A 72,089-nucleotide genomic window follows, 5' to 3' on the forward strand; every position below is an offset into this window, starting at 1 on the left:
TTCCATACGAAAATATTATTTTGTTTATTGACATAAATTACTGATGGTGTTCTGTTATTTTCTTTCCTATAAGTTATATCACAAATTATCAATTGTAGTACTAGTTTTTAATTGTTCTTGTTGCTCATTTACGTCGCACTAGAACTGCACAATGGGCTATTGGCGACGGTCTGGGAAACATTCCTGAGGATGATCCGAGGACATGCCATCACAATTTTGATCCTCTGCGCAGGGGATAGCACCCCCGCTTCAGTAACCCAAAGACCTGCGTGCAAAGTTGAGCACTTTACGGTAGAACAGTTTAACGAAAGCCAATACCGCACACCCTCTGTCCCTATGCAGACTGATTCAAGTGGTCACCCACCCGCACACTGACCACAGTCAGTGATGCTTGACTTCTGTGATCTGCTGGGAACCGTGTCTTAACGATCAGTCCACTGCGGGACACTATTTAAAAAAAAATTAAAAAAAAAAAGAAAGAAAGAAACATTTTGGTTTCTGCTGTTATTATCGCAATTTATTATATCAAATACAGTATATGTAATTTATGGGGTTTTGAAACTTACTGTATCAAATAATTATTACCAACTATTATAAACATCATGAATTATTTGAAAAACCTGATGTTTTCGAGTGAAAATGAAATCAAATATTAAATGGATCATGGAAATGGAATTTATTCATTTTAAAACTCTCACTTCAGTTTTTTTAAAACTTCAAATAAATTTTTTAATCATCAAATATTTAATTTTGCACTTTATTTCTTCAATAACGGTTTTAAAATATGCTGTATATATAAAAGTAATAAGCAAAAAACTTATTTCTACGTTAACGATCATTAAAATACCTAAAGAGCCAAAATTCACAAAATAAATTATGCGAAAAAATTAAAAATACACGTGAAAAAATGTTTAATGTAATGCTTTGAAATCCGGAATGGAAAATCTGTAATATTTTAAACATCAAAGTAAAATGATTTAAAAATCAATTATTTCGATTTAACTTTTTTATATATTTTTCTGTTCTCAACAGCGACGCAGACAGAGGAAAGGTCCTTGGTGTATGGACTAAACTCAACATCAAAAAGAGTTTTTTTTTTTTAAAAAATAAAGAAAAGAAAAAATAATGTCCTTTTTTTTACAAATCAATTTAACAAAATACGTCTGATTTTTCTGCTGTCATATCAAGCCAGTCATGAAAATCTATTTGCTTCACTTTTTCTTGTAATTAAAAAAAAAAGTTTCATGCTTAAAATAAGGAAGGACAAATTCCAAAATACTTTAAAATATTTCTATAGGCAAGCATTAATTCAAAACAAAAAGTTATCTTTGTAAAATCGGAAACGTCTATATTTTCAAATTTAATTTTCATTTTCAATAAATTACAATTATAAATTTACTAATATTTTATTTGTTATAACCGTCGTTGAACATCCCTACCCAATTCGATGGGTTCACGACTACTAATGTTCAACTCCGTAACCTAGTAATTTTGAACCCAATCCAGAAGACAAAGGAACTCCTGGATCGAGTGCGGGGAGAAATTTGCCTTCGGAGAGGACTTTCTGATGGAGCTAACCCGCACTTGCGTTACATGAAGGGGAAGACCACGAGATCCCCCCACGGTTAGCCTGACGGCAGGGGAACTCTAACCCATGATCCGTCTACCACCAAGGATATTTCACGTTAGCACTGTGGTCGGTGCAAGATGGATGTGGAATTCGCATCGACTGGGATTCGAACCCGATTCGCCGCATTGGAAGGCGAACGCTCTATCCCCTAAGCCATCGCGGTTCAATTTATTTGCCGCAGTTTACGATAATGAATTTCAATCTGGTCAAAATATGAATATATTTTTAAGTAAGATTGTTTTTCGGTAACTGTCTTGCTACCACTTGGAAAGTTCATTCTCGTAAAGAGTGAGTGTGTTTATATTTAAACTAAGTAAACATTAGCTTTCACTTTAAACTAACAAAGAAAAACGTATAGTTTCTAATATGTATAAACGTTTTTATTAAATATATTTTATGGTTAATACAAATGATTTGCTTTCCCAAGAAAAATGCGAATCATGAAATGATGTTAATGCCACTATATTTACCTTTTTAATCAAAATACAGTCTGTCCTTGCTTTAAATGTGAATTTCAACGATACTTCTACCTACAATTTTTTTAAAATAAAAAAATTATTTTTTAAGAATTTTTTAATTTTTAAAGACACGTTTGTTTTAAATTTTTATATTATTTAATATTTATCAAACTGTCTTCGAGTTATGGAGCACGTTTCCTTATTTCTCGAGCACAAAATTTTGCAAATCTTTCTCCTATATTTTTTCTTTTATTTCAAATTTTCATTTTCTTCCTTTAAAAAAAAAATAGATTAAATAAATACTACTCTTTTAATTTTATATAAAAGCTAATTTTTTAATGTTTAAGTCTTTTACAATATATTCCACTTACATTACATTTATGTCACGCCAAATCATATTGCTTGAAAAAAATCGGTATGCCGTTTTTAAATGGGTTTATAAAGTGTCCTCTATTTATATATTATATTTATATATATTTATTTTTTATAATCCAAGTAGAATGATCACAAAATAGTATTAAGGTTATGATATGTAGTTTATAACCCAATCATTACAACAGTTTAGTAACTTGAGAAAAAAAGTTATCAATAAAGTGATAATCACAATAATTTTTTTCATTAAATAATTATCTTTATTTTAAGAATATGAAAAAAACAATAAGCATCTAATGAAAAACTAGAGCCCGTTTAGTTATGAAGCATACGCAATACGCATTCTTATAATGTATTTTCATAAAAATGCGAAAAGTCATCTTCTCCTAAAATATTTCAATGATTTATATTTTTCTTTTTCCTTAAAAACAACTTTCATATTTAACTAATTTTGATTAGTTTTATAAAATTTTTTGAAAACCCTGTTCTGCAGGTTAGTCTAAATTCAAATAGTTCGAATATGGAGTTCGGTTTCCTGGGAAATCGAATTTTTAAAAAGTCGGTTATTTGAAATTTGATTTTTCATTAACTGTTTGATCAATTTTGCTAAACTATTGTATTTTCCCATGTTAAATTACCTTCTTTTAAAATGACGTAAAATTTTTTTCCCCTACAATTCAAATTTTTAAGACAATTATTAAATAAAATAATAAATATTTACTAAAAAAATTTTTTTAAGCAATTTTCAAAATTACAAACGACGTTAATAATTGTGCAAATTTTTTTTTCACTTTACTTGAAAATCTCTCTAGGTACTTCTCAGATTGCAATTACCCCCTATATTTTGGAGTTTAGAAATCCGTCAAAAAAATGGCATGTATAAACAGAAACTTCAGAGAAAGTACGTTTTAGTATCTGATTTCGTGACTTAAAATATCATACCTGCACCTATTAATTATCCTATTTTAAGTCACCCCTTGAGCCATTGAAATAAGAAGAAAGTAAAGATCTGATCATTAGATCAAAAGTTATCAGGGTGGTCCCTTTATTTATTTTTTTGCGCACTGAACGTCAAAAAATTAATAATTCAAATCTGTTTAATTTTTTGCTTTATCTTTAATTTGTTCTATTGTGATGCAAAGAGAGAATTTTTCATATTTTTTTTCTTCTTTTAATTAAATATACAGATATCGGTCTATTTCTTTACCTCTTGCCTTTTTTTTTTACTGTTTGCAAAATAATTATTTCTAGATATTCTTAAAACTAAAACGTCAACTTCCTTTAATTTATTTCTCAATGAAGAATGTATTATTGTCGCTATTAGTGTTTTGTATGTAATTATGTGTATATTTTTTCATATTATCGGTTATTAATGTTTGCGAAACTTAATTATATTACGAGCATCGGTCTTTTTTTATTGAACAGTAAATAAACTAACCAAAATATATCTTTTGATTGTAGCTATTTTATTTGTAACTATCACAACAAATCTAAATCATTTACATTGTGATGTTTAATGAATTTATTATATCGCGATGATTTTATTGTTTTGACGTTAGCAAAGCGTGATTATTTAAAAAAAATCAATTTCCTTCAGTTTTAATTTTGAAAATGTTGGGTATCATCCGGTTATATTACAGTTCTTCTTTAACTCAGAGCTACATTTGTTGTGTGTGCGTATTTTTGTTACCAAATTATATTTGTAAAGCTTTAAAATATAATAGTGCTTAATTAAAAAACTTGTTAGAATTTTTATTGATAATTGAAAAAACGCAATCGAGTCTTTTTTAAATATGATAGAAAAGGTATTTTATTTCTTACCGATGAGAATTTCGAATACACGTGAACGCATAACAATTAAAAAGAGATAATTTTATTGTTATATTTAATATTTATTTATTTATTAATTCTTTTTTTAATTCAATGCAATCTTTTTGCAATCCTGTCAAAAGAGTTAAATACTTCAAACAATGCTTTTATTTTGTTTTGGATAAAAAAAATAAAAAAATTTATAAAAAAAGAGAATATCAATATTTTAGGAAGGACGCCAGTAAGAGATTTGCCATAGGCGCTTCTTTCCATAGGTACGCCTCTGAGTCCATACAGTACAAAATACATCGATAACAGAAAAAAAAAATTAGATTTAAATTTACATTAAAAGGAATCTGCACATTGTGGTATCAATATCAGTGATTTTAGATTATTAGAAACACACTTAAAAAAATGATGTGAGAAAAAAATGTAAAGTATAAAATTCGTTTTAATTTAAATATTTTGAATTAATTTGTTTGAGCCCCCCTGTCGGGGGAGACTTGACCCCTTGTCGGGCAGAGTCTGGCAGCACTCTTGCCTCACCTTGATAGATCTCAAGACTAACGTCAACTAATGAGCTCCAGAAATCTTGATACACTAATTGCCAGAACTAAATATCTTCCGACTAACGCATTCTTACATTTCAAGTGCAAACTGTCACAAAACCCAAACTGTCAGTACTGCGGAGGTGTCGACCCGAACTATCACTTCCTCCAGTAATGTCCCTCTTTCCAGAATGCTTGTAAAAAACTCTTCCAATCCTTATCACTTCAGAATCCAGCATTTACCGATATTGTCTTTCAATTCTCAGACCTAACTCTAATCCTTTTACAAATTCTTCCAGACTCGCAGTGGACGGATCGTTACGACACGATTCCCAGCAGATCACCGAAGTCAAGCATCACTGTCTGCGGTCAGTGTGCGGGTGGGTGACCACTTGGATCAGTCTGCGTAGGGACTGAGGGTGTGCGGTATTGGTCCTCGCTAAACTGTTCTAGCGTAAAGTGCTCGACTTCGCGTGCAGGTCGTTGGGCTGTTAAAGCGGGAGAGCCATTCCCTCTGCAGCGGATCAAAATTGTGAGGGCATGTCTTCGAATCATCCTCAGGGATGTTTCCCAGACCATCACCAATAGCCCATTGTGCAGCTCTAGTGCGACGTAAATGAACTACAACAACAAAATCTTCTAAGCCACAAGTTGTTTCTGATATTTCCCTGCTGCTTTCTGCTATCTATTTAGCCTCAGAGAAAGGCTTAATTAATGAAAATATAGAGCTATAAGCTAACGCAAAGTGCTCGTAGCACTTTTCTTCAATCTAAATTTCTAAACAAGTAACTTGTCTGCTTCTGATATGTGTAAAAGTTTTAATTTTGAATAATTTCCTTTCGCCTTAGCAAGTTCTTTGAAACACAAGTGATATGTTTTTCCTTTCTTAATTGATATTTTTTATATAATTTTTATAAACATCCTCTTTTGTTTGTTTATGTCTCTGATTTTTTCTTAAAAAATTTCGATGAGGATACTTGTATATATTTATTAATTAGTTTTTCAAGTTATTTTCCGAATAAATAAATTCAGCTTTAAATAGCTTCTATAAATTTGGCTTCTTGAATTCCTAAAAAAAACTTTAAATTGTGTGTATTGGGTAAGATTTCCTGTGTCAATGCATTGTCATGTACATTTTATGCATTAGATTGTTAATTAACCCCAGTTAATAATTGTAGATATTATTACAATCTGGTTTTTCCTGCAGGAAATTATTATTTATACCTAAAAGAAAAAAACTATTTCAAAGTTTTAGTTTATTATCTCTCTCAGTTTATTAGAGACTGATCTGATCGTGAAAGGGAATATTTCCGTATCGTGATCTGGTGCGCCAACTACAATCGTCAAGGTGCCAAAAAGATTTTAAACTTGCAAATTTTTTTAAAAAATATTATGTAAATGTTTGCTCGGGGGGTGGCTACAAGTTATCCCATTCAAATTAGTCCCTTTCTGTGATTTTTTTTTTTTTTTTTTTTTTTTTTTTTTTTTTTTTTTTTTTTTTAGTTTCTCGTGGGCTACTGCCCGGAAGTTTCCAAGACTTGGTGATTATTCTGCTGCAGATCACGATATAGAAATATCCCCCGTAAAAACACGATTCCCAGTAGAACACTGAAGTCAAGCATCACTGGCTGTGGTCAGTAAGCGGGTGGGTGACCACTTTGATCAGGCTACGTAGGGTCCGAGGGTGCACAGTATCAGTCCTCGTTAAACTGTTCTATCGTAAAGTGCTCGACTTCGCGTGAAGATCGTTGGGCTGCTAAAGCGGGAGAGCCATTCCCTCTGCAGAGGATCAAAATTGTGATGGCATGTCTTCGAATCATCCTCAGGGATGTTTCCCAGACCATCGCCAATAGCCCATTGTGCAGCTCTAGTGGGACGTAAATAAAATACCTACCTACCTTAGTTAATTAAAAGAAAACACACACAGAATAATAAGGGAATTAAAATATCATATATTCAGTTGCATAGGTTGATCTGATATGTAAGTTGACCTCTTTATTTTTTTATTTGAAATATGCTGAAATTTGTATTCAGTTTATAAAACAATTTTAGCCAATGGCTCAATGCTTGGATGGTTAATGCAAACGCAAATGTACTATCAGTAATAGAAACTGAATAACATGAGGAAAAGCATTTTATTTATTTTTTCATGTAGGAAAAATTGAAGATGAAATTTCGGAAAAGAACACTTAGAGAGTCTGAAAGTCTGTTAAATTAATGCTTAGTTTAGAAGCCAAAATCAAAACATGTGGAAAATACAATTACCATTTTTATTAAATTTTAATGAAAACTTGCCTGTTTTCAGCATTTCTCTCTGTAAATAATTTTTGATTGAGATATTGGGCGCATTTAATTTTTATTGAGGCATGCATTCTGCTGCGAAGCATATAAAAATGTTTAGTTTTTTAAAGTCCTGATATACATGCTACTAATTTTTTTTTCAAAAACAATACTCTGTCATGGTGCATAGCGTTTTTAAAAAGTGCTTAAAGGCGCTTAGTTTCGTTTTTTAAAATCCCTTAAAGGTGTTTTTTTTCATTGTATTTCTATAAAAATTGCTTGATATTCCCTTTTCGAAAAAGAGATTTTTTTTCTTCCTTACCATGTCAATTTTCGGCTCATATTATGCAAAAGCCTGGTTTTTCACATTGTTCTATTCAAGTTTTCGCAATTCATTCAACCACAATCCATTTCGACCTATCGGCAGTCCATAGCGTATGGAAGCGGTAATCATTTTACATGTTTTATGAAATACTTGTGGGTCCGCATGTACACCTACTGTGTTAGGTTTGGTGAGATGCTTGCACTCTCTTGTGCAACTCCTGCTGCATTTTGCACGATTTTTTCAATTTCAGGCTTCATTCTCCTTAACTCTGAAATCGAACCAAAAAATCTCTTGATCTTTTTACGGTGGCTAATATAATCAAGAAAAGAGTTCTTTGTCAGAAACTAGTTATTTTATCATGATCATGTAAAGTCTTTAAAAATTATTTTGCATTTGTTAATGTATACAGGGTGATTCTAAGAAGATGGGCAAAATTTTAGGAAGTGATAGTACACAACCAAGCAAACAATTTTTATCAAAGAATGCATGGTGGAAAACAAAACGCAAAGGTGCTGGCGCATTTGGAAAGTTGTTTGATGCAAACGTCAAAGCTCCATTCCTGTTGCGAGCTACTGCTCTGCGTTGCTTGTTGCCAAGCTTTCGGCCGCTGCAGGGAAAGTTTGTGTTTCAGAATGTTCGTCTATCTTTTCTTCGCCGTTGTACTGCATGCATAGCCGCTGCCCGCCACTGTTTTGAACCCTTATTGTAATCACATGCCATTAAATTTGCTTTTATAACTTAACTTCATCGTTCTTTGTGTGTTTTTGCCTCATATAAGAACATAAACTTTGACGCCCTCTAGCGGTTTTGCATTTTGTTTTCGACCATGTATTCTTTGATAAAGATTTTTTGCTTGGGTTGCCTAAACTTTTGCCCATCTTTTTAGAATCACCCTGTATAGTAGTTAAATATATTTTTAAGTGCTTGAAAAATAATTAAAAGGTGCTTATTTTTTGTTCAAAGATTTGGCTGCGCACCCTGTTTTTAAAAAAATTTATTATCATTTGAGTCACTTATTTATATTTTTTCAGGTATATATATTTATTAAAACTTCATAGCAAAGCATGCTTTCCAGTATTGTAAAGGAACATCAAGTTAAGCAGTCTGCCAAGAGAGAAGAACTTGGTAAATAAATTTTTGCATTTTTTTTCTTCAAAAATGCTATATTAATTTTCAATGCATGCAGTATTTAATGTATTATAGTTTATAATATATAATCTTTAGGATTAATAGATTTTCTTAATGTTATCTGTAGATTATCATAATAGATCTTCTTAATACACTTTTGTTAGCAATCTTCAGTTCAGTGACTGTGATTGATTATCTACCTTTCCCCCCCCCAGTCATTGTTTATTTACAGCCTAGCATTAATCCTCTACCCTAAACATAAGGGATAACTATTTTTTAGAAATAAATTTTATGAATTTATTCTTAAAATAAGAACTACTAAATTGTGTTGTAGAGAAGGGGGTGCTTTTTTGGTACTGATTGGCAATCAGTATTTATATGAAATTACAGGTGGGGGGGGGGTGCTTTCTCCAATTGGGGCGTTTTATCCTCATTTTAAAGTAATTTATAATAGATTTTATAATAATTGGTCTTAAAAAGAGATACTAAAATCTCTCATGTAGTTGTGAAGGTTTTCAGTCTTTTGACTGATTTCCTTCTTTTTCAAAAGCTTGAATTCTAAGTGAAAGGGGAAAGAGATAAAATTTAAAAGCTATGAATTCCTAATGATAGAAAAAGTCAGTAGTTCAAACTTCAACCAACTTATTTTTCGTGATGTTGCAATAACAACTATTGAGATAATGTCAAGAGAATAGTACCTTTTTTATTTATTTTCTATTGAACTGTGTGTACTACTTAAATTAGATATTCACTTAAATAATATTTGTTTCAAGTTTCCTAAATTGTTGCATCATAATTTTATTTAAAAGAAGTTCATGAGTTATTGGATTAATTTGATTTTGACAAACTACTTAGAGTGAAGAAAAGCTGATAAAATTAAGTTTATTTAATAGGTATCCAGTATGTATTTATATTGAAAAACAAACTATTTTTTGTTATCTAAGGTAGATTAGATTCTTAAATGAAGTGAGATTATTTGTTATGAATTTATTTCTAAAATAGTTATTATAAATATTCAGTTTATCATTTTACATTTTCTAATTATCATTTTATCCTTTTTCTTCCCTCAGTTTTTTTATTTTCTTTATATTTAAAGGATGTTTAAAAATAATCATGCTGTTATACATATTCTTGTATATATTTTTCAAAATGAATGAAAATTAATCTATTAAGTCTTGAAATAAATGGATTAATTAAAAGTGGGTTCTAGGTGCTTTTCAAATTGCATTTTTCAATGTGACTCCTTCTTTTATTAATTTTTGTTAAGTTATAAATTTTGTCAATTATTTAACTGATGTGTCTGTGGTAATTTGTAAGCTGCAGTTTTCAAACTAAACACATATGCCTTGCTCGATAACACTGGGAGGGTCAAGCTTGATATAATTAGGCTTTCCGAATTATAACCACGGTACATAGCGTTTTTAAAAAGTGCTCATTTTTGATTATCGTTTTTTGAAAGCCCATAAAGGTGCTTTTTTCCTCAGGTGTTTTTAAAAAGTGCTTAATTTACCTTTTTGAAAACGATATATTTTTTCTTTACCATGTTGATTTTCGCCATATATTATGCAAAAGCGTGCTTTTAACATTGTTCTATTTAACGTTTTCACAATTCATTCAAACACAATGCATTTTGGCCTACCGCCGGTCCATAGCGTATGAAAGCGCCAATCATTTTACATGTTTGATGAAATACTTGCGAGTTCGCAGGTGCGTTTACTGAGCTGAGATTGTAGCACTCTCATGTGCAACTCTGCTGCATTTTGGCACAATATTCTCAATTTTAGGCTTCGTTTTCCACTCTCTGAAATTGAACTGAAAAATCTCTTTATCTTTTTATAATAATTTATTATAATAATTTTTATGGCTAATATAATCAAGAATAAAGTTATTTGTCAGAAACTAGTTATTTTATCAAGATCATGTAAAGTGTTTGAAAATTATTTTGTATTTTGTTAATGTATATAGTGCTTGAAAATATTTTTTAAATGCTTAAGAAGTACTTAAAAGGTGCTTATTTTTTGTTGAGTAATTTGGCTACGTATCCTGATAATAGATATCTGTTTTTATTTTTTATATGTGACATGTATTTCACACTTTGGTTATGTACATTTATCAGGATATTTTTCTGTTTTGATACTTGTATTTTTAGAAGACTCAGAATATTGTAATTTGAAAAATCTTTCTAAAGACACTTTTATATATAAATATTATATATATCTTTTATATATAAATATTATAATTTAATAAGCTTTGGAGAGAAAAAAAAGAGTGTTTATAAGTGTAAATACTTATTTCTTCTACAGTGTCTTTACAAGAACTCATACAAAGTGAAACATAATAGCCACATTTTTAACTAAATCTTGAATTTTCAAAAATCATAATGCAATTTAAAAGTATTTTATTGTCCTCTTATTTCAAAGCGTAAAAAAGATATAATTTGGTTTTTAATATGAATATTTTATTTTAGAAAAAAAGCGTAAAGACGCTGTTGTTGCTGCCAGTACACTTACATCAGCTTTAGTAGATCATCTGAATGTTGGGTATGTATAATTAACATTGCAGTTTCATGTATTCTTAAGTAAATATGTGTTGTTTATCTATTTATGAAATACTTTTAAATGACCCGCTGGAATATCTATGTAAAAATGTAATTTTCTTTGCAATATTTTAAGCAATTTGATTTTGCTATTTTACATTGAAAATATTTTTACAGCTTTCACAATGAAATGATAATTTTTTTTTAATTAAACAACTCTATATAATATTAATTGTATGAATGTTGTCACAAAACTGACAAAATTTATTTTTTCACATTGACGATGAAGACTAACTGTATTACATTGCAAACAAACTGGGTTATAAGTTAAGCAGAAACAAAAAGAAAATCTTACTGTTCATTTAAACTATCAAGCAGGGTTCCCTCGGGTCTGGGAGAACAGGGAAAACCTGGAATTTTAATTTAGCTGCAAAAATCAGGGAATAGTCGGGGAAAGTTGAAATTTTTTTTTACTAAAACCTAGAATATTCCTATATCATACCTGGAATATTGCTATATATGGGAATATATATCCTGGATATCCTATATATATCCTGGAAAATAGCCAGTCTTAAAATTGTCAGTAACAGTTATCAGTTATTGAGATTTGAGTTAAATAATTCTGACATCTATTGCAATTATTTGTTGTTAAAATTTCTCATTTTAGTATACCTGAAATGTTCTCTTCCTTGTTTAATAATATTTTTACACAGAAAATCTCATATTTCACATTACAAATAAACGAATCAAAGTTATCTGATTAAAATATGATCTCATTTTTCATTGAAATTTACCTAGTATACCTGGAAAAGTCAGAGAATTTTTTTTTTCTTCTGAAATTAAGTGGGAACCCTGTCAAACTGTGTTAACATTTTTGTTTTAATTCTACATATTAATTCAAACAGGTTTCATATTAATTTGAAAATATAATTTTCATATAGCGTATAAAAGCACTAATCATTTTACATGTTTGATGAAATACTTGTGGGTCCGCATGTGCATACTGAGCTGGGTTCAGTGAGATTCTTGTACTCTCATGTGCAACTGCTGCATTTTGCAAGATATTCTCAATTTTAGAATTCTTTTTCCATCCTCTGAAATCGAACTGAAAATCTCTCAATCTTTTTAAGGTGGCTAATACAATGAAGAAAAAGAGCTATTTGTCAGAAACTGGTTATTTCATCATGATCATGTAAAGTCTTTGAAAATTATTTTGCATTTTGTTAACGTATGTAGTGCTAAAAAAACTGTTTTTTTAGTGCTTGAAAATTGGAACCCTGTATGGAAATTTAGTCACTGGTTCGAAGAACTAGTAACTAATAAATAAATGAATTATCTTAGAAATAATTATTATCTTATAAATCTCATAAATTAGTAGCTAATAAATAAATTAGTTACTAAGGTAACTAATTTATACATTTTCACTGGTTCATTTACAAGTTGTTATAGATTTTTTGTTTTAAATATGTTAATAATGGAAATTTAAATTAAAAATTACAATACAGAGAATGCATTCGATTAAGATGACATGAACTATTTTTTGACAAAGAAGACCTAAACATGAAACAAACAAAACAGCATACCATCCCTTTTCATCCATTGCTGTTCTAGCAGATAACTGATAATTATTTTATGATGGTTCTGTTCAAATTTTAGCAGTTTTGGAACACTGTTAATTTCAAACTCTGATCAGGATAGCTTACTTTTGTTGAAACCTGCTGTAGCGATGTTCATTGATTCAACTTTTATTTTAACTTTGAAGTATCAACTCTAATTTTATTTATTTTGTTACTATGTCTTTTTTTCTTTCAATTGTTTATGCATTCTATTAGTTCAGGTAAGAATAAAGGACTTTATGTTGTTGTTTCCAAATTTTTTGAAGTTTAGAATTTGGAATTATATGTTGTATATTTTTAGAACTTTATTTTAAAGCATACAATTGATACAAAGCTAAACTAAAACACATTGAACAATCGAAACAAGCTCTAATTGCGAAGTATTCCAATAGCAGTTTCAGAAGTGGGCGAGCTGGGCTGGACCTCCTAGTGTGTTTATATTCTGATTAAAATCAGTATATAATTTAATAATTTCTAGAACATTTCATTATTCATATGAGCAAAATTGTTTAGAAAATGTGTTTGTATTTCAAAATGCTTGTGAAAAAAACTCTAAAAAAAATAAGGTTTCATGGTACGTGTGACTAATTTTTTAAAAAGATCTGTGAAACCTGTCAAGTTGGCTTTATCAAAATCTAAATTTATTCCATGTATTGAAAGGAAACGAAACCTTTGTAATTTGACCTCCTGTCTTATCTAGCATGTCGACCGATGAAATAAATCAAATTTGTCTAATAGTGTTATTGAGTGCTATTCTAAATCCTTAAATTAACCAGGAAAAAAACCTTTTTTTAAGAATATATTTATGCAGTTGGGTTGTGATTAGAAATTCACTGAGTTGGCGAAATAGATAAACCACTTAGTGAGTTTATCATGTAGGGAAATTATGTAAGGGCTCTCGTTTGTTTTGTAAAAGGCAACAAATTTATTTTATAATTAATTAACAAAATAAAATTTGAAATAAATATAATATTAAGCTGTCTAATTAGGTAGGTTCTTGTGCAATGATATTTTAATGAGTCTTTATAATAAATAACTGACATGCTAAAGCAGTGGTCCCTAACCCCCGATCCGTCTGTGGAACAAATAGTACAAACAGATAGTTTGTCAAACAAATAGTTTGTCTGTGGAACAAATAGTACCCATCGCCAAAGGAACATCAAATTATTTAAAGACCTGAAGGTTGGCTGGACAAATCCAATTATGTAAAAAAAGTAAAAGTAGCACAATCTCGCAACAGCTGATAGTAAGCCAGGGGGTCATGAAGCCTAAAGCCCCACAATTTAGTGATAAACGGCATGATTGTGGCAATGTGTTCAGCCTTGTACGCAGGCCATTTTTACTTCCCAGACAAGCAGAGTGAACTTCAAGCCGCTACAGGTGATTACAAAAAAAAAAAACTAAACTCAGTGCCACGACAGTCTATAGAGGGCCATGGCCTACTGTGCCCATCTCAGTTTTCTTGCTCTGGGGTGCAGGAAGAGATGTTCCGGTTAGGTGGTCAGCCAAACGCGGAACCCCCAGTGTTTAGTTCCCAAGAACGCTTGGTACTCATTTATTGACCCACAGAACGGATGAAAGGCTGAGTCAACCTTGCCCGGCCCGAGGATCGAACCCAGGACCTGTGGCACAGGAGCACAAAGCGCTACCACTCAGCCACCACAGGTGATTACAATGACAGTTCAATGTCTTTACCAGTGAGCCATGGTGGCTTATTTCAATACCACAATACCATAGAAGGGTTAATAAGAATCTAGTATACCTAGATTCTCATATTCCCAATCTAGTATTCCTAGTTTCTAGTATATCTAGATAATCTTGATTGCCTTTTTATTAACCATCTTTGATTGATAGTTTTAAATTATTTAGAATATTGGCTTCAATTAAATATAGTGATTAAACTTAAGGATAAAAACATGTACATATGATTTGAAGATATTTTTTTCCTTGTAAGAATTTTTTTTCTTCATACATTTCACTTGAAGCACATTTTACATTAAATGAAAATTACAAAATCTTTGAAATGTATGATTTTTCAGGACTTTCTTTTGTATACAGTTAAGCCACTGGTATCCACTTGTGGATTATCTATAGCATGAATTGTGCGCACCTTAATGATATTAAAAATTATACTGCATATGATTGATTTTTTACTTTAAAATAAAAAGAAATGCAACTGGACACTTTGACGTATAAAATTGTATGCATGAACACTTTTGTAAAGTATATCTACACAAATTTTTTCTTTACCATTCGCTGTTTAGATGTAAAACAAAAATTTCCGTTATATTTTACAATGTTTACTCGTGTAGAGATACATTAAAATTTTTTTGTTTTGTTTCTACCTTACTTTTATTTATTTTTTTCGGATTATTGCCTGTTCCCTTGTCCTTGATACATAATTTCATGGATAATTTGAAATCCATTGTATATTCTTTGTTTAATAGTAGCTTTTATTTTTTTTAAATATATGATTTTTCACATTAAAGTTAATTACATTAAAAATAAAACAGTTAGAGATCTTTCGCAAAATTTGACTTTCCAATTTTAATATTAAATGTGCATTTGTACTTCAGACTAGTAATTACAGAAATTAAAAAATTGTCTTATTTTTTTTTTTTTTAAAATTACATATAAATTTTTTTATGCTTACCTTTCATGAGGCTTATTAAGTTATTTTTAACTGAAAAGTCCCGAGTATAAAAAGAATGGGAAGTGGTTTTGAATCAAAATATATTATTATGATATTTTGTTTATTTCTGGATATTATTTTTAACCATATTTTATTATAGGGATTGACATAAACTTTTAAATACAAGAATTAAATTTTTTTCATGGGAAAATGATAAATTTAAAAATAGCTTTATTCCACTTTCAGGTTTTACCTAAACAAATAAATATTGTTCTCATTATTTTTAGTGTTGCTCAAGCATACCTTAACCAAAAAAGGTTAGATTATGAGTCAAAACAACTTCATGCTAATGTGACAAATTTTGCGAAGCAAACAGCACAGTGGCTGCAACTTGTAGAGAGCTTTAGTCAAGTTCTGAAGGTATATTTCTTAATTTAATTTCTCTAAATGACATTAATCAAAAGCTAATACTATGATTTCTTTTATTTAAGTTAACATTTTCTTAATTTTTCTTCAGGTAATTATGCAATATTAACTTGTGAAATTTTTCCAGACTTTTCAATTCTTGCACCTAAAAAATGCATCAGCTATTTTAATTTTTCTCTTATTTTTTTAAAAAAAGCTTTTTAAATGCTATTCTCATTATAATCTATGGAACAGATTAAAAAAAAGTATTTTGGATTAAATTTTTTTTTATTTATTTCAATATTTTTTATCTTATTCTTTAATATTTTTTATTAAGGAAACTATTTTGAAAATTCAATTTTGCACACTCCTTTTTGAACATTGAAATATTAGTAAAAACTAAAAGCATTTAAAAAAAATTAAATAGAAGAAATTAAATAAAAGATTTCTCTTTTTTTCTAAACTTTAAGATTAAATTCTTGTTTAATATATTGATATGAAGACAAATGTAAAGAATTTAGCATTTTAATGAAAGAAATCCTCAATAGAAGGGTCTAAGGCCTTGTGCTGTTACAGTAACATGAAAAAAAAATGTTGCAAAAAGGGAGGTTTTGATACTTTTCTTGTCGACCTATCCTAAATGTCCTACTTTAAATAGATTTAACTCGCAACTATTATCACCAACAGCTCTTGAGATACCTTGCAAAATTAGTATTTTATGAGACAGTACTTAAATTAGATCAATGTCTCTTTAGGGTAGTACATGTGTAAAATGCCGTCAACCAGGAAAGTAAGCATAAATTCTGCTAAATTGATATGAAATCATTTCTTATTTTAACTGGTGCATATTTGACAGGAATCAAAACTAAAAGTTAATTAAAAAAAATAAATAATAATATTAAAATTAATGTTTTAGACCATATAATTAACATTTGTTACTCAGTTTATTTGAATTATTTTTTATTATTTACAATTAGATTGTCTTTTTAAGGAGTGTGTCAGTATGTTTTATTTAAGTTATCTCTTGACATAATTTTTTTAATTTAAGAGATTATATTGCTGTTGTATAAATGTCTTAGAATTTATTTAAATATATAGAAACATTTTTTAAACTTTAAAATTTAGTTTTCACATTTATTTTTATATTTTGTATATTTATAGGAAATTGGTGATGTAGAAAACTGGGCAAAAAGTATAGAGAATGATATGCGAACTATTTCAAGTGCTCTAGAATATGCATATAAAGGTATCTCTTTACCCTATATAATAAATAAATAAAAAAATCTTACTACATGTCATATTGGGTATTGTTTTTTCAAATAGTCTACCATATTCTTATATAATTTTGCAATAATACCTGTAAACAGTGTTACAGTCAGAAAATCTTTTAAAATTTGAAAAATTCAGTTTTTCCTTTTTTTTTTGTCTCGGTATTTTAATTGGTGCATATAATTAAATGATTTTAGTAAACTAATTATAATTAGCTATTCAAAATAAATAATAAAATTATTAGTAACCAGATTTTTTTTATGCTAATACTAAATTATGCCTTAAATAAATTTAGAAAGATTTTACATTCACTCTCTTGGTATTTACTCCATTACAGATTCTTTAAATGTGGAAAAAGAATTTTATTAACAAACTACATTGAAACCAAATATTTGTTTAGTTGTGAAACATTTCTTGAATAAAATAAAGGTTTTTGTTATAAATTTAAGATTGAACATAAGTTGCTCATTGATTTGCACATAAGTTTGACCGCTGGGAAGAGATATGATGTACATTTTTTTAATCAGATTTCGAAGTTTATTATAAATATTTTAAATAAATTACAAACTATAACTGGAGTAACAATTTCTTTTATTTTTTTTTCTATTTACAGTGGGACAGGAGGAGTCTTGAAAATGTATGAATGTTATGAAATTTAATTCAATTATTATTTGTATTTATGATTCATGTATGTAACAAAAATAAATTCTTTATTTAAACTATTTCAGCATATATTTTCTTATGAGTGTGTGGTTATAAGTAGAAGTTTTATAGCACAATGAATAGTTAAATTAATAAAGTTTATAAAATATAACTTGTTTATAGAATAACAACTCAAAATAATAAAAATTTTAATGTTAAAAATATTATTTGATTTCAACATATGTTCTTGATAAAAGTTATTATTTCTTTTTCAATGCTTATTTTATTATTATTAATTATTTATTTTTGAGTAATAAAACCTGCAAAAAGTTCCTGATTGACACTTCCATGTCAAGTTTGCTTTCAAAAGTTTAAATGGTCAACACTATTTTTAATTTACTGTTCTTTAAAAGTTTGATTTGTTGGCTTTTTTTGTTTCGGCATTGTTAGAAATTTCTGATATTTTAATTTTAAAAAAATTTTTGAGCGAGAGTTTATTTTCATTTGTTGTAAATCAAAGCTCTTTAATTGAAGCTTTATTATTAAAGTAGGTTTACAATTAATATATGTTTAGCAAATTGCAGTTAATAAAGTGGTATAAGTTTGAGTTTTTGCTAAACATAAATTTTTCATGATACATTTTACTGTTACATAATGTTATGGGCTAATTTTTAAATTAGCCATCATTATTTTGCTAAACCAATTGGTAAAATCCCCAGTATTTTGTAATCAGCCTGGCATTTTTTTATTCTTAATATATGACAGTAAACCCACATATCTTTAGGCTAATTAGAAAATATATCACTCATTGCTCAATTGACCTGATTTATACCAGGAAGTTTGCAATAAGCCCAGAATAGTAAAGTTTTATTAAAAGTTATTATAATAAACCTGTGCAAATTATAATTAGCCTAAAAATATTTGGTTGATTGGAAAATACAGAAGATTTTTTTCAAGTAGCCTAAAGTAGTGGTACCCAATTTCTGCTCAGCTATGGAATCTTAAATTATCGATCTTTTTTTTCTTAGTCTTTTCTGCCAGAATGCATTTGATAAAATGATTTTTTTTCTGACATTCATTGATTTTGCTTGTCGAATTGTATATGTTTTACTTTTTTTTCAAAATAGTGTTCTATTTTAGAATTTTAACATCACTAATACTATGGTTTTAGTGAAATTTTTGGTAATATGCGACTACTTGCAATAACAAATTTAAGCGATTTTTAAAACTTTATCTAAAAATGTATAAAAAGTAAATTTTTTCCTTTTTACAAAAATCATACAATTAGATTATTTATTTATTTCTTAAATAATTTTAAGCTATGCTTCAAAAAATAATCTTATAATAAGATTAAATTATTTTTAAAGTTACTAATGCTTAATTAAAATAAAAGTTCTTTTACGAGTATCAAATTTTTATCCAACCTTTATTCAAACAAAATGGTCGAATTTTTTATTACTATTATTTATTTTCTTTTTTTTAAAAGAAAATCTAGATTCAATGTAATTTTAAAATAACCCTTCATTTTGCAGACTAATTTTTTGAAATTATATTAAATATTTATAAAGATTTTTCAGTTTAAAATAAAATAATTATTTTAACTTATCCTTTCTTCCGTGTATTAAAAACTTAAATGTGATTCATACTTAAAATGTAAAGCTGCTATAGAGATCAAAAGAAAAAAATCCAACCTCCATGATCCATAGATATACAAGGCTTCTGCTGCACAGGCAATGATCAAAACAAAATTTCCTTAACAGAAAAGATCACAAAAATTTAAAGAAAAAAATTCCCTTACATTTCCTGGATTTTTTCCTGACAGATTATATATATACCTTCATTTAACCCTTTCGACTTAAATGGGCTATATAAGTCCAAAAGATTTTTTCTTCCCTAATGGCAGGGACCGAACTTTTGCATCCTTCGCGTAGGAAGTATTGCTCGTTTAACGTTACCCAGTGGGCATGTGAACCTAAGTCACGGAGGTGAGCAACACTACTCACGCCACACTGTCACAGATATCTGTTTATAGGGTGGGCCACATTCGCACAACTGAGAACAAAACACAGAGAGAAACATCCACACCCTTAGCGGGATTCGAACCCAGCATTAACATAAACTGCTCTTCATACCTACATTTTAATGCTGCAAAATTCGGGTTGAAAGGGTTAAAGTAGATATCATTGTGCTTTTCAGAGCTCATTTATGGAAGTTACATGGAGACAGATTAGATAGTGGGTGGCTCAGAACTATCCGATTGTGTCATTGCAGAAATTTCTTTATTGCCTTGACTGCAAGTGGTCTAGCATTATCATGCAAGAATATAAACCCATAGGAAATTTTACAGTGATATTTAAAATATACAGCATTTCTAAACTATGTTAACAGTTATAAATACTACTGAACTGAACATTGACCCTAGCACCAGAAAATGGGCAATTATTGATTGGCCCCTCCAACACGTGCCGCCTGTAGAAACGGAATGTATGCAGACTGACAGCCACCCAACAAGCGAATGCTTTTCACCACATCAGTAATTACATTTCGGGTCATTCTACATTTTTTAAATAGCATAGTCTAGGTTTAATAGCTTTCGTTTTATTTATTAACTATACCCAATAAATTATTCATAGGCATATTTAAGGTCTAGTGATAGCCTTCCTGATTAGGTAAACTTTTAATGAATAAAATATGGTCTATTGGTTACATTAAAGTATAGATGAGTGTCCAATATACAAAAAAAAAATTTAATGTCTATTAAAAAAATTCTTTGACATTTAAAAAAAAACTTGTAGCTTCTAATTTAATTTTTAAAATGATATCCACTCCCTCCAAAATGTTGAATAGTGAAATGAAATAACTTTAATGAAATAACGTTTATTATAAAAATTCAGATTCAATTTTCAGATTTTTATACTATCAGTAAAAAAAAGGAACAAAGATGGTAAGAAAAACTTTCGCCTATTATTCCTTTTTATAACAGATAAGGAATAAATCTATAAGTATAAAAATCGAGCCAGGCTAATTTTTATTATTATAAGACAATTGCGATAGAGTTTTTCATATTCAATAGTCAACCCAGTTACAAAGAAGAAGAAAAATCTTTCTTTCAATAAATCATTTATTAGACACTTATTTTGAATATTCAATGCATAGACTAACTTCCCTGATTTTTTTTTAATTATATAAAAGAGCAACAATGTTTTCTTTAAGTGCAGTAATTTGTTTTTAAACAATTACTTATTTTAAAATTCAAATACTAGATTAAGTGTTTGCTCTGTTTTTACAATACAAAACAAATAAAATCTAAGAAAAAATCCATTTTTTTTCTTATCTTGAATAAATTATTTACTAGACATTTATTATAAAAATCTATAGTAAAGGAGTATTTTCCTAATTTTTAACCACATAAAAACCAGAAGGACAATCAAAACAAATGTAAAATAATTCAAAAAGTAAACAGATGAATTCTTCTGAATTTTTAGACCATAAGATACAAATGAAAGTCAAAATGTAACATAAGTTTTTTATATATATCTTGAATAAATGATTTACAAGACATTTTATAAAACAAATGCACAAATTTCACTTTGATTTTTTACCACACAAGAATGAAGTGATAATCAAAAACAAAGAAAATTCATTTTTATTTTCAATTAATTAAATTTCTAAAACCCAAACATTTAACAATGAAGGACATTTTATAATACATTCAGTCATAATTTTATCGTATTAATCTTGAATATTTTATTTGGATACTTTAACAGAAAAGTATGTTAACAAAAGCAAGTCAGCTTTCTTAAGAAAAAAAAAAGGCAAATTATTTTTTTTTAACAATGAAATTATCTTCCAATTTTAAAAGAGTACATCAAGTCCTAGAAATGTTTTAAAAAAGGCACACCCCTAAACAAAAGAGCCTAGCATTCAATATTTGATAACATACATTTTTGATTACTTGATGTATTTCAGCTTGCATTCCTGATTGATTCAAGTTAAAGTTTTATATTGCTGCCTATTAATGTAAAAAACAGGGTTGGGGTTTTAAACGTCCTAAACTGGTTTTAGGCAGGACATGTGGGTTTTACTGTCCTAAAGTGCCCAAAACCATGAAAACTGGTAAAAGGTAAAAAAATCTTTGTGTGTAACCATTGTACACATAATAATTACATAGATTAATAAATATTTGATACCTTTTATACAATTTGCTTTAACTTATTAAAGGAAAATAATATATATTAGGAAAAGATTTATAACTTTTGAAGCTCCACAATTCATTGAACAACAAAAGTGAATACCTTATCCTTTAAATATGCTTTTAATACATGATAAATTATGTTCTTACATAAGGAAAAATAATGCAATTTTAAAAATAATAATAAACTTTTATAATAAAACAAAAACGTGTCTTCGTTTTGCATCTTGTACAAAAATTAACCTCTTATTTTTCACAATATTTTTTTTTTAGAAATTGTCACATCATTTCAATAAAAGGGTTTTGGACAGTTCAAGACAGTTTTGAAAAAAAGGGGTTCAAGCCGCGGATTAATCCATTCTGTCCTAAACCTTGCCAACTCTGATACAAAATATACAGTTCAATAATTTTGTAAAATACATCAATATTAAGTACAATCTTGGAAATCTTAAACACTATGTTTCAGGAGTTTTTCATGTAATCATCAGTGTAAACACTACATTTATTACTGAAGTGTCTCAAAATATGTACTGAAAAAAGTTTATTTTTCTACATAAAAACTTAATAAAGTTTTATCCCAATATAATATGAAATTATAAATTCATACCTGCGAACATGGATAGAAAAAAATCCTGTTGATTTTACGAAATAATATAAATTTCATGATAATTGTTGCAAAATATACTAAATATTTTATGCATAGGCGATTTTTATAGTCATGAGAATAAAAACTGTAATACTTTCCACTTATGATTTCATGTTAAATGATCTTGAAATGTTACATATTATGTTTATTCATAATTTTGAATAGTTATAGGCATTTAATTCCTCTAAGATAGTTAATTGAATTTTATAAATGAGGCTCGCCTTATTATGTATTAGTGACACTTATTTAAATATTCAAGTAAGCAATGACCTGCACAAAAATTCTATTTCAATAGGGTTTTTTTAAGAAAACTTACTCAATTTTAGGGAATTTTTTTAAAATGTAAAAACTAGGAGAATTTTTGTTAAACCAGTAGACTAGGAGAAACTTGCAAAATCCAGTAGAGATGGCAGCTATGTAAATTTATTTAGGTATAGATTTAGGATACGCCTGTTCCTGTTTTTTGGGATTTATTTTGGTAATTGGAAGTCTTAGCTTCTTTGACTGACTCAAGTTGTTGAAGTTTACTTATCACCTACTAATTTTGTGCATCAAAACACACAGATGAATAACTTTGTAAAATACAATGTTTATTAAGTACCAATATGGCAATTAAAACTTTCTAAGATGGGAGTATTCCTCAAATCGTAGATGAAAATGGCACAATTTTCAAAATCTTAAACATTAAGTTTCGGGAAAGTTTTTCTTGTAGTAAATGTAAATACCTCGAAGGCAAAGATCGGATTCAGCAAGTAGCATAAAAGAATTTTTCTCTAAAAAAGGAGTTATATAAAATTTTCTATACTTTTTCTAACTCTAATTCCAATTCTTCTATTTCAGCTTCTATCTCCTCTTTACGTGCTATCTTTTCAAGTTGGTCTTTTTCTGGATTGGCTAGCTCTCCCGATTCGATTCGCAGTTTAAGAGCATTAATGTCTCTCAACTTTTTCTTCAGATTCCTAATTCTCTTTGCGGGATCTGTAGCAACTGGTTGAGATTTTTGAATATTGTTTGTAGTTAATATTTTGTCATCATTTGAATTTTTTGACGAAATGTCCAAGTTACCCATTCTATTGGTCACATCACTTTTTTGACTGTCACTCTTTTTCTTTTTCTTCTTCGTTGATTTTGTAGTTGTTTCATTAGTGTTCGCTTCAGACAGGCCGGGTATTTTCTTACTCTTTGTAGTGACGGGTGCAACATAAGCAGGATCTAACCCGACAGGAACTCCTGGCCGATTTTTAGCCCACTGCTTTCCTTTACTTTCATACCTGCAAGAGAAGTTTTCAAATTTTGTATCAAAAATATTCATAAGGTAAATTCATAAGAACTTAACTAATTAATGGTAGACAATTATGAGTTTTAAATCCAATTGGAAATACTAAGGACGTAAAATGAGTACTTTAGTACTCATTTTAAATTAGTTCATTTTAGCACACTTTGCTGACCCTTACCTTCCAACCGGAAATTATTTCAAATCCTGGAAAATAATTTCTGAACCACATCAATACCATAGGAAATTTTATGATTCAATTCTAAAATGTTTAAAAAGATTTATATACTTTAACTTTATGTTATTATACCTTAAAGACCATGGACTTAAAATGAAAATTTGATTTTACTGTTAATTAACTTTTGCCTTTTATTTATCTAGCATACTATAGTTTTTCAAAACATTACTGAACTGATTTTAAACAAGATATTTCAGTTTTAACCAAGTTACTATTTAAACCCAGTTTTAGACGCAGTCCCTGTGGCAGAATTTTTTCGAGCTATCTGCAACAAAACACTCTAGCACTAACATCTTTTTGCAAGATACTTTTAATAATAACAAACATATATGTTACTAATTTAAAATGACAAAAGCGCTGTGCTTACAAAAAACAAACAAACTATATAATGTTTTTATTCTAATTTTAAGGGTGATATTTGGGGGGAGGGACAAATTATTTCCTTTGCATTTTGTAAATAATTATCACAATAAAAAATATAAAATTAAAAATCATGAAATCCGCAGCAGTAATTGCCGAAAAAAGATTGACGACGAAATTACGTGATTCGGGATCCTCAAATTCGTGTTTCGTTTTGAGATTACGTCGTTGTAATAATTTACATTGCATAAAAAATATCAGATTTAAAAACTAAGGAGAAATTAAAAAAAAATACTGCCAAAAACTGGATAGAATTATTGCCTTAAAAAGTAAATACTCAAATGCACGATTCGAATATTCCAAATTATTTGAAATATATCGGGATATTTAAAATCTATGTGAAAATCATTATCAATAACAGCCGAAAATACAATCGAAACATTACATCGATTATCGCTGTAAATTGAGCGCCTCACAAAGTGGTATAAATACATGATTCAAATATTACATGTAAATTTCTGTAGAAAAGAAAAGCAATTTTTTTTCAAAAGAAAAATCTTTCTGCAAATCTCTGTAACGTTCTGCAACAATGTTGCTGTGTGGCTGCAATTCTGGCGTGGTATAGCCAAAACATGGCTCTAGCGCCAAAAATACACATCAATCAATTAAAAAAAGTTATATCTCTAAATATTTTTTAGTGAAAAATCTTTTAGCCGCTTTGAAACAATAGAGTTCAACAATTTATTTAAATATTAAAAGATGTAAATAATTTTTATAAAGTAAATAAATAACATTAATTTCTGAGCATAAAAATTGGTTAACTTTTAAATTTTTTTAATAATAATAAACTCAAAATTATTAATTTCGAAGACTTAATTACACCTACCAAGTTAGAATATGATCAGGGGTCTGTCCAGATATTTTGTGAAAGGTCCGGTTTTTGTGAAATTGGGAAAAAAAGAACTCACATTCTTTCAACCGTGGTCCTGCTTTTATGAATTTGTGCAAATAGGGTCCGGTTATTGCAAAAAACTTTTTTAATGAGTCCTTAAATTGTAAATAGATACAAGATTATGCTCGGCACTGTAAAATTAGAATTAAAAGAATGAAATTTTCAAAAATAAATAACAATTGCTGCTTCTAAATTAGAGATGCAACATACAAATATTTGGTATTTAGTCGATACTGCTGAACGCAGAATATTCATTTCGGACGAATATTGGAAGAATCGTCTGCCGAAGACAAAACTTAATTCATTGACATCCATCTTTCTTGTTTTCTGCCCTGGGAAGGGTTTATTCAATTAACAAAACAATAATGAAGATAAACAAATTTGTGAAGGGTCCGATTAAAAGAAAAATCACTTGTGAAGGGTCCGTTTTTAAGATAAAATATTTTGTGAAGGGTCCGTTTTTATGAAAAGATATTCTGTGAAGGGTCTGTTTTTATGAAAAGATATTTTGTGAAGGGTTTATTAACGGACCCAAATTTCTTCTTAACAGACCCCTGATAATTAACCTATCTACGAGTGGTTATTCAGTAGAAACTAAAGCAAGCAAGAAAGAAAAAAACATACAAAGGCATTTCATCTTGAGGAATATAACCATCTTTGACTCTTCGTGCTTTTCTCCATGAACCGTCAGGTCTTTGAGTAGCTGGGATATAAGTACCTATAGAAGAATATATCAATAAAACATACTTAAACATAAAGAACTCAACACAACAGACATAAATTTAAAACCTTATTTATATGAATCTCATTGAATCACTACCTTCTAAAGAGCTAATTGGAAGGAGTTTTTTTTCTATCGTGCATTACAGCTAAATATATTCCACATACCTACAGTCCCTGGAAAATTATTAGACGCACTATAAGATTCTATGTAAAATCTTAATTATCAGGTTATACTGTACAGCTTTATTGTTTTTATGCGACTGAAACCTGTTTGCGCTTGTTTACGTTCGGGTACCAGCTGGTTAAATTAGGAGATATATAATATGAATTTGGCGATTGGATAAATTAGATGAATACAGAGTATTTATTATGCCAGATATAATATTATTATATTGTAATAATTAGATCAAATTATTAGATGCACTGTTCTTTTTTAATACTTACATGTTTTGCACGAGTTTATATGCAATATTTAAACATACATGTCATGGGTTTTTATTCAGGAGATTTTTTATATACTTCCTATTTGTATTTATTTTTAACGTACTACACTACAATGTTAGCCAACTGATCCACGAACGTAAACAAGTGCAAACCGGTTTCAGTCGCGTAAAAACAATAAAGCTGTATAGTATCACCTGATAACTAAGATTTTACATAGAATCTTATAGTGCGTCTAATAATTTGGCCAGGGACTGTAAACAACATTTTCAAATACATATTAATGAAAAAAATATGAATGAAATATGAAAAATATTCTCTCTCTTTTATTTTGCATAGCCCATTGGTTGCTTTATACTAATTAGCATTGATGAAGTAAATATGAAACATTATCTTTAAAGTAGTACTGTTATCGGAAATATATTATTCACAGGGTTTGTAAATATCATATTTTCAAAAATATCCAATATTTTGATACTAAATCAAATATTTTTATTTATGCCTGATATTTTAATTAAAAAAGTGGGGAGATTTCTATATCGTGACCTGTGGCAGAATGATCGCCAAGTCCCCCGGCAGATCTACACGCTTTTTGTTTTTAAAAATTTTTTTTTTTTGCAGGTTTAAAATCTATTTGGCGATAGTAGTTGGCGGGACAGATCACGATATGGAAATATTCCCAAAAAGTTAACACTGAACATAAAAAAAAAAAATTCATTTTATAATATGTTTTTAATTCCCTTTTACATTTACCACAATTTTTTACCGAATAAAATATTAGCAAAAACAAAAGCTTTTCTGCCTTTTTAGTCTCTAATTGATTGCACTTCTAGGATTGAATAAATCCAAAGCTTGAAAATATTATTCCTAACCCTGTAGTCACAGAAAATGCAAATAGTAATAGAATTACAAGATAAGTTGATTTCTTTTTCAATGGATGCTCTAATTTAGTTTTACACCAAACTGTGGGTTTTCCACATTCAGAAAGTGATTTTCAAGCATAATGTTCTGAAAAAAGGCTCATCTTGGTTAAAATAATCATAACCATAATAAAAAATTCTATATCCACAGAACGCAGAAAATTAAGAACTGTTTAGGTTCGATCTGAACCCCACAATATCCGTGGTCAAACACACATACAGCATGCCTGCCAACATTGGAGAAATAAAATAACGAAGACTTTACTAACTGACCCAGTTTTGGGTTTACGATTACTGATGTTTGTGGCACTACCACCATATTGAATACCAATTCACTAGTATATAAGACTAGTTCACTTGAATCTATTTGGAGGGACCTTTTGATAGATGAAGGTTGACATAGTTGATTTATAATTCCCCTTATGTTCAACTCCGTAGCCTTGTAATTTTAAACCCAATCCAGAAGACAAGGGAACTCCTGCATAAAGTATTGGGAGAAATTTGTCTTTGTGGATTACTTTATGGAAATAAGCGGCGATTGAGGCACTGGGAGAGGAAAACCACGAAAACCTCCAACGATTAGCCTGACGACAAGGGGATTCTAACTGTTTACCACTGACGATATTTCACGCCAGCACTGTGGACGGGGCAAGTCGGATGCAGAACTCGTATTCGTGAACCTGGGTTCACCTCATTGGAAGGCAACCACTCTATCCCGTGAGCCATCACAACTGCACTTTATTAACAATTCACACTCAACATAGTGCAGTACTGGCAATAGCACCATCTGTTGAGGAATAAGAGAGGTATTTTTGCCATCAGTAGATATTTTATCACCAATTTGTTTTTTTCAAAATTTCTTCAACAAATACAGAGAAATTTGAAGAAGAGATAGTTGTAAAAAACAGGATTCTTGGCAGCTAGTTACAAAACTATTTCTAAGAATTTTTCACGACAACTTTTTTCCCGCATGTTTCTAATTTTTTCTTTCAACCTACACTAAGTTTCGGTATATAGTGTATTTATACATCAATTAGTTTGAAGTCCATCTAAAGAATGCATTTAAAATGTTAACAGGTTGCAGCGAAAAAACTCAGAGAAAATAATTGCATCTTAAGACAGAAGTTAACTAAGTTCTTTTTAATTAATGTGTTCATTTCTTTTTATCCATCACTTTAATTATAAAATATTTTACAATAAATCTTTTAGTTTATGTTTTGGTTTTTTTTCTCATCATGTCAAGCAAAATCAATAGATTACATGTAATGAATGATGTATTACATTATTCATTATGCAGTAATCCATGTCCCATAGATTGCAGTTTGGTTCATTTTGAAATAGAGCTTGCTTCGGAGGGTTAAATGTTGAAGACTTGCGACCCATTGCCGAAAATTTTAATAAGCATCAGTTTCTCTGCATTGATGTAAATCAGCCACTTTACAAACAATTGAATTTATTAGTAAAAGTCCACTCTTTACCATTTGTTACATTTTGTTAATTTACTTATTTTTAATAAAGTTGTTTTAAAAATTATCTATCTGTTTTCTTTGTCATGCGCTTTTTATATTATCTGAACAATTTATAATTAGTTACACATTGTTTACTAAAATAAGTAAGTTTTTATTTTGCAAATTTTCCTTGTTTTTATTAATATGTGCTGTCAAAAAGTAGATTTTTGTAGGGACTATATGCGACAAAATTATACGCACCAATTACGAGAGTAAGGTAATAACATTAATCGACATATATTTAAATATCTTATGAAACATTAGTAAAACAAGACTATAAACACTATCTTTTGTGGGAAATTTATAACATGAATATGTTATAATTAGGAATACTGATTTAATAGTTTAAAAACAACCATTACCAATTAATATATTCTCCAAATTATAAAACACAGATAAATAATAAGCTACAACATAAACAAATATTTCAAATATTTAAATACAATACATTTTTAAAAAAATAATAATAGTTGTTTAAGATTTAATTTAGAGAAATGATCAGCAACAGCTATTGGAATAGACAGCTACTAAAAATTACTTATGCACAATAATCACAGGAAGCGAGCTTGCGGCGATCAGAACAAGGGATTGGTTTAAAAGCAGAAATACTGCAATTTTACGAAAATTCGGATTCTTTAAAATAAAAATATCAGATTTTTGGATTTGATTTAAAAATTAGGAACCGAAAAATTTTGAACAGTTGGCAGCTATGCTATGACAGAGTAAATGGTAATATGAAATTGTGAAGTATATAATAGAAATCCTGAGATGACCTAAGGATTTTCTTAAATTTCGTACCTGCCAACAATGGAGAAATTAAATAACGGAGATTTTACAAGCGACATTTTTTGGGTTATGAGTTTTGATACATCATGCATAATCATGTAAATCAAAGAGAGAATTTCAAAACTGGAAATAAAATAAGCACTTACATTTAGTCGGTGTCAAATATATGTAAATAAATCTTAATCTAAAGAAGTTCTGCTAAACCATCATTTATAATTAAACTATTAACACTCAACATATTGCAGTACTAGTAAAAGCACCATCTGCTGAGGAATAAGAGAAATATTTTTGCCATCAGTGGATATTTTATCGCCAAAATTCTTTTTTTAAAATTTCTTCAACAAATACGAAGAAATTTGAGATTATAAAGGTAAACAGGAGACTTGGCAGGTATGCTTTACGTTATTGAAGTAAGAAGAGCTCTTTCTTTGTAATTCATACTATTGGAATAAAGATAAAATATACCACTATTAAGTGATTTTCTCTGGTACACATCTTTTTCTAAGGGCTGCAAAACGATTAATTCCAAAAGGTATTAAAACTGATTGGTGCAGTTTTAATAATCATCAAATACATCAATATAATATTTTATACCTATATAAGTATATTTAGCATTGAGTTCTTTTAATTCTAATTCATCAAAATATTAATACCACTTTCCCATTAATTTGTGCTTTTGAATACATAAATATTTTTTTCCTTCCGATTTCATTACTGTTGGTTTTAAATAAATAATTTTTTAGAAACACGTTTAAAAAAATTTTACAAATAAAGTAAAATCGTGTGGTATCAGACAATGTATTCATTTGGTGACGTAGACCATGCATGCTACCACGTCACAATGTTCATTGAATTTATCTGACATAGAAAATATAAAATGGTTAAATATATGCAATAAATTATATTTTTGATAAAACAGAGCTATTTAAGCAAGCAATTATTACTGATGATACTGTTCCTTAAAATATGTGTAAAAATGGATCGTTAAATTTAAAACAATGGCTAAAGCTTAACCAATCAGAAATTTTCCATTTCGTTTTTGCTCATCCCGATCGAAGGGTTTGTGTTGTTGAATGTTCTAATGTCAAAAGTGACCTTCCTCGTGCTTCAAACTATCTGTATGTCAAGTCTCATCAATTTCAGTTGGATGGTTTGAGAGTCTATATAGGACACACACATCCACAGATATTCATTTTTATATACACAGTCCAGTCACATTAATGTGACCACCTGTCAAAATCCAGAATAACCACCTTTGGCAGAGCGAACCGCTGTGAGACGTGCAGGAAGAGAAACAATCAGGTTTCTGAAGGTGTTCACTGGGATGTTAAGCCATGCCGACTCCAGTGCCGTTGCCAGCTTCTCTAGATTACGCGGTTGAGAATCCATGGCGCGAACAACCCGATCGAGGTGGTCCCACAGATTCTCGATTGGGTTTAAATCCGGTGAGTTTGGTGGCCAGGGGAGTACAATAAATTCATCCTGGTGCTCTTCGAACCACGCACATACACTGCGAGCTGTATGACACCTCGCATTGTCCTGCTGGTAGATGCCATCATTCTGAGGAAAAATCATTCGCATGTGCATGTAGGGGTGGACATGGTCCGCAAGGACAAATGCGTACTTGTGCTGATCCATCATGCCTTCCACAATGATGAGTGCACCCAGTGAATGAAAGGAAAACATTCTCCAAACCGTAATGCTCCCTCCTCCAGCCTTCCGGCAATTGTTGCAGGGTACTTGCTTTCAGACGTATCACGCCTTATACGCCAACGTCCATCTGTCCGATGGAGCATAAAACGCGATTCATTGGAAAAAGTACCGGTTGTCACTCTGTGGACGTCCAGTTGCGGTTCTGGCGTGCAAAATCCAACTTTCGTCGCCAGTGAACAGCAGTCAGCATAGGTGCATTAACCAGGCGTCTGCTACGGAGGCGCATGCGCAGCAACGTTCGGTGAACAGTTGTTGAGGATACACTCTTGGTAGCCCCTTGGTTCATCTGGGCGGTCAGTTGCTCAACAGTTGCACATCTGTTCGCCTGAACGCATCTCCGTAACCTTCGTTCGCCTCTGTCATCTTTTTTTGCCCCTCCAGACGTGGACACGTACCTAGGTTTGCAAAACCCTTACCCTTATACTTATAGTCCAAGTCTGGCTACCAGTCCAGCTCGCCACAACCCGGCGAGCTAGCCTGATCAGTGAGAATTTATTTAAAAATAATTTTGCATATTACATAATACATATAAAAAATTTTACAATAAAAAACAACACTGAAAGTCTTGCAGAAGACAATGAAGTGCAACACATTTGCTTCAGAAAAAACAATGACTGAAACAATAAATGAAGAAAAAAGAACATGAACAATAAAAAAAAATGAATTTTGTTATATACATAAAAATTTAAAAAAGAGAAAAAAAAAGAAAAAGAAAGTGTACATAAATATAATGTATCATGTTAGACAAAAAAAAAAATTTTTTTTTTTAAATATGTGAATATATATATTTTTTATTAAGAAAATTTTTTTTTTTTTTTGTAGGCAGACCATAATCTTAATGAGGTCAACATTAAAATTTTATTAATTTATCATTAATGGATAAAAAATGCATAGTGTTTTTAAGTTTAGTATTTAAAGTCTTAGTTAGGAAGTTTTTCTGCCATTTTTATAGGTTATATCAGGGATGGGGAAACTACGGCCCGCGGGCCAACTGTGGCCCGCCGGAAGGTTTTATCCGGCCCGCGGACAGAATTTTAACTTGCCGATCCGTGGCGAATGTAAACAATATACATTATACGTCCATTTTTTTGTCTACTTTGTTTAAAGCTATTTTTGTTCTTTCTTTTTTAACAAAGTACCTACTGATGACCTTTTTACTTTCTCTATTTTTCTTTGACAAGACATAAATTGATGGAAATAGTTAGCACAGACAGCTTCAATTAGTAAAATGTTGAAAGCAGAAGTTCCTTATAGAACAGCCGTAGATAAGCTCCAACTAGTGTTTGTCTTTCTCGAGGAGCTGACATATGGAATCTAATATAGGTGAATTGTACTTCACATGAGGTAGACTACACATTTTTAAGTTCCAACGAGCGGATTTTTCTGCCGGGGCGAGTTCTAACATTATTTACTGCGCATGGAAAGATTGCACACATACAACGTCATTGTAAATAATGGTGAAATTATTAAATGTATAAAATGGCTACTGCCTTTTTGAGTTATTTGTAAACATTTTTTATCCCAAAATGGCAACTAAAAATCGCAAAGTTGATGTAGAGTGACATGCACTCAATGATGAATTGACTTTATTTTATTTCAGAAGTTTTTACTAGGCCCACCAAACTTTTTTTTCTAGAGTTTTGGCCCACGACCAAAAAAGTTTGCCCATCCCTGGGTTAGATTGATTTGGCGGACGGGTATGCCAAGAGGCAGTGTAAATACATTCAGTAAGATAATGCTCCGGAGTGCCCAGTTGGCTGCGCTTCTGTCATCTATGGGCCGTGGTGCACCACATGCGCCACGACGCTTGTTTTGTACAGTGCCATTTTGCCATGCACGGTCTACTTTTACCACGGTGGCATGCGAACAGTTCATAAAATCAGCCGTTTCCGAAATGCCTCCACTCTTGACCGGAAAGCCAATAATCATGCCCTTTTGGACGTCTAATAAATTGCTACGTTTCTGCATTACGTCAACGATAGAAATGCTTTCCGATGCCCTAGGACATCCTATACTCATACATCCTACACTCCACTGTGATGTGCAGCCACCTGCTTTCTGTGATTGGTTATTTCACGTTGACGTCAAAAGTAGGTTGTGGTCACATTAATGTGACTGGACTGTGTATATAGATTATAGTTTAGACATTGTTTATATTTCTTGAATTATTTGAGGATTTATGAATTTTAAATAGGAAATGTTTTTTTTTTGTTTAATTCTTTTCCTAAAAAAAATCACCTAAGCTACAAACAATTTAAAAACAAAATAAATTATAAACAGTTTTTTAAAAATTCGTGTTTTACTCCACTCTTCAAATTTTTCATGTTATACAAAAACATTGTAACGGGGTATCAAATGCATGAAGCTAACTGCTGAAAAAAACGATGGAAAAAGAACTTATATTTACAATGAAATGTACACAAATAAATTGTATCAACAAGTGATTATTTAAATGCACGCTAAGAAACTAGCCCATTGCATTGACATCGAAGTTAGAGTAATGGAGTTTTCAAAATTGCGTGGAAAAACATAACAACAATCGAAAAAAAATTTGATTCAACTTAAGATCAAAACAGTACAAATAAAATGCGTCAACAAGTAATTATTTAAATGCATAATTTAAAATTCACATGTCATAATAAAAATCAGAATTTTTAAAACCATTAGGCAATACATCGCAAAACAGCAAAATAATTATTGAAAAATTTGCAATGAAATAGGCAAAATAGAAAACAGCTGTAAAAATTTACATTGAAATCAACACAAATAAAGCACGTCAAAAAGTGATAAATTACATGCGCAATTTATAACTCAAGAGATCGCAATAAATGTGTCTGGATTTTAAAAAAGACACAGGAATTGATATTTAGAAATGCTAAAAAGAAAAGAAAAAAACTATAGAAATATAGATTAGATTACTTATAAAATCGGCAAAAATAAAGCGAGCCAGAAAGTGAATCTCAAAAGTCAGTGAAAGCCAGTCTCAAATTTGAAATTTGTGCATCGGAATATTGTATGAAAATATTGGGATTTTTAAAATCATGCAGAATTTCGCAGGAATAACCGTCGAATAGATGATCTAGAAACAACATAAATATATAATAGAATCTATGCAAATTGAGCATGTCAAAAAGTGATGACTGAAATGTACAGTTCAAAATTTTTGCCATTTTATATTTCTAAATTTTTCTTTTTCTTCTTAATTGTAATCAGAAGCCCCGCGGACGGCACATCAATAGTTGAGGGGCTGTAGGTTGTACATCTCTATCTAATACTTTGAACACTGACAGGGTATCTGCTGCATTTTAGAATTTCAAATTCATGACTAATTTCAAGAGCTTTTCATGACTTAACGAAGTTACTATTTTCTCCGACAAAAACACAACAATATTCTAAAGATACTTTTCTTATTCATCGGAAAGGAAAGAAACACTCCTGATTTTTCTGTTCTCATTTTGGAATAAAAAAATTCGCCAATGACTGGCTTGCTTCAGCTATAATTTTAAATTGATAAAATAAAAATAAAAAATAACAACAAAAATTCAGAAATCACAGAAGTTTAAAAGATATTTCACTCTAGAAATGATGTTTTTTCTTTCATTTTTTGAAAGAATACCATTATTTTTAAAGAACATGACACAAACATTTTATATTTTAATAAAATATGACTGTGAGTGAGGGATTTTGCAACAAATTCAGACATTCGAATCACCATGAAATTGGGTGGGTAAATACCATTTCAAAAATTTGAATTTCGGCGACCTAAATCCATGACTTTCCATGATTTTTTTTTAAAAAATAGCATTGCTCAATACCAAATATAATGACTCTCCAGGTGGGCAGATACCCTGATAAAAAAAAAGCCCTTTTTGCTATGCATATGTCACCCCAAAAATAATGTACAAACTTTTAAGCTCTTGTAATTTATTGTTCTATTCATTAACTAGTAATTATTCATTAAGTATTCTAGTGATTTTTTCAAATTTTTTAAACAATTTTCTATAAAAAAAAATTAGATTAAATATCTTTGAGTTTCTGTCATATAACTTAAAACTATAGGGAAGATTTTTATATTGCGATCTGAGGCAGAATAATCTTTAAGTCTTGGAAACTTCTGTGCAGCAGCACAAGTAACTGAATTTTTTTTTAAATTTCTCTTTCTGATTAATTAATATTTGAAATGCATACAATAGCATTTGTGAAATATTCTCTATTAGATTTATATTTAATCATTATTAATGAATTTTTGAATTGATATTTTTTAACTTAAAAAGTCGTCAATTTTAAAAGAGGGCACAAAACCGAAGTTCAGGCCCTTGCCCCAGTTTCACCTTAGTCGGGTCCTGCATTAAACATAAAAAAATATACTTAATACATCATTTAAGCACATAACAATCTCATAAAAAACACATAATTTAGAATTTAAGTAAACATTTCTTCTTCCAAACAGAGAAATAATTGGAGATTAAAAGGAATTACAAATTATATTTAATTTTGTTTATACGGAAAAATTAAACAAAATATACATAGTTTTAAAAAAATTGTTTTTTTAGATAACATGTTTTGAAGGCAAAGCAAGGAATAACGGCATACTTTTACATCTTAAAGCAAGTGATAAGAATCTGCATAATTCCCTCATGAAATAAGCAATAGATGGGAATTATTGAAAAAGTTTAGATTTAATATAAAAAATTTAATAGTAAATTAACTCACCAGTACCGTCCTGTACATAAGAATTAGCAGTCGCCATGGCTTCGTTATCCATCTATAAATTTCTTTATTTATGTTGTTACAAAATAATAAATAACTTCAACTTTAGTTTCTAAAAAATACGTTCTCGGTGGTTANTCTGGAGTAGAACGTGCTCCATCACCTGAAGGTAATATGAATAATTTTTTTTACTGGTTATTTGCATTATAACTTGTAAACTTTGATTTAAACCATAAGTGTTTCACTTACAGTGGTAGATGAAAGTGATATTGCCAGATATTATGCAAATTTTGATGAAGATTTCTTTCATCATTGTGAAAAAGAGCTTAGAAAAATCAATACCTTCTTTTCTGGTGAGTCATCGAATGAATCATTGTGAATGAATGAGTGATCGAATGAATGAATGAGTTGTTTTTACTCAGTTTTGCTATTTTTTGATATTTTTCTTCCTATTATTCTAGTTATTAAACTTAACTCTTATATTTAAAATCTCTGATGTACATAACATAATTTTATATACTTATACATTGATATACCTAAATTTATTTAAATTGTGTGTTGAATCGCATTTTTTTTATTATTATTATCCAGTTTCATTACATATCTATTGAATCTTTAGTTAATTACTGTTCTTATCATTATTTTTAATTTTACATCACAACAACTTATAAAATGAAACTCTCAAAAAATTACTTGGGTTTTGATTCGCGCAAAAAAAAAATATTTTATCTTTTTTTTTTTTTTAAATATATCTATATAAAATATGTTCAAATTATTATATGCAAACTATATAAAGTCATACTCCAAGACCTTGATCTACTTCTGCAGGAAATTTTGAGTGAAGAGAATTTTTTTTTCTTCAGAAATGTTTAGTAAGTGTATTAGAGAGTATTTTAGACTTGGTTGTGGACATCGACCACCTGGTACATTTCACGCCTATGACGTCATCAAAGATGGTGGTCTCTCAGTCACAGAGCTTATGATATTTATGTTTATACTTGATTAACTTGCATAAAATTTTAGTTAGTATTGTATAATTACTGTTTATAAGTTCAATAACAATGTGTAGGTGTAAAAAATCCATTAACAAATAAATTTGGTGCCAAGCCATTAACAAGTAAATTTGGTGCCAAGCCATTAACAAGTAAATTTGGTGTGGTAGAGCATGTATTAAATAAAATCAGTTTGTGGTTTATCGAAGGTTTGAACATTCTCCTAGAGTCTTTAATAAAACCCAAAGCTTAGACGCAACAGTGTTCAAACAAATTTCGCAAAAATATACCCATTTCATGTACTTCTCAATCCATTATATAATTTGGTGACAAACGAAATGACTTCACAAGATTTAAGAGTGGTGTTGATTTTCATTTTGACCTATTGCTTTCTCCTTGCGAATAGTAATAGTTTAAGAATTCTACTTGGCTGTTATGTTTATCTATTTATGTCAGGGTTTTGGTTTTGGACGTCCTAAACTGGGTAAAACTGTCCTAAACTGTCTTAAAGTGTCCAAAACCTTGAACTTTGGTAAAAGGTAAAAATTCTATAGGTGTAACCATTGTACACATAATAATTACATGTATCAATAAATATTTGATATTTTTTATACAATTTACTATAACTTATTAAAAGAAAATAATATAATATAATAGGAAAAGGTTTATAATTTTTGAAGCTCCACAATTCATTGAACAACAAAAGTGAATACCTAATCCTTTAAATATAAATATGCTTTTAATACTGATAAATAATATTTTTGCATAAGGATAAATATGGCAATATTAAAAAATAATAATTTTTCTTAAAAAAAATACTAAATTTGTTCAAAAATTAACCTTTTATTTTTCACAATATTTTTTTAAAAAAATGTTATAATTTCTGCATCACAGGATGATAAAAAAGACATCTATTTTAAAAAAAAATGTTTTTAAATATAAATATATTAGTTTAAATTGAAAATACAAAATAACTGAAAAATGTATTAACAGTTTTGAAGGGCATAACATCAGTTTCAGTTACTGACACTGGTGATGTATCACCACTATGCAAAAATAATTGAACATGAATGAAATAAAAGTATTCTTGAATAGTAGTACTATAGATAAATAAACCTGTTTATGATGAGCCAAGCACTTAGTCCCTAATATTTTAACCTGTACGGCAAGGCCAAACTTTAATTATGTACTATTGAATGAGAGGACCAATTGAACTTGATTGCTGATTAATCATCATTTGTTTAAATTGAAGAGTCAAACAATATTAATAAAACATTATACTTTTAAAAACAAATATTCTCTAGTATATTTAATTATCAATATGTTATTAGTTCTATGTTTATTTTACCTCTTAAATATTGTTCAGATAAAATTGTGACATAATTTGAGTAAAAGGGTTTTGGACAGGACGGTTTAAACCGTGGATTAATCCATTCTGTCCTAAACCTTGCCAACCCTGATTTATTTTGAACATAATTATTACAAGTTTTTATCTAAGAAACAAATCAAAAGAATTAGCACCTGCTGAGACCAGCCACTGTTACCAGAATTGCAAGATTTTTCTGCACCTACATATTCTTAGACTGTTATTTAATTTATACATAGTAATTAAAGCTTACTAACTCAACTTTTATGCAAGTATGTCAAATATAGACATAAATATCAGCATTTCTGTGGTGGAGCAATTGCCATCTTCGATGATGTTAAAGTTGTAAAATGTACCAGGTTGTCCACCAAAGTACAAAATGCTTTTTAATGTACCTACTTAATATTTCCAAAAAAAAAAAAAAAAANAAAAAAAAAAAAAAAAAAAAAAAAATCTGCATACCCTAACCTTTCCTACAGAAGTGCCTGAGGCTTAAGACTGTAGTATTATTCTTAATCGATAATGAATCCATTAAGCAAGATGATTATAAATTATTTCTTATAAGTTGGATGGCAGCAGTCTGTATGAAAAATAAAACAGCTATGGTGAATAAATATTTGCTAACCTTCTGAATAAGTCTCTCTTGTATTAAAGTGATGAAACAACACTTCAAGACTAATATGAGTGAACAATATTTTTTAATTCAAAAATCTAATTATCATTAAATTAATAATTATAATTATCAATTTAAAATTCCATTTGTGATAACTGGTTTCCTAAGAGCTATTGTTTAGTAAAAAGTAACTTCACTGTTCAAGTCGACGTATAATATATATATTCTTCAGTTATTTCTTGTTTTATATTTTGATTTACTGACCTCCTTCAGATTCAACATGAGCCCTACTGTTTGTGGCTCCACTTTGACCTTGCAGCTTTCAATAGCACTGCTCTGAATAATTGATTCTTCCTCAAAGTCACAACGCTTTGCGGCTCCCCATTAACTAAGTTCATGTCGAAGATTAAATATAAACATGGCACTGCACATGACATGGTGCGTAGCATAAAGACATGGCGCGTAGCATTTTTAAAAAGTGCTTAAAGGTGCTTATTTTTCTTTTTTTAAAAGCCAAAGGTGCTTTTTTTAATCGGGTTTTGTAAAAAGTGCTTAATTTTCCCTTTTCGAAAATGAGATTTTATTTCTTTACCATCTCGATTTTCGGCATGCAATATGCAAACTCGAGGTTTTCACATTTTTCTATTCAATGTTTTTGCAATTCATTCATACACAATTCATTTCGGCATACCGTCTCTCCTCAGCGTATGAAGGCACCAATCATTTTGCTTGTTTGATGAAATACTTGCGGATCCGCTTGTGCATATACTAAGCTGGGTTCAGTTAAATTATTGCACTCTCGTGCGCAACTTTGCAGCATTTTGCAAGATATTTTCAACTTCAGGCTTCATTTTTCCACCTTCTGAAATCAAACCGAAAAATCTCTTCATCTTTTTATGTTGGCTGATATAATCAAGAAACGAGTTCTTTGTCAGAAACTAGCTATTTTATCATGATTGTGTAAAGTCTTAGAAAATTATTTTGTATTTTATTAATGTATATAGTGCTTAGAAATATTTTTTAGTGCTTAAAAAATACTTAAATAGGGCTTATTTTTTGTTGAAAGATTTGGCTATGCACCCTGAAAGAGCAAATTGAAAGAACTATATGATATGCTGGCATTGTTTTGAAATAGAATGTTAGATATGAATGTTAACAAATTATGCATTAAAAATTTTTGTATTTTACATATTATACTTGTTTAGTTTTATCAGCAATTTATATATTTACCTATAACTGTTAATCTATATTATTATTAATTAATGTAAATATTTCAAACTGCTTGGTTTTTAATTAAATTTTTGTCTTAAATCTGTAGAAAAAATTGCTGAAGCAACTCGCAAGTCTGGGAACCTCAAAAGTGAGCTGCACAATGCTACACATAGCGATGAGGTTGTTGCCACTGGAACTGGTAAAAGGTTAGATTATTTTTAGCAAAAAAATAATTTATATTTTTGAAGTTAAATCACTTGTTTTGATTTTTTTTTACTTTACACCTACCTTAATTATCCTTTTATTTCAAAATTTTCAAACAGTTTGTCTTGCTTTTAAATATTATAAATTATATATTTAATAAGCAAAAATTTTTTCCTGTTCTACTATAGAGTTGTTGATAATTATTTGCAAAAGTATAATTTTTAATTAATGTTCATGATTTAATGAAATGATTAAAGCAATGCTTTTCAAAGTTTGAGATTTACAGTATTAAAAGTTATTAAAAAAATGTCCTATTTAAGAAAATGCATTAATTTGATTAATACGAATTAATATTCCTTGAATTTTACTTTAGCTTAATTTCTATACAAAATTATGAAAATATATATTGTTCAAAAAAATTTTTAATAAGAAAGACCATGATTTAAAAAATAATTAATGGGAAAGATTTCTTATTATTTCCATTAGTGAATTTTGGAACATTTAATTGACCAATGTGTTTTTCATTAAAATTATGAATGCTGAAAGCAGCTATTAATCTTAATATTATTTCTATGAAGTCTGTAAAGATGTTTATTGCAAATTGTAGAATTTCTTCGTAGAATCTACATTTTATGTTATTTATATTCAAAATTTCTCTTTCAGATTTGCTGTGAAAAAGGCGTTGAAAAGAAATGTGCAATATCGGAAAATGCATGAGTTACGGCTGGCATTTAGTGAATTTTACCTTAGCTTAATTTTATTACAGAACTATCAAAATTTAAATTTTACTGGCTTTAGAAAAATATTAAAGAAGCATGATAAGGTAATCATTATACTTTTTTTAAATATTTTTTTCATATGAAATTATATTTGTTAATCATCAAAATTCAATATTTGTCTGTGTCTTATTTTCCAGTTGTTAGGAACCGGCAGTGGAGCCAATTGGCGGCAACAATGGGTTGATATTGCTCCTTTTTATGTCAATAAAGATATTGATAAATTGATACATGACACAGAGGTTGGTAAATTTGTTTCAAAATTTCTATGATTTAATATTCTATATTATGCATAAGACATAGTGCCTAGTGTTTTTAAAAAGTGTATAAGGATGCGTATTTTCGATTTTCATTATTTAAAAGCCCTTAAAGGTGCTTTTTTCATTGGGTGTTTTTAAAGAGTGCTTAATTTTTCCTTTTCGAAACTTAGATTTTTTCTTTAACGTGTCTATTTTTGCCATATATTATGCGAAAGCGTGATTTTCGCATTGTTCTATTCAACGTTTTCACAATTCATACAACCTCAATCCATTTCAGTGTACCGTCGGTCCATAGCGTATGAAAGCGCCAATCATGTTACATGTTTGATGAAATTCTTGTGAGTCCATATGTGCAAATATACTGAGCTGGGTTCGGTGAGAATTTTGCACACTCATGTGCAACTCTGTTGCATTTTGCAAGATATCCTCAATTTCAAGCTTCTTTTTCCACCTTCTGATATCGAACTGAAAAATCTCTTGATCATTTTATAATGGCTAATATAATATATCACTATATAATAAGTTCTTTATCAGAAACTGGTTATTTTATCATGACCATGGAAAGTTTAGTTTTTGAAAGTCATTTTGCATTTTGTTAATGTATATAGTGCTTGAAAATAAATTTTGAGTGCTTAAAAAGCACTTAAAAGTTGCTTATTTTTTGTTGAAAGATTTGGCTACGCACCCTGATATACAATTGTGTAATATAGAAATTCATTATATAAATCTTCTACTCTCTAGCATTATTGAACATTATTTGTCTTTTTTTTCTAAATTATCTCATTATTATTACTGCTGGTGCAAATTAGGATTGAAGGTTTTGTTGCAGTAATATATAATTTTTTTATGTATTTATGATGCAATTATATTATAACATATTTTAATGATTTGTTTCTTTTTAGTTTCATCTATTATTTTTATTTTCTAGAATATAGTTACCAGGCATTTAGAGGGTGGTGATCGCCAAAAAGCTATGAAACGTCTCAGAGTTCCTCCTTTAAATGATCAGGTTAGTGTTTTGTTTTATTAACGTTCCCTTTTAAGTGATTGGTTTTTTGTTACATTAGCAGTGTTTGAAAAATATCTTAAGATTTTTTTTTATCACATAGCTCTTTGGAAAATGAGTGAATTTGCATTATAATTATAAAGTTGATGATAATTAAATGTGCTGAACTTCTTTTTACATTGTTTGTCCCAAGTGTAAAGTTTGTGTAAACTGTCCCAAGTTTCTGTAAACTCTTCAATTGATGGGTGGGTGTAGAAAGTACTTTTCCATTTTGGCCGGCACAGGTGATAAAGTAGACTATGCAAAGCCACCAAGTGTAAGTAAATTTAACTGTTTTTTTTTTATAGGTGATAAATATTTTTTTTAAAATAAAGTAAATAAATAAAACTTCCATGTTTACTTGCACTAGTTAAATGAAAAAGTACTATTTAAAATAATTTTTTGACCCACCTACTTACCTGAACGAACTCATATTCTTGTGAAAAAAAATATTCACTACTCCTTTATGGAGAAATTTAGCTGATTATCTTAATAGGTTCAGTAAATAGCTGTGTATTGAAGGTTTTATAGTTCTGTGTACTGGTAAAATATTTAAAACTTGAAAATAGCAAATGATTTTTATTCATTAGAAATTTATAAATAACTAAAATAAATTGTGAATAATAATGAAATTAAAGAATAATAATGAAATTATCGCTTGACCCACCTACTTACCTTAACGAACTCATATTCTTGTAAAAAAAAATATTCAATGCTATTTTATGGAGAAATTTAGCTAATTATCTTAATAGGTTCAGTAAATAGACATGTATTAAGGATTTTTCGGTTCTGTGTATTGATAAAATATGAAAAACTTGAAAATAGCAAATGACCTTTTTTTGTTCGAAACTGATAAATAATTAAAATAAAAACGTGGTATTCACCCTTTTAATTTCAAAGGTAGGCAAAGTAAGGGGATATGTAACCTTCAAAAACATCAGAAGAAATTCTAAATGAATTTAAAAAATTATCTGTTCAACAAAAAAAAAAAATTCTGATGTTGAAAATTGGTTTAATAGGATACTGCCAAATGGCGCCATTTGTTTCGTCTGTGACTCAAGGGTGCAGCATAATGAGGAATAATTTTTAATTTGAAATACAATAGCCATAAAAAAGCTTGTATTGCTTAAAAGGATGATTAAGCTGTTAAAAATTTCCATTAAATAGTTGAGAGTGGAATGTTTTATTTAAAATAAGTGCAGATTATTATTCTTAGATAAGGGAAATAGTTAAAGTAAAAAGAATTGATAGTGTAATTTTGGTCTAACGCTGGTGTTTAAATTTGTAATGGCTTTCCTATTTATTACATTATGTGTTCATTTCTGAAAAAAGTTGCCTTATTACCTGAAAATGCTGAATTTACCATATATTTTGTACATATTTGCAGCGAACTTTAATAAAACTTAACCTACTCAGTATTTCTTTTAACTTTTAGCAATCTCCTTGGGTGACATTTAAAGTTGGACTTTTCTCTGGTGCCTTTGTTATTCTTGTATGTGCTGTCATTATCTCAGGTTTGTCATTATATTTGCATTTCCCTTATTAAGTCTTTGATTGTATTAAACCTAGCATAAATGTTTTTAAATCCTTCTGTTTATTGCAGCCGTGTTCACTCATACTCCTGACAATTGGCGCATTGCTGTCCGACTTTACCGAGGCAGCCTCCTAATCATTTTGTTTATGTTCCTCATTGGAATAAATGTGTATGGCTGGCGTACTTCAGGTGTCAATCATGTGTTAATATTCGAATTAGATCCTAGAAATCATCTCTCCGAGCAGCATTTAATGGAAGTAAGTAGCAACATCATTGCCATTCTGCCATTGCAAATTAGGAGATTAAATTAATATCACTACACCATGTTTCATATCTTGCTTAAGCTTTTAATGGATTTTTTGTCAAAAGTTTCAATTCATAACATAACTGAATAATTTATAATGAAGGAACTTGATTACTCGTTGCTGGTTCTTTGTTAAACCCAATATTTGTCCCAAAATGTGTCTGTATTCATTTTTGTTTTGGGAACAAAGCTCATTAAACCTAGCATAACAAATTTCTATATAGTTTATTCATTTTCACTAATTTAAGTTAAATTTATTAAAACAATATTGAAGCTACTAACAACTTATGTCCATTACTTATACTTAATTTAAAAACTGTTAATTAGACTAACTCTATTGTTGATAAAAACATGTTAAGTGTCTATAAAGAACTTTTTTTGCTTTGTTCACTCTTTTGTAACATTTTTTAGGGCTTTTATAATTTTAGATGTTTGCAAAGTTTCCTTTACTCTATAATACTTTAATTTAATTCTATTCTATTTATGCTTCGATTAGTAATGTTAAAAAAATGGATTGAAAACTGCTATAATCTTGGAAAACCATTGAAACCATATACCATTTGAAGAAAAATATTTGATTTATACAGAATTTTATGCTAAGTGTTGACATAGTTCATTTCTGTTTTTTAATAGATAGCTGCTATTTCAAGTGTCATGTGGGCCTTGAGTGTGCTAGCATTCCTATTCAGTGAAGCATTATCAATACCTGCATATGCCAATCCTTTATTATTAGTTGTAGTTCTATTGGCATTTTTGTTTAATCCAACCAGAACTCTTCGTCATCATGCAAGATTTTGGTTGCTGAGAGTGCTGGTAAGTTTTTTATATGCATTTTTAACTTATAAGTTTTTACAATTAAAATGTTCTAATTATGGTAGTCACTAAAAATGTATAAAATTTACCTATGGTAATTTTTGTGTGTGCTATTTTTTGTGTTATTTTGTTATGATTATTAATTTGGCTCTAAAACAATCGTTTATTAATTGCTTAGAGTCGAAATTGAAAGCCTTGTTTAGTCATTTACTGCCACCTTCCTCTTTGAATTTATTTTGCCTCTTGTTTGATTATCTGTCTTATAATTTGCCTTTTTTTTAAACATCATTCACATTCAAGTGAAAGAAGACCAATTGCTTAAAATATTCAAAATCCTGGAAAGCACTTTGTTTACAATAGTTAAAAATCATGATGTAATTCTGAAGGCAGGAGAACAAGGTGTACCAATCTCATGTTATTATTCTGGTGGGAAAAAAAGAAAATTTCAAAATCTAGAAAAGATGTTGAATGACTTTCTGAAAATTATTTTATCAATTCAATATATTTACCCTGTTTTTTTATTAGGCTGCAGTTGGATCTACTTGATATTATGAGCATGGAAATTTCGAATCATGGATTTCATTAATCACTTTTCATCCTCCCCGTTACCATCATAAATCCGTTTTTTAATCTTTTTTGTTCTTTTACGGTTAATTCATTTGATTTTCTTGTAAGTTATACATTTATCTATTTTAGGCCAAGCATAGAAATTTTATAAAATTTAATATTTTCATTGAAATATGCATAAATTATGTTCGCTATGACAAAAAAAAGTTTTGTTCATTAAAAATAATTTAAGAAATAAAATGGTGCGTATATGCCCCACATTACCCAAATCAATAGACAAATCATTTAGTTGAACGCTAGTTTTTTTTATGAAATTTTATTTATTTTATTTAAAGAATTTGCATCTTTAATCTATCATAAAACCATGTGATTTATCTGTAATGGAATCATTATACATTTTCAGGACAAGACAGATACAAATTCAAGTTGTGAAATTAGAGTAATTTAAAAATTTATCAACAGAAAGTGTTTACTCCAATTGAATTACTAATATTTTATCGATTTCTTTAGAACCCTTATCAATAGCAGAAAAATAAAATTTGTGAAAAATATATATAACAAAGTTAATTAAAAAAGTACTTATTGAAATGGTGCATTTGCACACTTTTGGCTGGAAATGGGTTAAAGGCCTGCAAACAAGTCAGAAAATATTTTTATGTCTTCGAGTTTTATGTTTGAAAATCAACATTCCAAAATGCCTTGAAAAACACTTGTTCACATGCAACAAATTGTTAAGTAATATTCTTCCATTCCTATTGCTAATTCTATTTAATATTGTTATTAATTATTATTATAACATAATATTAATTATATATTTAATATTATTGTAATATTATTCTATTATTATTATTAATTCTTTCTATTATTATATTCTTCCTATATAGTTAAATGCAACTTTTGTTATCTATAATGATTCAATATAGTAAACAAAATAGTTTCATAAACATCTGATCTATTACATGGTGCGTAGCATTTTTTAAAAGCCCGATAAGGTGTTTTTTTTATTGGGTGTTTTTAAAAAGTGCTTAATTTTCCCTTTTCGAAAATGAGATTATTTTCTTTATCGTGTTGATTTACGCCACAGATTATGAAAAAGCCTGCTTTTCCCATTGTTCTATCAACATTTTCACAATTCATTCAACCACATTCTATTTCGGTGTACTGTCGCCCCATAGAGTATGAAAGCGCAAATCATTTTATGAATTACTTGCGAATCTGCATATGCGTCTACTGAGTTGGGTTCAGTGAGATTATTGCACTCTCATGTGCATTTTGTAAGATATTTTCAATTCTAGGCTTCATTTTCCACTTTCTGATATCGAGCAGAAAAATATCTTGATCATTTTATAATGGCTAATGTAATCAAGAAAAGAAGAAGCTAGAAGCTTTGTCAGAAACTAGTTGTTTTTTATGATCATGCAAAGTCTTTGAAAATTATTTTTCATTTTCTTAATGCATATGGTGCTTAAAAATATTTTTTGAGTGCTTAAAAGGTGCTTATTTTTTGTTGAAAGATTTGGCTATGCACCCTGTATTATAAATTACTATAAAACAATTTTATATTATTATTAACCATTGATACTAAACATATTCCTGTCATTGAACTTTTTTGCAGGGGCGAATCGTAGCTGCTCCTTTTTTTCATGTGGGATTTGCAGATTTCTGGCTGGCAGACCAACTGAACAGTCTTGTTCCTGTATTAGTAGATTTCCAGTATTTTGTATGTTTTTATGTCACAAGTGTGAACTGGGAAGTAAATACAGGTAGATATTTACAATTTACTTGTCATTAAAATAATCTTTAACTTTTCTGATGATTTATAAAAATCAGTTAGTGATATTTTAATAATAAATTTATGTTGTCTTCCTAGTGTTCCTATAATGATTTTAAAAAGTGTTTAATTGAAACTATGATTCAATAAATTTCTTTGACTATAAAATCTTCAATAGAAAATGGTATTAATTGATGGAAATTAATTAATGTAATTAAATGATTTACAGAAAATATGGTGGCTTTTCCAGCAATTTTCCACCAAATTATTATATTTTTCATGTAATCGTTATCATTAGTTGTAACATGTTTCCATTAACGGAGCTTATGTTCTGGAATCAGGTTAACAAATAACTTAAGAGATATCTTGAAAATCATGTCATTGAAAAAAAGTAAACCTTTTAAATCGCAAAGCAAAACTGACATACAAAGTAGTGACTTAAGTTCGCTTTAAAAATCATATGGATTTAACGACCAATTTAATTCGAGCTAGTGAGCTGTTTCGTGTTATTAAGTGTTTATTTTATTGTAATTAAATATATCTTAAAAATTAATTAATATACATGGATTATAAAACAAAAATATATGTTATGTATTACAATATTTTATATGTTTGATTTCATGAAACATAAACTATTTTTATGTATTAGTCAAAACAATTATTTACGTTTAATTTAGAACTAATTTTCATGGCATTGCATTTAGTTGTAAATAACAATAAACTTTTGATTTACTGTATTAAAGCCAATACTGCATCCAATGTGGAAATAAATATATTAAATTTGCATTACATAAAAATCACTATGCATAATTGTCATAGATGCATATTTAAATTATAAGATGTGATAATCATTTTCGACTTACATTTATTTCAGAGGATATTTGATGTTTTTAAGCTTAATTTTCCTTTCAGATTCCAATAAATGTGTGGATGATGTTGGATTAATATCAAGGCCTATTGTAGCTTGCTTACCAGCATGGTTTCGTTTTGCACAATGCCTCCGCCGTTACAGAGATACCAGAGAAGCTTTTCCTCACCTCGTAAATGCTGGAAAATACTCTACTACATTTTTTAATGTTGCATTTTCGTCTCTATATGTACTTACAAAGGGTGAGTGTATCAATATTTAGCTATAACTTCAAAAGTCATTGTCTCAAGAACATGTTTTTAAAGTTGATCATAAAAATTTCTATTCATTCAATTTATCTGATTTTTGTTCCTCTGTGTTCAGTAATAAAGTCAAACCTGTTAATCTCAAATCCCACGGGAAAGGCGAAAAATTTGAGATAAAGAGGTTTCAAGTTATACAGGTACTTTAAAAAATTAAATTTATTTAAGAAATTCGATTAAAGGTGCTTTAATTGTTTTTAATAGAAAAATACAGGCGTTTCTGCAAATTAATTATACCAAATCTATTTATTTACATAAAATTTTTTTAACATACCTTTAACACTGAAAATTATCTTTTTTAAAATTTTTGGCATCTAACCTTCTTTTCTTGTTATGTTGTTTGGGTATTTGTGCTTGATTGTAAGAAATATTAGAAACAGGGTTTTTTTCAGAAAAAAAAAAAAATTCCAGATAGACATGGAAAATACAATGATTTTAGATAGTAAATGAAAGGAAGTTTAGAAATTTTGAGATGTAGAGCTTTTCGAGATAAAAAGGTTTGAGATTAACAGGTTCAACTGTATCTTAGTCAACCCCTTAATGATCGGTTAATTTTCAAAAAAGCGGTCATAAATTTTTTCTATACACGTATTTGATTAGTGCTGACATCTAGTTTAAAATAAACTAACTATCTACAATTACCTTAAAAATATCCTGGTACTGCCATCTGGTGTGTGAAATGTTTTCCGGGCAAAAGAAATGAATTAGTTTTATTCTTATTGGTGCGTTACTCCTGAACACTCCAGCCTGGGAATATCACGAGAGCGAGAAGGAAGGGGTTAATTAATATTTAATGGTTCAGTTTTCCCTTTTTGGATTAAATTCTAATTTGCACTTTCAAACAAAAATTTAGAGAGAAAGATACTTGCTTGAAGTTACATGGTAGCTATTTTGTTAATATTTTTTTCTTATTAAAGTATTAAGTACTAGTTTTTATTATTATTAATCATATCTTGTTGGAACTATAGGTTTATTTGGCATTAGAAGTTGTCAACCTTCCTAAATAGAAGGCCCATGATGACAATGAATGGAGATTCACTTACGATAGTGCTTATTTTTATATATTATCAACTTGCTTCTACATCATTGTTTTTTTCTTTCTCATAGATGACTATGGCTCCACATGGGAAAATCCTTTCTTCTACCTCTGGATTGTATTTGGTTTCATTAGTTCCATTTATACATACATATGGGACATTAAAATGGATTGGGGATTGTTTGATTCTAATACTGGAGAAAATCCTTTTTTAAGAGAAGAAATAGTTTACTCATCTCCAGTGAGTATTTTGATAGTATTTTGAGAGTCAATAAAAGTTGTCATGTTGAAATATATTGATCAACTAATGAAATGATATGCAAAAGTTCAACAATTCTAATGTTATCTACATATGGTATTTTATTTTGTCATTATAACTTCAAAATATCGCACTTTTCAATTGCTAATCAACAACATTTGTCAGCAAATTAGTATTAAAAAAACGTCTTAAGTTGTGTCCTCGCAAAATTTATATTAAAATCCATAAATATAGTTTGACAAATTTTGAATGGAGAGCAAATGTATGAATCAATTGAAGTTTGAAAGTTGAATTTTGTCTTGAAGAAAAGCTTATAAATATGCATATTTCATTTTTGGTATGTCTTCCTTAAAACGAGTTGTTATAAGCTTTTCAAATTTAGTTTACACATTTTTTAAATATTTATTGAATTTTGATGATTGAATACAGAAAAAAAAATTTAAATGAATAACCATATTAAGATGTTGATATTTAAAAAAAAACAAAAAATTAGGAAGGGAAGAATTTTCTTCAATTAGTGTTTTTAAAGAAATAATTAAGATATATTGCATTTTTACTCTTAATATTTTATACCTATGTGCATTGTACTTTAAGTATTTAGCTTATGTTTTTCTAGTATTAAAAATATTTTTATAGAAGCATAAATGTATATCTTTTATCTAAAATATATTGTTTAGTTTCATTTAAAATATATTTTTAAAAAAATATAAATTATATATTTCGGACTTTTAATTTTAATAAATTTATAAACATTATGTTTAAAGGTAAATTCATTTACAAATATATTGGTAATTTTAGTAAAGTATAATAAATTTTCAACCTGATGTCTAATTTAGAAAAAAAAAAAAAGAAAGAAAGATTTAGAATATTGTTATGTTGTTTAAAAAAATTTATTTTTATGGTTATTTTATTTTTGAAAAATTACAAATGTGTATTATAATATAATGTGTATATTTTAAATGTATTATTTGAAAATTTAGATTATTTTTCTTTTTGTAGAACTACTATTATTTTGCTGTCATAGAAGACTTAATTTTGAGATTTGGTTGGACATTATCTGTTTCTTTGACTGAGATGGGTCTCATACATGTTGATATCATGTCAACTGTACTAGCACCTTTAGAAGTGTTCAGGTATAAATGCAAATTTCATTATACAAGTTATTTTACATGAGAAGATCATAATATATTTTTTTTATTATATTAGTGAGGCTGAATTTTCCAGCTGTATTATTAAATTGTTATTTAACAATAATTTAAAGCAGTTATTTCTCAGGGTTACAAACTAACAATTATCTCAAGCATAATTGTTAGCTTGTAATCTTTAAAATTTGACTAACCTAATCAGATTGTGACCTTAAGAAACAAATTGTTTCTTAAAATTTGTCTGACAATCATTTCAAGGAATTGTTTTTTAATGTTAATATCCCATACTCATCTCAAACTATTATTTCTAAATCTTCAAGGATTTGAGTGTTGCTAATTGTTATACTTCGTAAGTTTCCCAATTATAGTGTCTCACACTCAGAAAATAAGTTCCCTATGAGTTTTTACCTTACAACATTAAAATCATTCTATAAGGAATGGACTAACAGCTTAGGATTTATAATAATTTCTTAGAATTAAAAGATTGCAGTGCAAGCTTGAATTTAAGAGACTCTTAAAAGTGTCATTATATTATTATTTATAGAATCATATTTTGAAGTTTTAAAAGTTTAATAATGGCCTAATTTTTTTTTTATCCATTTGCCTTGCCCGCCCCCTAAAAAGTTGATGCATCACTGCTTTTGAGTAAATGTTACTGTCAATGTATTAAATGCCTAGGCATTCTATAGAACAAGAAATGTTATTTAGGCAAATTATGAAATATGAGAATTGTTATATGTTTCAGTCATTTATAGAATGCATGTTGGATTTTTAATGAGAAGTGCTTTTATAATTCAACTGTAAATGTGTTTACTCAATTATGAAATATGAAAATCTTAATATATTTATTATTTAATACATTTATAGAATGTTTGTCAGGTTTCCTGATTCATTTTATCGAATGCTTTGGCAAGATATGAAACAATTGGTTTATATTTTTCCAGTAAATTTTCGACTCTTTGTATTCTATAAAATGCTGAATACCAAAATCATATGTAATGGATGAAATTATAAAATGTATTAAAATTACCCTATAATTCCCACTAATTCCTCCAGTATGTCCTAAGGAACAAGACCTAGCCAGCAATATCATTATTTAATTGGAAAGAAGTCATATTTCCTATACTTTATAAATTAATTATTTTAAGGCCATTTTGATTCTTTTGCCTCTGCTCTGGTAATGAATTTTGAATAGGCTTATTTGCCCACTAGCTAGCTCATCCACTAACGCAACATACTGTTAGTTTCGAAAAAACTCACTTTTTTTGTTTTTCAACACTACTTTCTGGCAATCACAAAATGAGCTCTCATTTAGATACGGGGCTTATCTTCTGATTGCCAGACAGTAGCAAGTAACCATCGATTATAGAAGGAATCACATGGCTGGCCTACTACATGTGGCCACATTAGTAAATCACGTATAGTTCGTTCACCAGAAGTTAGCACTTGGCTCCACCTCTCCGGACAAAGAGTTTATTTCAGCGCAGGAAATAAGAGTAGAAACGTCTCCGCTCTTGAAATTAAGACAACCCTTAATGCGTGCCAAATGCAAACAGTGAATTCTTTTTCAGCAACTTACTTCCCTTTATCATCTGCTATTATACCTTTCGTTACTCTGGCTAATTAAATACATTGCAGCAAAATGTTTCAAAAAGGACAAGCTATTTACTCCAAAGAGAGAAATATCAAACTTATGAAATATTTAATGTTTAAAAAAAAATGCACATAAAGATTGTGAAATAAATATTTTTGTCATACAATTGCCAAACAGCAACCTTTTTCGAGATTGTTCACATCCTTCTCCCAAAAATAGCGAAATAGTATCGTCGGGTGCCACGTGATTAAGGAGGAGCCAAGTATCAACTCCCGGTAAATGAATTATATTAGGCCTACTACATGTGGTGGCATTAGTGAATTACATGGCAGGCCTACTACATCTGGCCACATTGGTAGATCACATTGTAGGCCAACTTGCTGAGGTCGCATTAGTGATGGTTGCAATTCAGTTTTGTTCTATGTTTTCATTGTATTGCATTTACACGCACATGTTAAAGATCCTTGTTTAGAAAGGAAAGTGATTAAATTTTGTGTATGATTTTATAAAATAAAAAAAAGACTATGTATATTAATGAGGTCATTGCAATGTAGGAGATTTGTATGGAACTTTTTCCGTCTGGAAAATGAGCACCTCAATAACTGTGGTAAATTTCGAGCAGTGCGTGACATATCTGTCGCGCCCCTCGATTCGAGTGACCAAACTTTGTTGATTTGCATGATGGATGAACCAGATGGTGTCATTAACAGAAGGAAAAAGGAGAGGAAGTATCCAAAGTAAGTATATTGAACCTTTAAAAGTTAGAGTTAATTTTTTTTTCAGTTCAGAAGAGGTATTATTATCACCAGAAAAAGAATTGCCATTTAGTATAACTTTTTCCTCAAATTTTTTTGTCATGGTCTTGCTCAGACACTAAATTAGATTGCGTTAGAAGGTTAAGCAATAGGCAATTCCATTCAAGATTATTTGTAAGAACTTGCATGGAATTTCATCTAATTTTAGATTTCGATAGCTTTTACACATTTTGTGTTTTCTCAAAATTTTACAATTCTTTTTATTATTTTCCTAAATTAAAAAGTCTTTCGTAAAGGTTTTTTTAATTCATTTTTGAGTTAATTTTGTGTAATTATTTTATTAAATATTACAGAGAAAGCATTTATGTTTTAATTGGTGGCTTCCTGATATGAAATTGCATTGAGACACAAAATTCTGAAATCAGGACTTGCTCATTTATGTTTTAGTGGGTATATGTACGACACAAAATTCAGAAATCTGTTTTCTCAGAATCTGAATTTTTTCAGAATCCTGATTAATCAGGACTTGGGCCTTTATGTTTCAATGGATGACTCTCTGATATGAAAAAGCATTGAGACACAAAATTCGGAGCTTAGTTTGTAATGTAGCCTTGTATTTCGAAGTGTCCCAAAATGTGTACATGAGTTAATTTTGTAATATAACACAGCTTCTTAATTAAAAATTGGGATTTTTTTATCGATTCCTGAAGTATAGGGTAATTTATAAAATTGTCTATCTGGTAAATGGCTTCCATGGTTTTGCTGGTACATGGCTAATTTTTTTTTAAATTTTCAATGACAGTTTTTGGATTAATGCAGCTGAATTTCATTTATACAGTGCTCAATTTCTTCTTTAAAGGAATGGGGGATTGTGGGATTATTGATGTAAAAATTAGTTGAAAAAGCTGCGGTGAATTTGGGCACCAAATTCTAGTCACTAAAATGAGAAATTGTGTAGTCAGGAAATAATACAACACTCCTCAAGTTATTGCTCATCACATAAAATATATTATTCTTTTATTTAGTATTCCGTAATCATAAACTATAAGTTGTGTTTTTATTGTGCTAATGATGCAAAATTCAAATTATAGAACACTCTGTGTAGAGCAAAATTCCAAAGAGCATAAAATCTGAATAATTGCAATTATTCAGATTTTATGTTATCTTGTCTAATCCTGATTAGTCCAGATAATTGGTGCTCTACTGTAGAAGCTTTAATGATTGGCCTTTTTTTGGCTGAACTCTGATAATAAATCTTCTTTAAAAAAGTTCAATAGCAATTGTTGACTTATTAACCAAAGAAAAATTAATTTTTTAAAAAATATTTAATGTGAAAAATGAAATTTTTTTATCTCTTCTCTTTATCAATAATTGTCTTGTGTCAGATGATTGAATTGGTAGGTCAAGAGTGGCATCTAATCTAGTTTCGAATTTCTTTTTCATTGCATGCATTAAAAATGAATAAAATTAGCTGAATTGCAGTTCAGAAGTAAACTACTTGAAAACATTGAAACGGTTATCATATTTGTGTATTGTCGAATTTAGCTATTTTTAAATCATATATTAGATCATAAAATATTTATGTCTATCCTATGCATAATTAATTCAATATATTGTTATTAGATAATAGGCATACTTTTTATTTAAAAAAAATGGGTTGCTATTTCTTATTTCGTTGGCATATTACTCAAATAATGCAGGGTGCGTAGTATTTTTAAAAAGTGCTTAAGGGTGCTTATTTTTGATTTACGTTTTTTAAAACCCCTTAAAGATGCATTTTTTGCTTGTAAGAATGCAGAAGTAAAAAGTGCTTAATTTTCTTTCTTTTAAAAAGAGACTTTTTCTTTGCCTTGTGGATTGTCGTTCTAAATTACAAAAAATGCATGATTTTCACAATTTTCTCAGCAATATTTATCAGAAACTAGTTGTTTTATCATGATTATGTAAATTTTTTAAGAATGTTTTTGAAGTTTATTGATTTTATCTTTACAAATTAAGAACTTTAAACGGTAAGAATTTTTTTTTTATTACTGCACAGAATCCTAATTATTATTATAACTTTTTTTTTTTGAAAGTGATTAAAAATATTTTTTGAGTGCTTAAAAATGACTTAAAAGGTGCTTATTTTTGTTGAAAAATCTGACTTAGCACCCTCTAATATTTAAAAAAGCAACCAAAATTAAAGGAATAATGAACTATTGTTTGGATATAAATGTAATTAAATAAGTGGTTTAAAAAAATTCGAATTCTTGAAACTCCTATGACCTAGACATGGTGCGTAGCATTTTTAAAAAGTGCTTATTTTCGATTTTAGTTTTTTAAAAGCCCCTCAAGGTGCTTTTTTCATGGGATGTTTTTAAAAAGTTTTTAATTTGCCCTTTTTGAAAATGAGATTTTTTTTCTTTATGTCGATTTTCGCTGCTTATTATGCAAAAGCGTGGTTGTCACATTGTTCTATTTAACGTTTTCCCAATTCGTTCAACCACAATCCATTTCGCCGTACCGTCGGTCCGCAGCATATGAAAGCGCCAATCTTGTTACATGTTTGATGAAACACCTGCAAGTCCGCATGTGCATCTACTGAGCTTCAGTGATATTCCTGCACTCTCATGAGCAATTCTGCTGCATCTTGCAAGATATTCTCAATTTCAGGCTTCATTTTCCACCCTCTAAAATTGAACCGCAAAATCTCTCTATCTTTTTATGGTGGATAATATAATTAAGAAAATAGTTTTTTGTCAGAAACTACTTATTTTATCATGATCGTGTAAAGTCTTTGAAAATTATTTTGCATTTTGTAATGCATATAGTGTTAAAAAATATTTTTTGAGTGCTTAAAAAGCACTTAAAAGGTGCTTATTTTTTGTTGAGAGATTTGGCTACGCACCCTGCTAGAACCCTCTTTGGAAACAGTTGCTTTAGTGTATTTATTTTAGTTAATACAAATATTTATTTATTTCATACTAATTTTGCTGATATTTTTTATTTAGCCGAAGGAAAAAGTCGGACACTAGAGTATTAATAGACGAGATTGAAACCGATGATCCAGATATGTAAATACTTCCTACGGATGAATGCAATTATTTTTTCATGTATGCAAGAATGCTTTCATTTCTGTGCAAGAAGAAATGCAGCTTGTATCCAAAGATATATTTTATACTTTTGGTCACTAGGTAGTTTTCAGTTCTGCAGCACATATAGGTAAATTAGTGGAATAGGTAGTCTTTATTCAATGGTATTAAAATTGAAATGTACTACACAGGTTATTTCTAAAAATATTTGTATACTCATCAGACTTATTAATCAAGGTCCATGTAATTTTAGTAGGTGATATTTCACCAATCAAATTTTATATTATATTTTCTGTCACATTATTATTGTTTCAGTATTAAATTTTTTTTTGCAACAAATATTTTTGTGCCTTTTGAACAATGCAGATAAAAGAGTTAACATTTCTGTTTTAACAGTTTGGTCTTAAATTTTGAAGGAAGTTGTGTAGTATGTATTGTTTTGTTTGTCATTTTTTTTTACCAGGGTGATATTTAAGTTTCGTTTGGGGTTAATAATTAAAGGCCAGGCTGCCACTGAAAATGTGTTTGTTCATAGAAATATATATCATCAATTTTATTATTCTATATACGGAATTGACTGAGTAGCTATAGGTTACTGTATAAGAATTTCATAATTATGCCAAAGTTTTTTCAAAGTCATTAAAAGTTAATAGAAATCTATTTTTAGTAATATGTTTTTTGGAAATTTGTTTTCTGAGATTAAGAATGAGGGAAAGAATTTTTTTTTTTTCAATATGATTTATAATAATTAGCTTTAAGGGAGAACACCTTGTTCAAATTTCCTCTCTCTGTATATATATATATAGTTGTGTCCTCGCAAAATTTATATTAAAATCCATAAATATAGTTTGACAAATTTTGAATGGAGAGCAAATGTATGAATCAATTGAAGTTTGAAAGTTGAATTTTGTCTTGAAGAAAAGCTTATAAATATGCATATTTCATTTTTGGTATGTCTTCCTTAAAACGAGTTGTTATAAGCTTTTCAAATTTAGTTTACACATTTTTTAAATATTTATTGAATTTTGATGATTGAATACAGAAAAAAAAATTTAAATGAATAACCATATTAAGATGTTGATATTTAAAAAAAAACAAAAAATTAGGAAGGGAAGAATTTTCTTCAATTAGTGTTTTTAAAGAAATAATTAAGATATATTGCATTTTTACTCTTAATATTTTATACCTATGTGCATTGTACTTTAAGTATTTAGCTTATGTTTTTCTAGTATTAAAAATATTTTTATAGAAGCATAAATGTATATCTTTTATCTAAAATATATTGTTTAGTTTCATTTAAAATATATTTTTAAAAAAATATAAATTATATATTTCGGACTTTTAATTTTAATAAATTTATAAACATTATGTTTAAAGGTANGTGTCACCCGTTTTTCTGACGAAGCTCTCTCCCTCCTACAATACCCCTTCACCCATTTCTACTGCTCTAATTTCCCCTAAAAGTGGCTTTTTTTCTCAGAAAGAACGAAAGAATATTACATACAAAAGAGATAAAAAAGAAACATTTTGTTATCTCACATTTAGGCTCGATGGGGAGTCGTTTTCCAACGATGGAAAAATCGGAATAGAACTATCAACTATTAAAAGAGGAAAAATTATCGTTGTAGACATGTTTAACTGAAAAGTGGTTATCGCTATAAACAGGTTAAAAATACATTGAGTAAATAGGAATTTCACCGGGACCTCAAGGAAATATCGCTATAGACAGGTTTATCGTTACAGACAGTATCGTTATACGCAGGTTTCACTGTAGTAACAAAAAAAGTGTTGACTTATATTTTTGGTTACTCTTCGTCTTGCGTACAAAAAATATAGGGATAGCCTTTATTTAGGGATGGGAAACTGAGATAGTAGAAGCAAACCAGAAAAAGTGCTTATGGCTACATTCCACTTAATAAATGGTTTTAAAAATCGGTTTATGTATTTTATGTAGAAATTTCAAAATTACCCAAAAATAAAGAAAAAAAAATCAGTTGAAGACAGAAAAAAGTTCATAATATCCAATTTCCTCTCTTTTGGTTCAATATTTGCACAAAAAAATATTATATGTGTATAGCAAGGCATGGGGGCAAACATTTTGTTTACTATATCCGGGAGTTCACTATAAGCCATGTTCACTAAAGCTGGGTTTAACTGTATATATATATTAACATATATCAAATCTCATTGAACTGTATTTATATCCAAGAATATTTTCTGTAAAGCATGATCTGAAACTCACGTAACTGACAATTACAGTTTATCTGGAATAGAGGTGGCATCTATATACTGGATTTCAAACTTTAAATGGTGTTTTCTTAAAGCAGCATATTTCATCCTGACAGATGAATGATTTATTTCCAAAACTCTACTTTTTAAATTTTAATATTGAAGTTCTTTATTAGCTCTGAACTGTATTTGAAAGAAATTTCTTTATTAATATGTATCAACACCACTGAATTAAATGATTTTTTAGCTTTTGAATAGAAAATAATTTATTTCAGAAATATTTATTTATTCAAATTATTACTTATTTATTATTTGGTTTTGATTTATGGTGTTAGTTGATTTGGAAATTTGGCTTTCCTTTAGTTCCATAAAGTTTATTTGATTCTATTTACTTTAAATGTTAAGAATAAGGAAAAAATTGAACTAACGAAGTTCATGATATTTTAGATTTTATTATAACATCTTGTTTAATGTTATTTATATTGCTCAAAAAATACTTTTTTTAATCGTATTTTTTTTAATGTGTTTCACTTGCAACTTAAATTACATTAAATATATAAGAGCTGTACATTTAATTTATAAATTCTGGTAAAATTAAGAATTTATTGAGTTCACCTTTTAAACATATTTTTAATCCAAAGCACATTTATTTTATCAATAAGTAAAATACGTAGAATTTCTGTTATTGATTTTTTTTTATATATATAGTTCAAAACAAATTCTAATATAAATATATATGTTTCAATTAATTATTTTATTTCCAAATTTAAACTAAATTTCTCTAGACAGTAATTGCATTTGGTGTTTTCCCTTAGAGTTTTAAGGCAGAAGTTTTGGAAAATATTTGTTTCAGACATTAAAAGTTTTTTTTCCAAGTTTTGTAAATGAGTTTTAACTTATGTTAAAGAATTTTCTATTGTCTTATTAGAAGCATACATAATCAAGTTGTATTTTTATTTTTTTATTAACATTATTAGTGTTTCTAATCGTATTTAAACTCATATTAGTGTACTTAGTAATGTTTTTATTTAAACTATGTGGCCCCTAACCTGTGAGAAGTCATGGAATTTTATAAGTCTGGAAAAGTCAAGAGAATTCAATTAAAATAACCAAAAAGTAAAGAAAAATTAATTAGTTAAAGTATCTAAAAGTCCAATATTTTTTTAGTCTTGTATATTTTATGCATAAGAGTAAGGTATAGTTGAAATATTAATTATAAAATGTATGTCACTTTTTACAAAAATTAGGAAAATTCTATAAAATCTGTTGGGGGAAAATCTGAGAAAATTTAGTTGATTGCTCCTTCAATTCATATTAGTGGCACATTATCTAGAGAGGGGATTAGTGGATGAAAGTTATAAGTGAAATTTAAAGAAAAAAAATTAGTTTTTTAAAGAAAAACTTTTTTTTTTGAATAATACAGCATTTATTTATTTTACAAATTCATTAAATTTCATGAAGGTACTTAGTAGCAATCTATGAGTGTTTTGATACATTTTGCCAATTGAAAGATTGCAAACAATAAATAAGGTCTAGGCATAATTTTTTTCTTATAAGCTAATTTACTTGAATTCCTTTTAAAACCGTTACCCTCTTTGTTCTTCAATTATTCTGTTATGTTTTTATATAGCATTTATTATGATAAAACTTTCATTTGCTTCATTAAATGTGCATTTATATACCAAAATGATTTTGTCTCCACCGTTTTTTTGTGTGAAAGTCTTTATCAATAGTATCCTTTGTAGTATTTTTTGATAATTCTATTTGATATGCAGAAAACATTTGTTTTATTATTATTATTATATGTAAAATTTATTTTTACAATTTTAATATAGCTCATAAAAATTTTAGTGTTATTCGCTGTATCTTTTCTGAAATGTTTGCTAAAAATAATTTACAATAAATTGTAACCCTTACTAAAAGGATTTGATTGAATCTGAAAGACATATATTCTCTTAAGTCTTATAGTTTTTTTAAACTTATTTTCTTTTATTATCACAGCTTTTGTTTCGTAGTAAAATCTTAAATTTTCTGTCTAGAAAGATATAATCATTAAAATGCAACAATAAATAATCTGATCTTAAAGTGTATTACATTATGGTTACTGAGAGTTTGCCAATAAAGTAATTTCAAATGAATTTTTTTTTTTTTTTTTTGAGACGGAGTCTCGNCGTATAGAGTTCAAAATACTTTTAGCTCTTTATGAATATAATAAATTTTAAAAATCAGCAATTTTCATCTTTTTCAAATTTGTTTTGGCAATAACTATTATGGTATCAGTACAAGCTAGGTCGCATTAAAATCATGAAGTGTAGCATTTAAATCAAATTTTTTCATTTTGTTAAAGGAAAATGGTGATTTTCTTTACTATTTACTTAAAGATTGATTTGCTTTTAAAGTAATACTATTTTCAATTAGCATTATTTTTAATATATCTAGTTGGCTTCAATGCATAATCGAACATTATGTACATTAATATTATAGTAATTTATTTTAATATGCATCATATTGTATGACTGGTGGTTGAATTTTTTTTTTATTATCAGAATTACATACTTGACTGATATACTGACTTATATTTTATCACTGATGTAATAATTAATATTTTAATGACTGATAATTACTTATCTAAAATAATTGATAGTAATTATCTTTGAGTGATACAGTGAGTGCTAAAAATTCTTGTTCATGAAACAATATTAATTTTCCTTTTTAGAGCCTTATTATTTATTTCTAATACACAGTATTAAATTTTTACTTGCTATAATTTTTTATAGTAATTTTTTTGTGAATATGTTAATTACTTTTTGTGACTGGTTGTTTATATTTCCATACATTCTACTATTTAATATTATTTATTTCTGTATTTATTGTGGTTTTTAACTTAACTTATAATTATGTATTTTTTTAATTCTCATATATTAGTGTATTATTTTCCGTTATTAGTTGGATTTATTTATCGACCTTTTTTAACTTATCTGTCCAATCGTAATGACAATGATATACCCGTCTGCTTCATAACTTTCAATTCCTATTGAAAGTTTGATAATCATTAATTTTTTACGAATTGTTTCCTTAAATATTTTTATTCATTGAACTATCTTTCAAGATTTATTAAGTTTAATGATCAAATGTTAACTGCAATAAGATAGAAACTCAGAAATGTGCTGGTTGTTTGATGAATTTATTTGGTTGAGCCCATGAAAATTTAATTGCAGAAAAAATTATTTCTGTTATTTACATTACCCAATTACCTGGGTATCTAATGTAATGAACTAAAAACTAACTAAATTATAAATAAAATTTGGATTATAGATTTTTTATTGACAATATTTTAAAACAGATATTAATTAAATACCATTAAATTTGTTCAAACAGAAAACCATTTTGGTTTTAATTGAGTTTTTTTTTTTTGTAAACTAATGTTAACACATTTATTCTGCTTTTGAATTAATTTTTTTATTAGTACAAATTGTTTAATATATTCTAATGGTTATCAGAAAGCAGTATGCAATGATGGTTAATTTGTCACTAATCACTCTTTCTCTTGTCATAATATAGTACTTGCTTTTTTATGGTGTATATACTTCAATTAATTTAATTAAAATAATTTTAATTTTGTTTGATTTAAAATATTAGGATTATATTGAAAAAAAAATTATAACTTTTCATGATATCTATCTTCTTTGCAATACATAAACTTAATGAGCTTTTTGAAACAACTCATAAATTTTGCTCAAGCACTATAGAAACCAGCCTAATATTTTAATATTAAAAAAATCTGATAATACTGTGCCTGTAATTATTTTTTAACCAGTAGATTCAAAATAAATTTTTATTTTCAATATAATTAGGAGTATTAAACAAATGGGTGTTAGCTGATATAAAAATATGTTATCTTAAATATCTTTGTTTTATTTTAATCAGCTGGTTTTGATTAAACCCTAGGAGTACCAATGTGGGGTGACTTTAACCCTAATTTCGCATTTGTATTTTTACTTAAAGAAAATATTATTAAATTAAGTATTATCTTATAAAATATCTTTTATAATTTTGTCTACTTATTAGTAAATTTTTTGTTGTTTGAATAAATTAGTAGTAGAAAGTAACTACTACTAGTAGTAGTATTACTACTAGTAGTAGTATTACTACTAGTACTACTACTAGTAGTAGTATTACTACTACTAGTAGTAGTAAATAAACTAAGTAGTAGAAAGAATGCTTGCCAAACAAAATAGATGTGTTTCTGTGCCTTAGATCAAAAATTAATGTGGCTACAGAAAAGGGAATTATATAAATTTGGAAAAATCAGGGAGATGTCAGGTATAGTTCGTTCACCAGGAGTTGGCACTTAACTCCGCCTTCATCACATGGTATCCAACGATACTATTTCACTCTTGTAAGGGAATAGTTTGTTCTTTTTAGAGACATTTTGCTGGGGAAAAAAGCAGCTTTTAAATTTAAAATATATTTCGTTAGCTAGAGTAACGAAAGGTATAATAGCAGATGATAAAGCGAAGTAAGTGGCTGAAAAAGAATTCACTGTTTGGCGTGCATTAAGGGTTGTCTAAATTTCAAGCGCGGAGACGTTTCTCTTACTCCCGCGCTGAAATTAATTTTTTCGTCCTAAGAGGTGGAGCCAGGTGACAACTCCTGGTGAACAAACTATAATTAATTTAGCAATAAATTTGGAAAAAGAAATTAAATTAGAGGTACTCACAAGTCCAATAAGGACAACTCTGATCTATCAACTATGCTACAAAAGACAACGTAACAAAAAAAAAAAAAATTAACAGCATACCTCCATTAACAAACTTCATAATTTTTTTAAAAAATTATTTTAGATAGAAAAATTTTAACATCAGTCACAAGAGCTTTTTCTCTATTTGCTAATTTTTATGTATCATTTCATGTAAACGTTTCTTGGTTATTTTGAAATATTTTCTGAATTAAATTTTTAAAAAAATCATACTATAGCTTATAAAAGCTGAATTTCAAAATTAAAATATGAAGTTTTACTCCATGTCCTTTATATATGAAGTCAGTCACATTTTATAGTTTTATTCTCAATGANTCATATCATCTGAATTAATATTATTAAATAAATTAATTAAACAGGAAGTATTTTTTTTCTTCTTTTTAACCTATATGTTACACTAGTTTCCTACTTACAAGACATCTGCAAATTATCTTAAAGAGTTTTCTTTTTAAAAGTGGCAATACTCAAGAGTATATATTTTTTTAAATTTTATATTATTTTACAGTAACTTTCTATATCAGTACATGCATAACCAGTTAGAATATGTGCTTTCGAACCAGTTTCAGCTATATATCTAAAACTTGTTTTATTTTATAAGATGTTTTTTTTTGTAGTTTTTCTCCTTTTCTTATAACCACAAATTGGCAATAAAGATTCCGGTCAATCAATATGACAGTAAAATAAATTGACCGTGCTTTGTTATAATCAACCGATCAGGGCTATTTACAACTTGTGAAAACTGAAACATATGAAAAAAATAATAATTTCATCTGTAAATATTAAGTTGTTTAGCTGTCCACTTTGAAGTTACAGTCGACATTGACAATGTCTTTGATTACTTTTTTGCTTGGTTAAATAAAACGTTTAGTATAAAGGCAAAAATTCAAATTGTTAATCTGTCAGTTTGTTAGTGTTACTAGATTGTCTCAAGATAAGCAAGTCCTTTTTTGATTAATTATGCAAAATAAATAACAATTTAGGCCTTTTCTTTCTTTTGAAATCTCCGTTTTTTTTTGTTTTTTTTTTGTGGCATGGGGTAACTTATACTTTTAATTCCAGTCTGCAGCTGAAATATGCAGGGTTGGCAAAAGCCAGTGGTCGCAAAAACTACATTTTTTTGTAGTTAACTACAATTATCGCTACTTTATGACAAATTAGTTACCTGCAACTGCTTTTTTTTTAAAAGTAATGACAACAAACTACTTTCAAAATGCAGTCACTACTTCACTATATTTTAGGAGATGAACTTCGTTGGATAACTAAATTAACAACCGTGTTCAAAATGGTTTTAAGTGTTAAAAAAAAACGTGGTTTATTCATGAGGATTAATTAAGAAATATTTTATATGTGTGTGCATGAAAATTTTATGTACTTCTTGCTATGCAGCTTTTTTTTTAACTTAATAATTGTTCATATCAATAAGATTTAGAGGAAACGCATTTATAAATTAAAGAATCTTCTAATTCAAGGTAATGTGACTGATTTCTTACTTAAAAATTAAAATTGTTCTTAAGCTAAACCTATCAACTTTTTTTTTATTGCACTTCCAAATATTATTTTTAAATATTTTAAAATTTACATTTGTCACAGTCTAGTCTTATTTCTTATTCATATATAGTTTCGTTTTCATAAAATATTATTTACCTAATATCATTATTTTTCACGATTTTTAGACATAATGTAGTAATATTTTATAAGTGTATTTAATTATGGTATTTGTTATTGATATCCTCTAGGTTTAGTTGAGTTTGGATAAATATTGTGTGTTTATCTTGATGAAAACATTCAGTACAAATATAGCAGCTTAGAATTTGGAGACTTAAAATAAAAGATAATACAAATTTACATCCTTTTGCATTTATGTACTTAGTTTGTGAAGTTTTTACCTCCTTTTTTGCTTTTTTGCATAAGCAGAGCTGTGAAATAGGTAGTTGAAATATTTGACTCCGACAATTACCAATTCTAGGATAGTATTGATATTATTACTTTGTAAAAGATAAATTCAGTATTATCTATTTCTATTTTTTATGTTCTATAAGAATTAAAGCTATTTTATTTAAAATTATATATTGTATTATAAAATCTGGGAAATTAGTTTTAAGAAACGTATTTCTACAAAATGTAAGATTAATTTCCATTTACTTTTAAAGGGTGCATAACGTTTTTAAAAAGTGCTTTAAGGTGCTGATTGTTGATTTGCGTTTTTTAAACGCCCTCAAAGGTGCTTTTTTTTATTCGTGGTTTGTATAAAGTGCTTAATTTTCTGTCTTTTAAAAAGAGATATTTTTCTTTGCTGTGTCGATTGTTGTTCTAAATTACGAAGAAAAAAAACTTAATTTCTCTGCAATATTTATCAAAAACAAGTTATTTTATCATGATTATGTAACGTTTTTGAAAATGGTTTTGAATTTTATATTTATTTTATGTTTATAAATTAAGAACTTTAAACGGTAGGGAAAAAAATAATTTTTATTACTGCACAAATCCTAATTATGATTGTTTTTTTTTTTTTTTTTTTTTTTTTTTTTTTTTTTTTNTTTTTTTTTTTTGGAAATTGATTAAACATATTTTTTGAGTGCTCAAAGGGTACTTATTTTTTGTTGAAAAACTTGACTGCGCACTCTGTTTAATTACCAAACTTTGCCCTTTATCAAAATTCCACGTTTTCATATTTTTTGCGATTTTCTGTAATAACTAGGTATTTAACAATTTTCAATAAATAATTTGATCAATCATATTCCCAAAAATTTCTAATGTGATAAGTTGTAGTTTAAAGAATAGTAATTATATTTATTCGCATCATAAAAATATTTGCCTACATAATTTTTAAAAGATCAAAGACTTTTAGATTAGAGATCTTTTAGTTTTCAGACCTAACTTTAAGCATGTTGGAGTCCAGCCAATATCTCTGATTCCACAACTATGTTTTGAAACCCTTAAAATGAATACTAATCTTCCTATCTGAATTTTTGTTGCTTTTTTTTTTTATGAGAGCTATAAATTAATGGATTATAGTTGATTTCTTTTGAGACGTTTGGTTTCAAAGCCAGCTCATTACATTTGCATAAGTTTTTCAAAAAAAAGGAGAGAGAGAAAAAAAGAACACTTAAATTTAGATGTAAATCTTGATTATGTGATCAATTAAACAATAATATTTATAAATGTTTTTAAGAAATTTGTAACAAATATGTCCCAAACTAATTTTATATGCTTCCAATTATTCATATAGTATTCAAAATTTAAAAGCTATTTAATTTGTTTGAAATTTTTATTTTGAATTCGGTATGCAAATGGTATTATGATAGGATAAAAACAAATGGCATTTGTTTTTATCACAAATTTCGAAGTTGAATTTTACATTTTTAGAAACAAAAATTTTTTATACCTCTTTAAAAGTGTTTTTAAATATACATTGTACTCTTTTTAATTCTAATTTAAAGTGAAACAAAGTTATTTAAAATTAAAATTAGCATTATTAAGAAACAAAATTTAAATACTGAAACAGAACTGTACTAAATAATTTTCATTAAAAGTTAATTTATTCATTTTTATAAATTATTTTAGTGAAATTTTTTTTTTTTTATTTGAGATGTAATTTTTTGTTTTAATTTTTTACTCAATTTAAACTTGCATTTAATCATTTAATTTGACACCTGGTGGCTGAGTGACCACAGGCGTGGTTGACCAGGCATGGTTGTTTCAGTCTTTCATCACTTTAGTGGTTCCATAAAATGAGTACCATACATGCTTGGGAACTAAACACTGGGAGTTCCATATTTAGTTGACCACTCAAACGAAACATCTGCTCCTGCACCTTAGTTGCCAAAGGTAAAAAAAACTGTGATGGGCATCGTGGGCCTTGGACCCACTTTGGGCTATCGCACCACTGAATTTATTTTTAATTATTTAATTTAAATCTCTTTTTCATGCAAGAGAAAAAAGTTTTAATCACAATTTATGATATAAATTATGTTATGCACAAATTATCAGTAACTCAATTTAATTTAAATGCTTTATTTTAGCTTTTACATATTTTCAATGTTAAAAATATATGTGACTAAGCCTAATCTGAACTAGTTTTATATTGTAAAACTTTCACTTTTGAAGTTTGGAAAACATTTCAATTTCTTCACCTTTAAATTTCGAAAAATAAAATAATCAAATTGAAAATGAAGTTTTAAATTGAATGTTAAGTTTTAATGTTAGTTTGATATTTCCAATGTTTTAAATTAAAGATAATCCACTCTAATTATATTTAATTTTTCATCTTAAAAATTTACTGTTAGCGTTGAATTTTCAATTCCTTTAAATAAAAGAATCCACGTTATTTTTTTTTCTTTAATTTTTTTNTAACTCATTTTAATTTAAGTGCTTTATTTTAGCTTTTACACATGTTCAATGTTGAAAATATATGTGACTAAGCCTAATCTGAACTAGTCGTATATTGTAAAACTTTCACTTTTGAAGTTTGGAAAACATTTCAGTTTCTTCACCTTTAAATTTCGAAAAATAAAATAATCAAATTGAAAATGAAGTTTTAAATTGAATGTTAAGTTTAAATGTTAGTTTGATATTTCCAATGTTTTAAATTAAAAATAATCCACTCTAATTATATTTAATTTATCATCTTAAAAATTTACTGTTAGCGTTGAATTTTCAATTCTTTTAAATAAAAGAATCCACGTTATTTTTTTTTCTTTAATTTTTTTTTCTTTAGGATTTACTGTTAGTTTTGAATTTCCAATTCTTCAAATATAAACTGAATCCAGATATTTATAATTTATTTGTTTTCTATAAGATTTAAAGTTAATTTAAAATTTCTAGTATTTCTTTATTAAAAAGAATCCACTGTATATATATTTAAATCGTTTTCTCTAGGATTTAATGTTAGGTTAGAATTACCAATACTTGAAATTTAAAAGAATTCACTCAAAAAAATACAAAAAAGTTTAATACAATACAATTTTTTGAAAGAAAATAATCATAATCAAATCATGAAGCTATTTTTTTACTGAATATTTGGAAGAGATTAAAAACTACTCACATTACTTGAAAATAATAACTTTTTAATAATTATAAAAGGAATTGAAACATTTGTTAAAAAAAAAAAGCTTCATGAGGTAGTTTTGAACGAAAACGTCTAGATTTGAACTGTGCAATTTATATTTTGAGTTTATGGAGTTAGTGGAGTCGTTTTTATCCTAAGTAGCTTTTACTAAATTAAATGTTATTTATTAGTATTAGATTATGAATCATTAATTTCTAGTTATGTGCTGTGCACATGACTTAAATACCCTGTTTGATATTCAAACAGAACTACGAAATTAGTTTAAAAAAAAAAACTTTCATACATTACTACGAATGAAAGCGAATTATTAAGAGGCAATATTTTGTGAATTTAAAATTATAGAAATCGTAATGAATACATAATATTTTCGTATTGACGATTCTGAAGATTGTATATATCTTTCTTTTAATGTATGATTCTTATGAATGGTGATTTTTGTACCCGATTCTGTTATGTATATTTTTGAAAAATTTTAACTCTTGTTTTTAATGATCTCATTCTAAGTCATTTAACCTTTTTACGCATTTTATTTGCTTGGAACATTTGTGTCTTAGTTTAGCATGCAACTTTGTTTTAGTAATCAAGATCGTAAATTGTCTTTCATCCTTTTGTAATATTGAATCTGTATCTTATTTTTCTATTGGATTGTTTTGTGAAATTTAATAAACTTATTCTTTAAAATGGTTGCTAATTTTATTTTAAAGTTCTTGATGAACAAAAATTTTTGAAATGACTTCCCTTTTATTACATATTTTTAAAAACATTGAAAAAATTTAAGTAAATAGATGGTTGACTGAATGTAAACAATAACCGGAATTTCTTAAAACCGGAAGAAATTGTTCTAAAATAAATATTTCATCAATCTTCCAGTTCAATGATTCACTGTTATTTTAGTCACTGGATGGCGCTGTTTAATGTATAATTTTTAACAAGTTTCACTTCACTACGAATCTATCCTCCATCTTAGTAGAAGCACCCACTTATATTTACTAATTATGTTTATTTAATAACTAACTCGTATTCGAAAAAGCAATCCGAATTTTTTACTGAATTAATAATGCCTCAATTCATTGAAAGGTATTCCTGTGAAGACAACACATATAAAGTGAAGACAACACAAGTGAACATGCACGAGACAAAGGTAAGCAATATTCATCTCTGCTACCTTTTATTCACAAAAGTGCGTGATTACCAATGGAGATTTAGAAAATTCCCGGTGTATCCCTCCGCTTATGAGGCGATGTGTGAACAGGCTTAATATTCTGAGAAGTTTAATTATTGTGATTTAAATTAACGCGTAATTTTACTATTCATAAGAGTTTCCTGTAATTTATAAATTCTAACAGGTCGAGAGCCAAAAACAAATTTTAAAAAATTAGCATCGCCACATAAATAAAGTGTAAGGTTTGTCATGTTCTGAATGTCATCCCTTATTTGGGTCAGTAGCCCCCATCCCCCCCCAAAACTATTCGTTTTATTTAGTGTAAAAATTCCCCCCCCCAAAGCTGTAAGTGGGAGCATCGTGCGCCCACCTCCCCCCCCTTTTGGTGGGGGGCCCTGATTTGGGTATATCTGCGTAAAATAACACCGTTAGTTATTTTTTGAGTAGTATCATAGCAAGTTTGCTGAGTCTTCCGAATTCATTTGTTCTTTGTTTCGTTGACTGTTAAATTGAAAGAACGCTTTAGATTGAAAATGTTAAATATATTAGTTCTACATGTTTGAACATAGATGGCAGTAGTGCTGTCATAAATATAATCTCTTATCTGTAAATAAAATATTAGTCCAGTTTCAGCCTCCACCTAGGTATGTTGTTTTCTTTCTTGGGATCTGCATGCTTAATTGTTCAGAAAAAATTCAAGTATAATAATATTGGATGGGGCATTCTTTCTGACTTAAGGTTAGCCCATTGTGCAGCTCTAGTGCGATGTAAATTAACAACAACAACAATCTAACTTAAGGTGTAAAAATCATTCGGAAGTAGTAGCCCGGAAGTATTACTGCACTGACCTGTCCAATACCTTCTAGAAGAGAGAAGGCCTCAGCACGGGTTACCATAAACAAGAAATTTGATCCTTTAGTAGAATGAATGTAATGACATCTTTCGTAATTTCCGCCACTGCGCAGCTTAGTAGCCCCCGAACGTAGTAGTTTTTCCTCTACTACGCAGTTTACGTTCGTTACGTCGGACTACTAAATTGATCCGTGCTGAGGCCATCTCTCTCTTAGGATTTGTTGACCGACCTTGGCAATATTATGTATTAAAAGCTGTCATTGCGAAACAATAGCAATGGTTGTATTAAAAGCTGTCATTAGGAGACAATAGCAATGGGTGAATTAGAAGCAGTCATTACGAAACAATAGCAATGTGTGAAATAGAAGCAGTCATTACGAAACAATAGCAATGGATGAATTAGAAGCTGTCATTACGAAACAATATAATCATATATGTATTAAAATCTGTCATTACAAAACGATAGCAATGTATGTAATTTAAGCTCTCTTTACCAATCACCATGTTCACCAGCTAACAATCTATTGTATCGTTGCGGTATTTCTGACAAGTAATACAATCCCGCTTATCCGAACAAAATTTAGATCTCATATATAGTTTAGATTATCTCAGATTGATTATTTGAATCAATCTTATCCGAAAATTCAAAACTAAGAGAATAATTTTATCGCAATTTTGACTCATTGTTTGTTGTATTCAAACAATGAGATCAGCCAATAGCACCTTGGTCAAGACAATGAGCTTGCGTTCGCGGAATATCATTCCCGGCGGTGGCTTCTTCAGTATCACCATCATGTATCTTGAAATAGTGAGACCTCAAACTCTTTGGCTAACAATTGGTTCTTGCATACATACGTTTTTGCTCATAAGACCAAGAGCTGCAAAGCACATAATCATTTTATATTGAACGGCAGTTAAAAGCTGGAAAAGAAAAAAAAACGAGTTTATTTCAAAATGCGCAATGGTAATACATTGATCTGCTGGAAATTCTCTTGGTGTATTGTTTGTATATTGAGTTAGCATGAATCTTCTTTGGCACATTGTCTACAAATCTGTTCAATATGTTTCCAGGAGGGTAATAGTTAGCCACAACATACACACGATGGTTCTTACTTACTGCTTTGCCTACACCTAATTCTCTCGACTTATTCCATATAGTCTGTGTGAAATGACCTGTGAAATAAAAAAGATGGGAAATATTACTCAGTTACAAACAACTGCAGTCCCTGTCCAAATTATTAGACATTCTATAAGATTCTATGTAAAATCTTAATTATCAGGTGATACTATACAGCTTTATTGTTTTTACGAGACTGAAACCGGTTTGTACTTGTTTTCATTCGTGTATCAATTGGTTAAATTAGACGATATATTATATAAATTCGATGATGGGATATATTGGACGATACATTATTTAAAT

General features: G+C 28.5%; 5 protein-coding genes across 7 annotated transcripts in view; 3 read left to right on the top strand and 2 right to left on the bottom strand.

The window, feature by feature from the left end:
- Positions 1-1,830: 1,830 nt before the first annotated feature.
- LOC107439044 (biogenesis of lysosome-related organelles complex 1 subunit 1) lies at positions 1,831-17,730 on the top strand. 2 transcript variants are annotated; one of them, XM_016051511.4, is made up of 6 exons: positions 1,831-1,918; positions 8,454-8,547; positions 11,018-11,090; positions 15,622-15,754; positions 16,901-16,985; positions 17,622-17,730. In XM_016051511.4, exons 2-6 carry the CDS (start codon positions 8,487-8,489, stop codon positions 17,639-17,641), a joined length of 372 nt encoding a protein of 123 aa, XP_015906997.1. In that variant the 5' UTR covers positions 1,831-1,918; positions 8,454-8,486; the 3' UTR covers positions 17,642-17,730. The 2 variants fall into 2 exon arrangements, with proteins under 2 accessions (XP_015906997.1, XP_015906996.1); XM_016051510.3 differs by lacking the exon at positions 1,831-1,918 and adding an exon at positions 5,552-5,684.
- Positions 17,731-20,753: 3,023 nt separating this feature from the next.
- Positions 20,754-36,233, bottom strand: LOC107439043 (partner of Y14 and mago). 2 transcript variants are annotated; one of them, XM_043053626.1, is made up of 3 exons: positions 36,116-36,233; positions 25,936-26,029; positions 20,754-23,759 (listed from the first exon to the last, which is right to left on the bottom strand). In XM_043053626.1, the coding sequence occupies exons 1-3, from the start codon at positions 36,165-36,167 to the stop codon at positions 23,288-23,290; spliced, it is 618 nt and encodes a 205-aa protein (XP_042909560.1). In that variant the 5' UTR covers positions 36,168-36,233; the 3' UTR covers positions 20,754-23,287. The 2 variants fall into 2 exon arrangements, with proteins under 2 accessions (XP_042909560.1, XP_042909561.1); XM_043053627.1 differs by lacking the exon at positions 36,116-36,233 and adding an exon at positions 35,996-36,056.
- Positions 36,234-36,252: 19 nt separating this feature from the next.
- LOC107439042 (solute carrier family 53 member 1) lies at positions 36,253-57,262 on the top strand. Its single transcript, XM_016051508.4, has 15 exons — positions 36,253-36,281; positions 36,364-36,465; positions 40,402-40,501; positions 41,163-41,322; positions 41,416-41,517; positions 42,464-42,544; positions 44,016-44,094; positions 44,184-44,371; positions 45,052-45,231; positions 47,414-47,561; positions 48,482-48,679; positions 49,847-50,016; positions 51,034-51,167; positions 53,328-53,510; positions 56,519-57,262. The coding sequence occupies exons 4-15, from the start codon at positions 41,209-41,211 to the stop codon at positions 56,583-56,585; spliced, it is 1,644 nt and encodes a 547-aa protein (XP_015906994.4). The 5' UTR covers positions 36,253-36,281; positions 36,364-36,465; positions 40,402-40,501; positions 41,163-41,208; the 3' UTR covers positions 56,586-57,262.
- A 12,313-nt stretch (positions 57,263-69,575) lies between these two features.
- Positions 69,576-72,089, top strand: part of LOC107439040 (very long chain fatty acid elongase AAEL008004) — a gene marked incomplete in the record, with an annotated part of 47,778 nt that continues 45,264 nt past the window's right edge. The window contains 1 exon segment of the mRNA XM_071186435.1: positions 69,576-69,796.
- LOC107439041 (Golgi-associated plant pathogenesis-related protein 1) overlaps positions 71,596-72,089 on the bottom strand; it is a 17,641-nt gene continuing 17,147 nt past the window's right edge. The window contains exon 5 of the mRNA XM_043053628.2: positions 71,596-71,842. Within this exon, the coding sequence (XP_042909562.1) occupies positions 71,619-71,842 (224 nt within the window). The 3' untranslated portion in view covers positions 71,596-71,618. The remainder of the gene's footprint in view (positions 71,843-72,089) is intronic.

Source organism: Parasteatoda tepidariorum, chromosome 1 (assembly GCF_043381705.1).
Source record: "Parasteatoda tepidariorum isolate YZ-2023 chromosome 1, CAS_Ptep_4.0, whole genome shotgun sequence".
NCBI lineage: Eukaryota > Metazoa > Arthropoda > Arachnida > Araneae > Theridiidae > Parasteatoda > Parasteatoda tepidariorum.

Coding starts and splice junctions, on each gene's coding strand:
- LOC107439043 (XM_043053626.1), bottom strand. CDS start 36,167: ATGGATAACGAAGCCATGGCGACTGCTAATTCTTATGTACAGGACGGT. Junction 26,030..36,115: donor TTATGTACAGGACGGTACTG/GTGAGTTAATTT, acceptor ATTCTTCTATAG/GTACTTATATCCCAGCTACT. Junction 23,760..25,935: donor CCTCAAGATGAAATGCCTTT/GTATGTTTTTTT, acceptor CTTCTCTTGCAG/GTATGAAAGTAAAGGAAAGC.
- LOC107439044 (XM_016051511.4), top strand. CDS start 8,487: ATGCTTTCCAGTATTGTAAAGGAACATCAAGTTAAGCAGTCTGCCAAG. Junction 11,091..15,621: donor GTAGATCATCTGAATGTTGG/GTATGTATAATT, acceptor CATTATTTTTAG/TGTTGCTCAAGCATACCTTA. Junction 16,986..17,621: donor TCTAGAATATGCATATAAAG/GTATCTCTTTAC, acceptor TTCTATTTACAG/TGGGACAGGAGGAGTCTTGA.
- LOC107439042 (XM_016051508.4), top strand. CDS start 41,209: ATGCATGAGTTACGGCTGGCATTTAGTGAATTTTACCTTAGCTTAATT. Junction 44,095..44,183: donor ATGTGCTGTCATTATCTCAG/GTTTGTCATTAT, acceptor TGTTTATTGCAG/CCGTGTTCACTCATACTCCT. Junction 51,168..53,327: donor GCACCTTTAGAAGTGTTCAG/GTATAAATGCAA, acceptor ATTGCAATGTAG/GAGATTTGTATGGAACTTTT.